At 41.4% G+C, this 72089-nt stretch overlaps 5 protein-coding genes across 6 annotated transcripts; 2 read left to right on the forward strand and 3 right to left on the reverse strand.

Moving 5' to 3' along the window:
* Positions 1 to 1907: 1907 nt before the first annotated feature.
* On the forward strand, positions 1908 to 3017 carry LOC308298022 (UDP-galactose translocator-like; the record flags this gene model as incomplete). The annotated part of the gene is made up of 1 exon (XM_080741586.1): positions 1908 to 3017. The coding sequence occupies one exon, from the start codon at positions 1908 to 1910 to the stop codon at positions 3015 to 3017; it is 1110 nt and encodes a 369-aa protein (XP_080597712.1).
* Positions 3018 to 6101: 3084 nt separating this feature from the next.
* On the reverse strand, positions 6102 to 14163 carry lta (lymphotoxin alpha (TNF superfamily, member 1)). The gene is made up of 6 exons (XM_080753000.1): positions 12473 to 14163; positions 10773 to 10896; positions 9645 to 9681; positions 9408 to 9434; positions 8622 to 8654; positions 6102 to 6919 (listed from the first exon to the last, which is right to left on the reverse strand). Exons 1-6 carry the CDS (start codon positions 12532 to 12534, stop codon positions 6543 to 6545), a joined length of 660 nt encoding a protein of 219 aa, XP_080609126.1. The 5' UTR covers positions 12535 to 14163; the 3' UTR covers positions 6102 to 6542.
* A 3358-nt stretch (positions 14164 to 17521) lies between these two features.
* Positions 17522 to 21958, reverse strand: apom (apolipoprotein M). Its single transcript, XM_080753010.1, has 7 exons — positions 21756 to 21958; positions 21076 to 21215; positions 20691 to 20761; positions 20467 to 20601; positions 19980 to 20078; positions 19784 to 19827; positions 17522 to 19650 (listed from the first exon to the last, which is right to left on the reverse strand). The coding sequence occupies exons 1-6, from the start codon at positions 21864 to 21866 to the stop codon at positions 19814 to 19816; spliced, it is 570 nt and encodes a 189-aa protein (XP_080609136.1). The 5' UTR covers positions 21867 to 21958; the 3' UTR covers positions 17522 to 19650; positions 19784 to 19813.
* A 1689-nt stretch (positions 21959 to 23647) lies between these two features.
* glrx3 (glutaredoxin 3) lies at positions 23648 to 25227 on the reverse strand (the record flags this gene model as incomplete). Its single annotated transcript, XM_080752988.1, has 1 exon — positions 23648 to 25227. The coding sequence occupies one exon, from the start codon at positions 25225 to 25227 to the stop codon at positions 24226 to 24228; it is 1002 nt and encodes a 333-aa protein (XP_080609114.1). The 3' UTR covers positions 23648 to 24225.
* A 398-nt stretch (positions 25228 to 25625) lies between these two features.
* LOC308307645 (large proline-rich protein BAG6-like) lies at positions 25626 to 49922 on the forward strand. Of its 2 annotated transcripts, XM_080752910.1 has the most exons (24): positions 25626 to 25806; positions 27475 to 27568; positions 28102 to 28219; positions 29172 to 29386; positions 33730 to 33801; positions 33899 to 34021; positions 34894 to 35090; positions 35812 to 35941; positions 36764 to 36967; positions 37125 to 37347; positions 38131 to 38573; positions 39090 to 39162; positions 39284 to 39666; positions 40467 to 40740; positions 41923 to 42092; positions 42978 to 43031; positions 43141 to 43249; positions 44592 to 44716; positions 45856 to 45990; positions 46596 to 46652; positions 46779 to 46979; positions 47684 to 47791; positions 48190 to 48336; positions 49280 to 49922. In XM_080752910.1, the coding sequence occupies exons 2-24, from the start codon at positions 27488 to 27490 to the stop codon at positions 49373 to 49375; spliced, it is 3738 nt and encodes a 1245-aa protein (XP_080609036.1). In that variant the 5' UTR covers positions 25626 to 25806; positions 27475 to 27487; the 3' UTR covers positions 49376 to 49922. The 2 variants fall into 2 exon arrangements, 1 of the variants encoding a protein (XP_080609036.1); XR_013963228.1 differs by lacking the exons at positions 46779 to 46979; positions 47684 to 47791; positions 48190 to 48336; positions 49280 to 49922 and having other exon boundaries at positions 44592 to 44711.
* Positions 49923 to 72089: the final 22167 nt, after the last annotated feature.

Consider the following 72089-nt stretch of genomic DNA (forward strand, 5'->3'; position numbering starts at 1 on the left):
AACAGGTGGGCAGGTATCAGAGCCCTAGAATGGAGAGTTGCGTCACTCCCGTTCACTTCATGGGGCCAGGTCTTCTACGCACACATCTATTGGCGTATAGTGACAAACGGCCAACCGGAAGTTTACAAAATGCATTGAAGTCTATGAGGTGTAAAGTGACAATGAACCACGTGACCAGCGCTGTTTCTGACCCCGCGGTGACACCACTCTCTGATTATACTGCTCTGGCAGGTATGTAGCGTCCCTCAATGATGCGGCCTAGGAGGGGGGGTGGTCCTCTGGGTTAGCCTAGTAAACGACCAACTTCCGTTCTCCAGGAGGATGAAATGGTTTCTGGAAGAGGGGCGGGTACGAGGCTACCTCTGGGTTGCACTTAGCTCTGGTCCATCGCTTTCACCTCCCGCAATTGCTCCCGGTGAAGCTCTGACAGACCCGTCGGGAAACGCATGGACTCGAGATTGTCGGCCCCGCCGAGCGCTCAATACTAGTGAAAATAAACAAAACCGTTTCACTACTCACCAAACCAAAGGTCGTTTTGCGCTGTTGAAAGTCTATTCTCCGCGGTGGTGAACCCCTCAGCACCCCACCTACTCTGTAAAATACATTATTTTTGTCATGAAATAAAGTGCATCCAACTCGACCGCCGCTTATTTCCGGGTTGTGAACCATTGTATCTGTGGTGGCCGCTAGGTGGCTCGAGGTGGGTGCGTTTTTTTTCTTGACAAAAATAATATATTTTACAGAGTAGGTGGGGTGCTGAGGGGTTCACCACCGCGGAGAATAGACTTTCAACAGCGCAAAACGACCTTTGGTTTGGTGAGTAGTGAAACGGTTTTGTTTATTTTCACTAGTATTGAGCGCTCGGCGGGGCCGACAATCTCGAGTCCATGCGTTTCCCGACGGGTCTGTCAGAGCTTCACCGGGAGCAATGCGGGAGGTGAAAGCGATGGACCAGAGCTAGGTTGCACTCTGCCCTCATGCCAAGCTCTTGGTCTCCCTCTGGTGATGTGCTTACCTGGCAGTGCTCCTATCATTGAGATACCACATCCACATCTACAATACATTTCTGTCTTCATCAGCCTAGTCCAGGTAGGGGTCATGACAGTACAGCAATCTTCTAGCCATAATGATGTTACACACGTCAAAGATGTGATGTCACACTTTGAACTTGAAACAGAAAGTTCCATTGTTAGTGTCCAATTATAGTAGTCAGACCCACCGTCTTACGTCATTGTCTCCAGCGACAGAGGGTCTGACTCACAAGTAAGACCCTTGGGGGAATTTTTGTTTATTTTCTGTTTATTTTGTTGCTGAGTGAGATGAAAAAACCTGGGTGAAATGTGCCAATCTCAAAAGGAAACATCAGTACAGACAAAGCCAGATGAAGGAGCTGTTAGCACCGCTCAAGAACTAGTCGTACCACATATTTGGGTCCAACTTAGAACTTGATGTATGGAGCTGACTGATAGATCTAAGTATGACATCTGGGGACTCTGTATTCGTGCATGGCTGACGTGGTGGGACTCCAAATATGGACATACTTCATCATGACACAAGCGTTTAACACTAACAGCAATAAAAGCATAGTCGCAGAGACCCGACATTCAGTGATGTGATGTCGATTGTCCAGGACTCAACTTATACAGATTACTGCTATTATACCTATAATATTTATATCTTCAACACTCTGCCTTCAAGACCCTCGACCAATTCAAACTCCCATTAGGAGAGAAGTTCAGCACCTTCTGTACTATCCTTATCTGGGTCTTACAACCCAGATACCCCAGTGTCGTACAGAGCCCTTTTCCCAATTTCAGCCTCTCTAAATTGAACCACCTTGTGAACCACTCGGGTTAGACATTCTCTTGGTTCCAGAGAGTAACATTTTCCACACCGCTGTTGCCCACATGGCGAGCCAGGCGGGGGAAGAAGAGAAGATGGCAGAACGCCCCAAGGAAACCAACAGCAGGAAGTTGAAATACATCAGCCTGGTGATGCTGGTGGTGCAGAATGCATCGCTCGTCCTCACCATGCGATACATCTGCATGCAGCCCGGCGAGCGTTTCCTCTCGACCTCGGCCGTGGTCATGTCAGAGATCCTCAAAGTTCTGGCCTGTCTGCTCATCATCCTCCTGCAGAAAAGATTTAATCTAAAGCGAACAGTGCTCTTCCTGTATGACAGCGTGTTTGTACAGTACAGAGACACGCTGAAAATGGCCGTCCCTTCCCTTATCTATACGCTACAAAACAACCTGCAGTATGTCGCCATATCCAACCTGCCAGCTGCCAGCTTCCAGGTAACATACCAGCTCAAGATCCTTACCACAGCGTTATTCAGCGTGATGATGTTGAAGAGGACTCTGTCCAGAGTCCAGTGGGTTTCTCTGCTGCTCTTGTTTGCCGGGGTGGCCGTTGTACAGGTAAGCCAGGAAGGCCAGAAGGAACTGGCCTTTGATTCGTCCGGACAGAACCAACTTGTGGGATTGGCCGCCGTGTTAGTCAGCTGTCTGTCATCAGGATTTGCGGGCGTGTACTTTGAGAAGATCCTCAAAGGAACCTCTGCCTCCCTTTGGGTCCGGAATGTCCAGATGGGACTCTTTGGCACGGTCCTCGGCATACTGGGACTTTGGTGGAAAGACGGAACGAAGGTGTCTGCTCGCGGTTTCTTCTTCGGTTACACTCCGATGGTGTGGATGTCCGTTATCAATCAGGGGTTCGGGGGCCTCCTGGTGGCCGTGGTGGTGAGGTACGCTGACAACATCCTCAAAGGGTTCGCCACGTCCTTCTCCATTGTGGTTTCTGTAGTGATGTCGGTATACCTATTCGGTTTCCGCATAGACATTCCGTTTTTGTGTGGCGCTGCCATGGTGATCGGAGCCATCGGCATGTACAGCATGCCTAAAACCGCTGTTGACCGCTTTTTGTCTTCATTGGGGTCCTCCGCTGTGGGAGGACACAGGACAGACAGCGGATCAGATGTGGAGACTTTACACCTCAAGTCAGTCGTTGTGAAATGAGGACAAAACACCTCATTCTCGTCTTGAGGTCCATACTGCTCGATCTCTGCTGATGGTTGTATCGATCTTTTTCTTTTTTACTTTTTTTAATTGGATTTTTTTCCCATTTTAAAATACTAGCCTGACACTCAGCCTGAATTGACATTTCGTTTCACTCCATTATTCAGTCTCCCACCCAGGCCAAGTTGCTCCCACCCAGGGCGATTGCTGGGATGGCGTTGCCAAAGAGGCAATCTTCTGCGATTGGTTCACCGTCTGACCAACACAACAGTAGCAAAGCAGATGACGTAGTGTTGTTATGTGGCTGGCTTTAGTGGCTATAGCCTGTTGCTTGCTAGTGCTACTTGCTAACCAAAGAAACAGGCAGAATAGGAGCACTACGAACTATAGATATCAAACACTACATAACATGCCTGCTACTGGTGTTTCATAGCAAGATCGATACGATCGCATATTACTGCGACGGGCGACGCGATGCGCGGTACGATACGGCTGCGGAGCTTGTTTACTTGGAAACGCACATGAGTTCTGGGAAACCCCCACCCACGCTGATGACAAGACACTGATTTACAACGCTGATTCGCCGTACGGATTTTCGAACGAGGAAAACCTCTTCAATGAGAGCAATTCTAGACCTCTGAATCGCCAAAACAACATTTTAAAGGGGTGTGGCTAGCGATTCAGGGTCTAGAACTAGGCTATTAAAATACAGGACATTTAGGGATACTGTACATAAAATAAAAACACAATACAAACCAAAAAACTAAACGTCAAGATCGCAGGCAGTGCTCTCTTTTTGACGTTACTGACGTAAAATGGTAATCGAACTACAATGCAGACAAGCAGTGTACATGAACGGTATGGACAATTAAATCAAAATCAAAATATAGCTGCAAGCAGCGATAAAGTGGCCAAGCCAGGAAAAAGTATGAAAGGAGAACAGGTCTCTGGCAGGTCAGGTAGGTTTTTTTGGCCTCCTGGTGGCTCTATAATAGGCCAATGTGAAAATTGCACGCTGCATGCGTGATTTTAGGCATTTTGTTCCAAAAATGTGTTATGCAAAAGTTGACCCGCTGGTGGCGCTATAACAGGCCAATGTGAGAAGGGTGGCATGTGTTCCTTGACCTAGTGGGAATGTGCGTGCAATATTTCACACACATCGCAGGCTGTGTTCATGATTTGAGGCGTTTTTGGCCACTTTATTATTATTATTATTTTCTTTTTTGTGCACTTCATAGGCATGTTAGATAAAGGTCCTTAGATTGCGTGTAGAATGTTTCATGCAAATTGCTAAAAAATCCCAGGATAAAAACAGGTTTAAGTGTTTTACAAACTGCTCAAAATGATATCATTGAGCATGATATTATATTATTATATTATTCACACGACACACGGGTAGAAAGCTATTTCAACCAATCAGATTTCTTCGTCGGAACTACCTTTGACGCGCGCCGTCCGCAGCCGGTGTGTGCTCCCCTTTACTCTGATTGGCTGGGAAGATGATAGAAGCTCATTTAACACAGAGATGCACAAGACTACATTCACTTCCTTGTTTACATTTATATCTGGTAAAGCTGTCTGTGAGTCGCAGGCAGTATCGATGCTCAAAACTCAGAACATTGTGAGACACAGTGTGTAATTCAGCACTTGTTGCTAAAAGCATAAATTGACATTTAGCGAGGCGATAGCTGAGCTAGTGCCCGCAGTAAGCAGTGCTCTGACTGCACTGTCGAGTGTCGACTCAGCGCTCTCATTAGGGTGGAAATCCATTTCATGTTGAAATTGAAAATAGTACTTGGCCATAAATACATAAATGTACAGTATTTTTGGTCCTGAAAGGTCGACATTCAAGATGGCTTGCAGGAATGCCAACATTTTTGTCCACCATTAAAACCAAAATAATTCCTGGACGGAACATGATTGGATAACTCCGAATACGAGGTCAAAGAGGAATGTATGACTCAACATAAGGACACTGCAATCGCAGTGTTTTTGCAACTTTCTTTTTGTGTGTTAGGTGGTAGTCCTTATCAAGTTTTTAATAGTTGGGCCTCAGAAGTTAAATAACTGCAAGACTAGTAATCTGACTCATTACTTGGATTGCACAAGAAACATGTTTTCCAGGAGGTAGAAATTAATGGGCAACAAAGGAAAACAATATAAAACAAAACTGCATTTGAGGGTTGAAAAATGTAGTCATTCTCCTAGGATGTAATGGTCTTGGTGACCTTAAAGTGAACTGGATTTGTGAATGACAATCATGATGGATCTCATACTCATTTGAAGTCAAATTAAATGGATTCATTGGACACAAGCAACAGAGGATGCAAACAGGTGTACCATAGAAACACACACATTCAGCATTCAATAGTTCTTTCTTGTGCTTATGTTTCTTGCTTGAGAAGAACAACTTACCCCTGATACAAAACAATAAATAATACACAATGTTATGTTACTTAGTTACTTACTTACTTACCTACTTACCTACTTACCTGTATATACGGACAGTGCTTTAAAATCAAACAGTCCCCATGTTCTGATGAAGCTACAGTATAGGAGCAAGGATGTTGGAGCCACAGTGACTAATATTGCACCAAATGTGGTTTCCTGTATTGTGCTTGTTGCTATAGTGCCTGCAAGATATAAAGCCTAATTCAATTATTAATATAATTCTAGCTAATTAATATTTGCCTTTACAAATTTCACCAGAGCCATATACCAAAAAGGGGGTTTTGGGGTAGATGGGACATTTTGACAACTTTTTCCTGCACATTTTTTCCAATAAGAAAACACTGATTAGAAATATATTTCCGGGGGATACAGGAAACCCCCTCTTTCCTACTAGTCTAAATGTAACTTGCTGTAAACTGCGGTTGTAGTTTTACACAGATTGGATGCATTGACCTTGCAAATGCATTCAGAAATGGCATTTTTATGTTAGCACTGTCAAGGTCTTGAATGTCATTGGAGATGTACAGCATACTTCAGACTTGGCAGTTGCCGATGTTTTTACATTCAATGCAAAGCTTTTATTGTCATTGTGGGTACAATGGATTTAATATCTGCAATATCCAAATCGATGCACTAAAATAAAATTATAAAAACTAAATAAAATAGAAAGTACAAATCAAAATAACTGAATTAAGAAAGAGTGTTTGTAAAGACTATGCGATGCCATGTTAAAATAATAGCATGTACAGTTTATGTATTCGTGGTGGCACCAGTGCACCACTGTGTGGTCATTGGCTTTTTAACAGAGTTGTTTTTTAAGTATTCCTTAGTCATTTGTATAGTCTCCACATGAATCTCATTTAATAAATTACACAATCAAATAACAGTGAAAGTTATTCTTAACCTAAACAGCTAAACGATTTACATTCACCTGAATATACGGTAGCTTAATTGTTCACAATGCCCACAAATGTCCACACACTTTTCCACAAGGGTGTTCAGTTGAAATACATAACTGAAAATGCTGTTGTTTCTTGATCAATGCAGAGGGCCGGTTACTCTGCCTTTGTGGATTTAGATTTTATAGGCACCCCAATATGTATTTCCCGGATCAGTTCGATACTTATTTGTGATATTTAACCTGACACTATCACCATATTGGAGCCTCACTATCTTGGCCATTGACACTGAACCCTCTCCCTCACTAGAATAGACACCCTCAAACAGCTTCCTCTCCTTCTTGTCAATGCCATTTCCATAAAGAGTCACTGTTCTTTTCCGCATGTTTTGATGTTCTGCCAGAATCTTGTAGAAGGTGACATAAGCATAGAAGAAGTAAATGCCTTCGCTTCTGCAATGGATGGAGCTGTTTTGGAGGATGAGGGAGTGGGGCTCGGGGGCGCTGACAAAAACATCAGCATCGGTCTGCCATGAGTGTCCATCGTCGTGACCTGAGGCAGGAGAAAAGCAGGTGATTAAGCAAACCTATATTCAAAGTATACTTCACTGATATGCCATTTAACATGAAAGCCTACTTAAGCTTACCACACAGAGTTTTAGGAAATGTCATAAAGAGGCCTCCCTGTTTTAAAATGCTGTTTCCATTTACAATTCAGGCATTTAGCAGATGCTCTTAATCCAGAGGGATTTACAGTATAGCACGGTAAACATGAGGCGATACATCAAATGCATTGAGTAATCTCGGATCATAGGTAAACCAAGAACCATTCATCAGTCTAAACAGTATCCTATAATATCAAAAAAGTAAATAATCTGTACATTGAAACTACAAACTATAGGAGGTCAATTTGCAGATTGTCACAATCATATTTGTGACATTTTTTTCATTACATCATTTCAAGATTCACAATTTAGTCCATTCAAAGTTTGTTTTCTGTGGTGCCATCCTGTTGGGTTTTATGTGCAGTCCATTTTTCCCATTTCTCCATGAATGTTTCTTCTTGTAGCCTGAGTTTATGGGTAAATCTCTCTGTTACATACTGTATATTTCCTCCACAATGCACAGGCACTGCTCACGAGTAGGAGGGTCACTTTTATACCACATCTTGTGATTGCTTTTTTGCTGGCTGCCAGCAGCACCTTGACCAGATACATGTCTTCTCTATGTGTGTTTTCCTGTGTCAAGTTTCCTAGATACAGCACCACACTTTTTTCCCCCGATCAGTATCTCCTTTATTACAGACCATATATCATCCCAATAATCTAAATTACATTCTAAAGTCTGCAAGGTCATCAAGGCTAGGGCAAGTGCTTTAGGCTAGAACTAGCACATTATTCATTACCAGTCATCTCATAACACCATGAACACTGTACACTCCTACACAGGTTCAAATCAGGTTCATTTGAAGACATCAATAAAGAGTTGAAGTTGAGATTACTGTCTGTTTTCTGTCTGAGTGACTTCTATACACTTCGTCCCACACTCTCTTAACACATTTTTCGTTCTGTCAAGCAACATGCAAAGTGTAAACGGCTGCATCTCTTAAAAATACTTCTTTTTTTTTTGTCTCTGTGGGCTGTGGGTAATTACACCTTGCTGTATTTGAAGCTCTGCTTTGGGTTTGTTGTGGTTCTTGGAACCCACTTCACACAGGAAAAAGACAGTGAAGTAAGAGGAACAGTACAACAATGGAAACATGACAGGACTGTTTCTTATCTTTCTTATTTCAGCCTGTATGTGTGTGCACGCATGTGTGTAACATTAAGCACATATAGTTGGTGTATAGCAAAACTATCAATAGTACATCACCTAATATCACCTGTAAGTGTAGATAAAGCATGACTGTGTCGCTCACGGAAAATAACAATCAAGTTAACAACAATATGATGTGTGAATCATAAATTAGACTTTAGGCTTGCAAGATTAAAATAGTAGGCTATTTTTGGGGAGGTGAGGTCATCGTCACACCCTATCCACTCCTGTCATCTACTGTAACTCACACACACTAGCTACACCTAAAACAGGGGAAAGAAAACAATTCATTACTGGCCATCTGCTAAATGTCTAAATTGTTGGCAACTAGAGGAAGGGATAGTATACCAAACATTAGCAGCCTGAATGAACAGAACATCTAAATCACACAAGAGAGAACTGTAAATAGCTTACAAGACCATTACATGAAGTATACTTACTCAAAGTTAGCTGGATGTAGGAGAGTGGGGGACCTGGAAAACAAACCCATTTTTTTTATGCCTGCTCTGACATTGTGTACAGAACACCACTTCACATATCAGTTCTCCCATTTGTACCTTTCACTCTATGGAGTGAAATCTGCAACTCAGTTCAAGGAGAAAACTTGCTTCATCATACAAGGCTGTCACACAAAAGTAGTGAAAACAGCAGATCTATGTGTGCTTGTAGATCTGCTGTTTTCACTAGTTTAGTTCATTTTTAAAATGATAAATGCAAAACGAACGGTCTTGGACATACAAGGTTTCCACCCGACAACGATATCCAACTATAGGCCTACTTCATTTTGTAATAAGGTGTTCTATTTAAGCTGCGGAATGCAATTGGTCACTCTCACTCTGCTGAGGGTCTGCATGCTGCTATGCCACTGCTCCACTGTTCAGATTGCAAACATTGTTATACAATTATTACTGCTCATTACTTTTCCAGCATTTCATCATCTCCGCCTCCATCCCCCAGCATCCACCTCTGATTCTAGATTTCCCCTGAGGGAAGTTCACTATTGTCCTGACAAATTCAATCCACATTCACCCCCTGTAAATGTGTGTCTTTTTTCTTTTTTTACTGAGTTGAGTTGAGTTGTCTGACTGAAATCTGGTGAGAGTAGACATGATAGTTATAGCTCACATCACAATAAATAATTTATTAACTTTATATAGATTAGACTAAAACAATTTCTCATATCAAGTGACCGTTAAGGGTTTTAAGAATTGAAATGTTGTACTTACCATCTGATTTAACGCGTGCAGCTGTGGCTGCAAACAAAACAGCTTCAAGTTAGGTGTGTTCCTATCACTTTTAATTTAACATATTATTGCCATTATACCATTCAAAAGCCTTTATTTAAACAATTAAATACAGGCAAAAAAACTGGATAACAGATTGTTTTCAACAATGTCATGATAAATGTAACCATAACAAAACTGGTAAAATGTACAGTAACTAATTAGCCTATATATACATACCCGAAGTTGTGTTGTTTTCTGGTATAGAGGAGCCATCCTTGAAAAATGGAAGATAAAGCATCACTTTGGATCATAATGGTTATTATTACCTTCTCTTTTTCCTCTACAACAACATCATCATCATCATCATCATCAGTGGTGGAAAAAGTACTTGCATTCTTTACTCAAGTAAAAGTCCGGAATTCAAATTGTACTTGAGTAAAAGTATGAAAGTTTGGCAATCACAATGTACTTAAAGTTCCAAAAGTAAAGGTACAAAATGTTTGAAAATAGCAGATATACAAGCTGCAACACGTTGTGAGCTTGTAGATCGGCTATATTAAAATAGCCTATATAGGGCTAAAGTGGTTAATGTATGTTTTATAATATTATAATTTGTATCTGCAAAGTGCAAAGTAACTAGTAACTAAAGTTTTCAAATAAATGTAAAGGAGTAAAAGTACAATATTTGGATCCGAGAAGTAGTCGAGTAGAACTAAAAGTATTGGAAATTAGAAAATACTCAAGTAAAGTGCAAATACCACAAAATTGTACTTAAGTAAATGTAATTAGTTACTTTACACTACTGATCACCATCAGTATCATGAGTTTAAAGTCAGAAATGTAATGAGTTCACTGTACTCTAACTAGAAGACCTCAGCATCAGGAAGATGCTGCCACCTAGAGGCAAGTTAAATTAAATGTGCCTTGTCAATAAGCAGCTTCTATCCATCCATATTACAGTGAATTATATTTGCATGCCATTATATGGTGACCATATATTGTAAATCAAATGAAAGGCTATTGGAGGGGAACTATACAGTTTAAAAGGAAAACAACATTCTGCTTACACCGCTAATTAAAATGATGTTCTATACTATAGAATACATCAAAATTAACTTGAACTATTATGTTTATTTCAGTGAGAGCATGATAAATCACTTCACTGGTCACAATTTAATAATTGTTGACAGGTCACATTTTGACCATTACAGATTCATACTTTGTCAAGATCACTTTGTTTGATGAAAATGAAAAATTCTTATTTTGTTCTGTTCAGAATGATTAACAAGCCATAAATGGTTGTTTGTTAAAGTATACATTAAACCTTGCCACCAATCTGAATATACCCACAATAGATGTGCATACCTTGTTGGTGGAGCTTAGTTTACTTGAAGTGAGAACTGCAGCCAAAGCCACCACAGCCACGGTGAGGATGCCACACCACAACCACAGCCAGCGGTATCTGGAGGACCTTGACTGTCCCCCCATCCTGGTCACACACGCGCACGCGCGCACACACACACACACACACACACACACACACACACACACACACACACACACACACACACACACACACAAACATGAGCCACCAGGAGTCAAGTGTATTTTGCTTATATACAGTACATCTACCAGAATCACACCTCTTCAGACTCACCCTCACTTATGTCCAGTACCCCCTTTATATTGTTGCCTTCTATGCGGATTTATGTCGCTTACTTGCTCACACATGCTACGTTTTAGATAGATTTATAGGCTACTGTTTGCATGTCCACAAACGCACAAAGCAATTTGGATATATGATTTATTTTTTTACCAAGCTATTTACTTAACTTGTAGTAGTTAACTAATTTTTGCACTCTATTGACCATTTACCTACCCTGTCTTTGGCTTATAAGGGTTTATGCAGATTGCAGACTCATGCGTGTAAGTTGCTCTGGATATGATCATCTGCTAAATACCAAAAAAAGTACATTACCGCCTAGTAGAGCCTACACAGACACGTGTGTGAGTGAGAGAACGATACTCTCACTCACATAAGTTCAGACCACATCGCCGTCTACCTCTTCACGGGAAATTCACCTACTGTAGGCTATATGTGCCGTGTGGGTGCTTTCCCTCTGCAACCACAGTCTGGCCTGCATGTTCTTATGTGCTATTTCTGTTTGAAATATGTCTCTGTGTGTGATTGAAATTGTTCACAGGTCATTTTGCTAATCAACATGTCAAATACAAATATTGACCACACAATTATTTGAACGCTAGCTTTAAAAATGTTATCCACTTTAACACAAAGTATTGTTATACTGAGAGACAATACATTAATTGTCTTTCTTAATGAGTGTGCTAATTTTGAACAGTATACAGGTACAGTACAGTATGTACACTGTACAGTAGGTATACAGAGGAGAGGGTGAGAGGTTTTGATGGGGAATGATGGCAAATCCTTGAATATATATTTTTGTAACTCAATTCTCTGCTACTGGGGGGTCCCTGGAACAACATATTTTGAGATGGGGTCGTCAGCCAAATAAATATCATTCTAGGGGTCCTTGACATGAAAATGTTTGAGAGCCACTGACGTAGAAACATGCGTTTTTCTAAAACCTTAGAAGGATGTAGAAGACATATTAGGATTGGGTCAATATTCAAAGACTTTTTTTTTAACAAGATTTGTCAACAATAGCAGATCTACAAGCTTGCAGCGCGGTCACTCGGTGCCGCGCTGTGAGGTTGTATATCTGCTATTTTGTAATAGTTAAAGCATAAAATAATGGTTAAAGTAATAATGAGTAATAATGCGTTCCCGGTCTAAATGGGTTAAAGGTTTATTGTAAACTGCAAAGAACTAAGCCCCTATATCCGTACTAATCAACAATGAATGGATGAGACAACAAACCAATCAATGTAGCAATTATTCACACATTTTAAACAACCACAATGAACTAAAATGTACACCAATAGGCCTACCAACAATATACTTTTTAATTACCTTTCATGTTAAAATGATATTTTCTTTCACATTAAATGTGAAAGAAAATTAGGGACATTTTGGCTTAACTCACCTGGTGTGTGGTGTTGTCACTGACCAAATACCTCTGACTGCTGGGTGTTTCACGCGATTCATTCTATAATGTACTTTGACAGGGTTTTCCCTTTAACACAGGCTTATAATATAGATGGGATGGTTTTGTTGAGTGGTTGGAAAGAGAAGAGGGAGGGAACACACAGTGTAGGTTACTCCAAATATCTTCATAGTATAGCCATCCCACTGTGGTCACATAGAAACAGCTTGAGAATGTCAGCGAAACCTTTATTGGACTGATGAAAGCGAAAGGATGCAGTTTTATAAACTAAGTACAGCATATTTTTGATGCTTTCTATCAGTGCGATTTAGTTCCATCAAAAGTGTCAGCAAAAGATAATGAACAAGGGAAAGGGTTGAAAAATGAATGAAGGTCAATGGTAGAGTGGTATGTGGTTTATTTCCATCAAAACTCTAACCATATTAAATATTATATATTTTGATTATCCCGTTCCCCTTGTTCATATATGGTCCATACCGGTATATGAACAAGGGGAACGGTATAATCAAAATGAATGAAGTTCAATAGATAATTGTCTAGAATCTAGAGCATTCTCTTTTGGACTTCATTCACTTTTTCTAGAGTCTAGATAACACTGTATCTGTGGCAAGCTCCCACATGTTATTGTATAGTAGGCGGTTTGTTTCCCCGTGTTTATAGGTCAGTGTGTTTGCATAGACAAATATGACAGTATGGGGACTTTTTCTTCATCCCCAAACGTGCATTTGTGCTGTGAGTGATGATGAAAGATTCAAGGAGATGCTTGTCACATTTCATAGACAGTAGAGACATCTTTGGTTTGATTTTGGTTCCTCAACATTGTGGTATAACAGCTAGAAAGTGGTGGTCTGTGTTAGGAATGATTGATGACATCAGGGATCTTCATATATGGGTATAGAAGGGACACAGGTTGACAGACAGATATAGAGATCTCCATACATGGGCACAAAAGGGACACAGAGATACACAGGTACAAAACAGGTACAACGGGTACTCAGACAAAGCCCCAGCCCCCAGTGTGGCAGAGCCACATAGCGGCCCGAACCTGTAGTTAAAGAAAATGCATATGCTAATTGTGATGCCATTAGTATGCCCATACCCCGTGTATTGGCATGCCTTAAGCTACTTTTAATATAAGGAGTAGCTTAGTGATGGCCCCGTAATTATGGTTGTTGGGTTCTACAGTAGGATGTTTTTGAGCATTGCTCCTGGAAGGAGCTAAGCTCCAACATGTGGCTTTGCCCAGGCTCTGAAGCGTGGCCTACATCTGGCCTACATTGCTTTTAGGATCGATTTTAAAATTATTTTACTTGTTTATAAAGCACTAAACGGCCTGGCTCTGCCGTATCTCTATGATTGCCTGTCTAGATACGTCCCTAACCTCCCCCTCAGGTCCTCCAACGCTAACCTGCTTGACGTGCCTGAAATGACATACAGTATAACAAATATGGTGAGACAGCCTTCTGTTTCTACGGGCCGACCGCCTGGAATAAGCTCCCAGGACACCTTAGACAGGCTCCCTTTGTCGACCGCTTTAAAGCACTGCTCAAGACCCATTTCTTTACCCTTGCTTTTAGCTGATGTTCAATCTCATCTGTTTTACAGGTAATTCCTTTTCATGTCCTCATTCTGTTCTCAGGGTTTGAATGTTTTTTATTGTGTGGTTTGCTTTTCTTTTTAGTTTTACTGTTACCATGTATACATTTTCGTTCTGCACTGTAAAGCACTTTGAGCTGCATTCTCTGTCATGAAAGGTGCTATATAAATAAAGTTTTATTATTATTACATCTTGGCACAAAGCGATCAAAGTTTGTTGTACGCCCAGGGTCACATTGGCCAATAGCTTTGTGGGACGCTTAATGAAATGAACACATAAATAGCACCGGGGTGATCGTTGACATTGTTAATCATACTATGAATATAAACTGTGTGTTGTTTTTGTGTTTAAAGGGACTATCTAGGCCTGGGCGGTCAGTGTAGTGGTCCAGGCATCTACTGTAGGTTGCTAATGTAGCCTGACAGTGTCCACCTCACACATCACACTGAATTCTGATCACTTAAGATAATTAAGAATATCCACAGTGTCTATCTTTCATCCAGTTAAATTACAGACAGTTTTTGTGTGAGCATATCAAAGATTTATTACAGTTTGAATCCAGAAGTAGTGGGCAAATAAGAATTTTGTTGTATTTTCAAATACTTTCCGGTGATTACCTATTACCGGTATGTAAATGCTCAGGCTTGTGTTCAATTCTAAACACTAAACAGTTTTTCTTAAACACTTGTTTCTTAAACAAGTGAAGATAGACAGGAAAGAGGGAGACAGGGAGAGACATGCAGCAATGGTCGTCTGCATTCGGACCGCTGGCCGAGACGTCCTTTATTGAGGATGTGAGAGATGAAATAATCTCCAATAGATGGTAATTGGAGCAATGTTATTTGAAATGTAAATGACTGAAAAGTGAATTCTTGATCATACTTATTCTTTGGTTTGAAAATAGTGTGAGCTAGTAGGGAGTGAAAGTCAATTTCTATTCTTGGTTTGGTTTCACAGTCCAGGGGACATCCCCATTCAGCCAGCCTGTGCTTTCCTGGACATCTTAAATGTCACCCACTCTCTCTCTCCCATACACACAGGCACACAAACACACATGCAACATGAAAGTGAGGAGAAAGAGACTTTGCAGATTGGGTGCTGTCCCCACTCAAAGCAAACTAGGCATTTTTGGAAACCTTCCCTATAGTTCAACTTCCCTAAGTTGAAATGAGAAGTAGCCGTTGGCCTTCTGTCACATCTCTTCAAATGGTTGAGTATAGTGCTGGTCTGCAGTAACCCTCGTGCACAGACATACACAAGCATAGCCACCCCCGATGTATAGTAATGGAATTTAAGAGCTTATTTTAGATGTTCAGTAATGATATTCTAGGTCATCTAAATTTTGATCATGGTGGCAAGAGGGGTTTTGTGAACCTCCTTTCTTTTCTTTTCATCTTTTTGAGTTTTTGAAATGGTACAGGATGGTACAATATGACAAACGTCTTTCTCTTTGACAAAAAAGTCTTTCATCTGTTTTGGCACACATCAAAAGAGGAATTCTGAAACAAGAAATAGGCAAGACCAGGCGGTTAGGATCAATTTGACAACTAAATGCCACAACAGTGGGTTTCACCTTCTGTTCGCTGCACCTTCTCTTTATGCGTAATGCTGTCTCTTAACCACAGGCCCTACCGTATTTTCCAAATTTTCATTGTGATTCCATGCGTTATGAGCTTGTAGATCTGCTATTGTTTTTAAAAATGTAACTTTTCATAAACGTTTTGAAAAGTTTCGCCTCTAATGACACACCAAAATAGGGACACCTTAACCCATTTAGGCCTAAGTCCGATTTGAAAATTACCCACTGTTTTTCTGGAATCTCTGGAATCTCCATAAGAAGGGATTCTTCTGTTTTTGGTCCTCCGACAATAAAATGTAATTAATATGTAAGAAAACACCAGAAACATTCTACTTGCTTTTGTGTGTCATTTTTGGATGCATGAGAGGAGAGATGATGAAATAGAGAGCCAGGTGTGCTATGCTGCAGTGCGCAATAAATCCTATGGATAAACACACAGAACGTTTTAAATGACTAATGACTCTAATAACATGCTTGACAGACAGATGCCTGTGTCAACAAATCAATGTGTCACTCAAAGGTGCAGATGACAGATGACAGCTAGCTGTATTTGACCTGTAATAGCAGGAGCAGCGCGGTGATATCATATGTGATCGCACACAGTAAGTTGATCGGATTTGATGTTGCCCACCTTTCCCTGACATGTTTCATGGATTAATTTTCATTCCCCAAATCGCCACAGCTCATAACTATTTAAAATAATGTAACACTACCCATCTGAATGTAAAACCCAGGAGAGATTAGAAATGGGTTTCTTGACAGATTTGTCTTTCCATCTATGCAGGGTCTGTGGTGAACATAAGCCAGAGAGATCTCCGCATTTTACTCTATGACATAAAGTACACCTGTTACTATTCCAACCATTAAGTTTGAACCTGTTGTGTGCTTTTTAAAACATATTAATTGCATGTCTGTTTTTTTTAAACATCTTTGTTTGCTACAGAGCAAATTTTCTTAATACTGTATAGCCAAAAAACAGTAAAATAATTACATTGGAAATCTGCAGTGGGAACTCATGGAGGACGTATTGTCCTGCCTTTATACTTCCTTAATTGTGATCAGGACACTATAGCAGTGGCACTGGGGCATCATGGGGATTCCCCCTGTCTACCAATGAAATTATGTGATGTGGGGGATTCTGCCCCCACAGAGCTCCCCCACCCCTTCAATATGAGGGCGACAGATACTTTGAGGCAACAACACTAACATGATGGTTTCTGAGGTGGAAGAATTCGCGTTAAAGGATTTTCAGTGGGTGGCCCCCCACCACCCACACTCATGAACCACACGTGTCGTGCATTTCCCCTGTAAACTCGCGTTTTGCATCTCCCTGTTTGACTTTAGGCCTATGACACTACTTGTTATGTTCTGATAACTATCTATGACTAAGCAATTTGTACACGAGACTCTCTGGCTTGTATGTTGCTCATACTGTAGTTACAGAGATAAATAAATGAAACCAAATCGCCGGCTTCCCTGTTGTTTGCAAAATGTTACATATTTTCAAATAGGGTGGCTTACATTTTGCCTAGGATTGAAGGATAAACCGCCATTGCTGTGTGCTCGCTACTGGAAACATCTATATGATTGGCTAAAGTCAATATTTGGGCAGTTAGTGAAACATGAAACTTAAATCTTGCAGCTTTAACATCCTACTATAGGTGGAAATAGGGTCATCTTGTGCTATGGTGTGCTAAAAATAGCTGCAGATTCTAATGTAGCCTATAAAGATATAATGTACATTTATAAACCTCTTTAAATTAGCACCCAGTACTCTGTGGTTAAAGAATGGCAAACACCTAGGCAACCACCTAGGTTGCCTAAACTCCCCTGCCACTGTGCAAAGTGAAGATTATTTCCCAATCCATTTATTGACATCTATATACATTGTCGAAGGCTAAACCAAACAAATGAGGCTTTCTGACAGAATACCAGTTCTGAGTTAAATTCATGTACTTGTGTAACTCATGTAGGCCTACTGAAAGAAATATCCATAACGTTCCTCAATTTGCACAAATGCCACTCAGTGACCGGTGTATGACCTCATAAATGCATGTAATAATACATTATGAATGCATTCATAAAATAATATATCAATTATTATTATTATTATTATTATTAGGTATAGGCGATGAATTATTGTATTTGTATCTGACCAATATAGGCTACAGTATAGTCTATTTTAAAAGTCTACTTTAAAAATGAAAAAATATGAAACATTTGTTTTTCCATTAATGAGACAAAGTATCACTTCCCCACATACTGAGACAGAGAAAAAGTTAAAGAGTCTGGATAATGGAGGGGAGAAGAAGTAAACATTGATGCAACAATTACCTCACAAGTTGCAATAACTAGCAACCAGGCCACTTGTTCTCATTTCTTTGAAGGCGGAAAAGCCTAATGCAAGGGTAGGAAAGCCATCGAATAAAACAATGATTTTAAGTCCATGGAAATAAAAGATACTGGTGTATGAAAACTATATAGAAAGGAAAGAGACGTGAGAAAACTGTGAAATAAACTGGTGCAATGTAGGTGAGGCATTAAGACCACAGTGACCTCAGAGCATATCATTTTTTGAGGGGCAAAAAGGCCAAACTGAGAAGAGGCCATGGTTCATGGCCTCCATAAAATTCCTGCCTGATGTACAGTATATCGTGAAAATAGCCGATCTACAAGCACACAACACCTCGAATCGTGAGGCATTGTGTGCTTGCAGATCTGCTATTTTCACTATTCACAGCATGTGAACATTATGATGTTGAGTAGACTGCTGACTGACGACAGTGGAAAATAACTGTTGAGATAATAAACTCAACACATGACAAATAATAAAACTGCATATAATAATACAACATAGTTGAAGCCTAGCCTGATTCTTGCATATTTGTTGTTTGGGGAGTTAATTTCACTTTTGTTTTATCTAATCCTCCGAACCAGGCACATGTACATACACATGGAGCTTTTGTACATTAGGTCACTTGCCCTCCTCCCAAAGGTCTGTGCACAGCCCTGTCGTGGACAGTCTAGTTCAACACAGACCTATTTCTCATTGTACTGTATTAATCATAATGTGTTGTAGTGTTAAGCTGTTGACAGGGTACAGAGTGAATTGGAAAACATGAGCAGTGTTATAACTGTTATGTTATAACTAAATTGACCCCAAGGTGTCAGCCAAGGCCCATGAAGTGTTAGCTAACCACAATACCTCCTACACATCTATGAATGCCACTGACTCATGAACTGTCCAAATAAAATACAAAATGTAATCCGAATTATCCAAAATATACTGAAGATGAAAATATGTAGTACCACAGAATACTCTTTCATGTCTACAGTACAGTCACAATGAATGAGGATAGTGAAGGTACAGTAGTAGCTGATTTTCATTATTACGTAGTCTCTCCTACACGTTAGTTAAACATGATGTTTGAATTATTGATTGAACAACATATTGAAGGCAGCCAGCAATCATTTACCACTTGTTCAAACACATTCACCACCATCCCACTGGTGTTTATTTTTCTTTATCTACTGCAGTTTTTGGGAACATGCCTGCAGCAGCACACCCGTTGTACATCACCAACATTTTAAGTATCAAAACAGTAAAGTTGCATTATGTATTGTAAGTAAAGTCTCACAGCAAGAGTCCATGTCATGACACAAATCCACATGTTCATGACTCAAATCTACTGTACTGTTGCATTTGCATTGGCACGCGCACAAAATTAAAAGCCTGGTTACCGAGGTTATCTGCATTGTGGTAAGTAGTAAAAGTAATTACAAATATAGAACCAGCTCTGGAATATAATATTTCAGTATTTTAGACAGCTTGACAGAATGTATTTACCTTCATTTCTTTCACTGTTACAGAGAAGGGAGCTACAGTAAACATTAGTGAAGAACTCTCCTAGAATCATGGTGGGTCCCAGTGCATGACCAGAAGGTAAAGTTCAAGGAAATGTTCCAAAAAACAGCAAAATCCTGCAATGCATTGTCGAGATTAGTGAGACTACATTGCAATGTCCTTTATGATGTAAATAGAAATTATGACAAAGCAAAATGTAGGATTAAAAGAGAATCAAAGTGAAAGAAACAAATAAATCATTACAAATACCTAAGTGGGTATAGATGTGAGCATTGACGTCTATCTGCAAAACTCTGCAAATACAAATGTACATTATAGCTGTCAAATAACCAGACTGCTAGACACGCACACACACATGCACGCGCGCACAATATGCAGGCAGGCATGCACAAACGAATGAATGCACATACTCACGCGAACACACAAGCAGATTGCAGACACAAACCTTTTTGTTGAGGTAGCCTGACAAACGCATCCATTCCAAGACAAGCAGATTCTTTCTGAAACGTTTTCACCACCTCAGGGTCCACATCACTCTGACGAGCTACAAGGAAGAACAGTTCGGTGAGCTCAGGACACAGTTTTGCCCAGTTTAGAACATTTCTATACATTCTGATGACCATCTTGAGGTAAATGCCTCTAATATGCTGTTCTTCTATTGTGTGCTCTCTCAGGGTATATTGTGTATAAATTCTATTGTATATTGCGTAATATCATAATTTGCTGGAAAAGCCTCTTTGGGCTGTCGTGTATTAGGCAGAGGCACAGCTGCATTTATATTCATTCAAGACAATGTGGGTTCATATCTTTTACACACATCACCTTCAGGCTCTACCATTGTCCCTCACCCTTAATATAAACTAAAGCTCCCAACTTAGAGAGAATCCAGATCACAGTATGTCAAGTGGGTCAAAAGAAGATGAATGACCAACCATAGAGCATGAATCTGCTGAGGGCATCTTCAGACTCCTTCTCATTCCTCGGGGGCTCTATTTCCTGGAGAATGATGCACTGGGAGCAGTTCAACCATTCCCCACTCCACACCAGGGTCCGCCGCAAAGGACTCCCTGGATCAACAACAAAATGGGAATTGTGCGTGTGTGTGTGTTTGTGTTAGGTTACTGTTAATGCCGCTATTTTAGCTATTGGTAATTACCTTCCAGTTCCATGTCATCTCTCCCAGGTTGAATATGATAAGTCCATGTGGCATTGTGACACTTATCTCCACTAAAACCATAAGGGACACATATCAAACATGAATTTACCTATTCTTACATATAACAAAGAATAGTTGCAAAACTGAGTTTCTGCAAAGCAGCTTTCAAACATGAAGATTATGAGGTAAATCAGTTAAAACATTGTAACTTGTAAGAAGTCATTATGTATTTCTTTCTCGCATAAAAACAGAGTGCCAAGAACTGGACACAAACATAATATTGTTTTGGTTGTGAACTTTGAGGTTTAATCCTCTATTCTTCAAACATACTGGCATGCTGCATAATTTGTTCGTGTCTATTAGAACAGCAGGTCTATTGTCTCACATATGTATGCCTCCAGTTAGCAGCAGAGTGCCTTTGACTGACTCCTCTGCCATAAACACAGTACTGTCCATCGGCCGGAACATCTGGATATCAGCCTCTCTGTGACTGACTGCTGCTATAAAGTACCATTTCCCCATGTACTGGAAAAAAAGCACAGTGGGAAGGATATAGGGATTGGATAATGGAGAGGGGAAATAATACAGGATATTGTAAGCTATTGTACAACTGGTAGTATTTTCAGTATATAGTAACTACTACTAAAACTGGAATTGCATAATGCTTGAATTCCTTTTTTTTATTACAGGCAACACACACACACACACACACACACACACACACACACACACACACACACACACACACACACACACACACACACACACACACACACACACATACACACGCACACACAGCTATATACAGTATGTGACTGAACTTTAAGTGCCTAAATCACAAATATTTAACAATAAATGTTTTTTTTCCATAAAATAAATTACATTAAAATAAATCACCACAACCAAAGCCTGCTAACAGTTAAATGTTCTCTACTTACAGCAAAGGAGTGAATAAAAGAGTACACCTGAATCAGTGGGATACATCTTTGCTCCTACATCTTTCTACTATTGTTTTCTTATCATGATCAAAAATCCCCAAAATCAAAATGTGATTTTGCATCTTACCTTTTGAGTAGTTAAATTGCCAGCAGCCAAACTGACTGGAGTTGAGCAGGGCAGAGATTGTGATAATAAACTTAACACATTGAAAATGAAGGTCAATGTTTCATTCAACATTATTGTTGTAGCCTAAAAATCGTCAATAATGAATAGAATATATCGGCTGTATCTACGATCGTCAGGATTTGAGGATGTCACTTTTAAAGAGAGTGGGCATACAGTAGGTAATAATTTACAAAATTGCAAATGAACACGTCCTTGAGGATTTGGGGCATTTGATGTTAAGTTAATTATTGACTTCACTTCTTTAAATAAACACTTTACGTAATGTTTGTTAAATGCATACCGATTCTGAATATACAGTATAATTTACTGTGGGTGACAATAATGGACAGCAGCCCTGTACAGGCATAATAAGATCTATGAAACACAGGGCAACGTTAATTGATTGACATGGGTTTACTCTGTTTACATACTCAAATCAGCCAAAGGTAGTGTAGCAATCATTAGTGTTTGAGCTGTGCTCCTAGGAGCTAAGCTCCAACATATAAGGCTTTGTCCGGCCTCTGTAGCATGGCTCAGACATAGAAAGGTAGACACCGTCCCGCCCGTTGTCCCACCCCTCTTCACACCCATTGGTTGATGTATCTTGGTGGGACATTCGGTGGGCACTCCATCCACTACCATTTTAATTCAGTTGCTTCGTATTGTTATTCTGTGTTCAATTCTAATTTCAAACTTAGTTTCAGTAAAATGGAGCTGCTCAGTGGCAGTATAGTGACTCAGCATGACCCAGCATGACCCAGTCCTGTTTTACCAGTCGTGCCAATGAACTGCATCGGCGGACGAGGTTTCTAGCTTTTTATATCTGTGGCGTGGCTGGCCTAAATCTTAGCACAAAGCGCTCAAAGTTTGTTGTACGCCCCACGGTCAGGTCACATAGAGCATCGCAGCGGAAGTTGATTCCTGGGGTCACTACGTCATTCCCCATTCATTTTCGCCATAGACTTTTACAAAAATATTTATAACAATTATGTTAAGCCTCGAACCAAGCCATCCAGGATGGAGGTGAATCATGACCATATAACCTTTTTTTCTATGAAAAGAACATTTTGAAAATCGCTAAACAAAGGGTAGTTATTAAATGTAGTATATCAAATAATGTAACATTAAAATATGTTTTCACATAGGATCAAAGGTTATATGGTCATGATTCACCTCCATCCTGGATGGCTTGGTTCGAGGCTTAACATAATTGTTATAAATATTTTTGTAAAAGTCTATGGCGAAAATGAATGGGGAATGACGTAGTGACCCCAGGAATCAACTTCCGCTGCGATGCTCTATAGGCCAGCTTGGCTTATATCTGGCCTACATCTTGGCACAAAGTGCTCAACGTTTGTTGTCTGCCCAGGGTCATGTTGGCCAAGCTACACAGGATTCTTAATTACATTTTAAATTAACTCATAAGTAGCACCACTCATTTCACACTAGGTGTGATTTTTTTTAAATATATATAATTTTATATAGCTCTATATTTCAATAGCAATCATTGCTATGGTGTTCATTCAGAAAGAGGGTTCTCTTCTCTCCGGCTCTCCGGAGAAAATACACTTTCAGGTCAGGATAGCAATTCTATCCAGTCTATCAAGTAAACTCAAACAGGATACAGGATAATTTAAAATACTTTAGGCTTCATTGAAATCATCTGTAAAATGATGCTTACCAATGTTAGTTTAAATGTCAGGATACTCATACACTCAAGGCTAAAACATCCATAACGAGAGTAAAGTCATGGTAATCACCATGCAATGGATGCATGTAATTAATCATTTTGTGGCATCTCTCATTTCATTTAGACAGAATAAAGAGAACAGGTCTACACAATACACATTGAATTAAATGTTTTTCTTTTATTTGATCGCTTCTAGGTGAGCAACAGGAGAGACTTGTATAGGTCTATTGTATTTAACCAGAACAAGTCCTTATGCTGTATATATGCAGGTTTAAACCATTCTACAGTCTGTTATAATTGTAAACCAATCACACAGGTGCTAGACAGAGTGGGCCATGTTACAGTTGGTATGGTGGCACACAAGAGCCAGACCATTTGGTATCCTGAATCCTGAATACTTCAGAAGGAAGTAATGTAATAAAATAATTATAAAATAAAAATATTATTCTGTGTCTATCCAACTGAACATTTTACCAGAGAAAGAAAGGCAGAGGTTAAGTAGGCTTAAGATGGCCAATATTAAGATTGTTCAGTAGGCCTGAAGGGAACTCTGAAATGTCATAGCTTTTCAGTAACGTTACAGAAGCCGGTTAATAAGTGCATTGAATTCGATGTTGACCAGGCAGTCAGGTCTGATTCTATACAATTGTCTGGTTATTTAGCCGTGCTTTATTAGTGGAAGAGGCTTCTCTGAACACGTGTTGTAGCTTTATATTCATTCTTCGTTTGGCATTATGGCATCTAATTAGATTCCCCCTTCAGCACAGACACTAGATCTCCACTCTCCTTCAGTTCCTTCATTATGTCCAGTCCTCCGATCAGTTCTCCCTTCACATAGAGCTGAGGGTAGGTCGGCCAGTTGGAATATGTCTTGAGGCCCTGGCGCACCTCCTCGTCCTGCAGAATATCAAACGTGTCGTACGGGACCTCCGTGTTGTTCATAATCTCCAGTGTCTGCCTGCTGAAGCCGCATTTGGCCGCCTCCTTGTTGCCCTTCATGAACAGCATGACCGGCGCCTTGTTGATCAGGCTCTTCAAGCGGTGCTCCAGGGTGACGCTCTTGGGACATGTGTTCTCCAGTTCTCCGGTCTCGGCCAGCTCCTTCACGATGTCCAGGCCGCCCAGCAGCTCCCCGTTGGCGTAGAACTGCGGGTAGGTGGGCCAGTTGGAGTAGATCTTCAGCGCCTGGCGGACCTCCTCGTCGGACAGGATGTCGAAGCTGCTGAACTGGACGTTGTGCTCCTTCAGCAGCGCGACGATCTGCCGGCTGAAGCCGCAGCGCGGCTCCTGCGGGGAGCCCTTCATGAAGAGCATGCAAGGCGCCGCGTTGATCAGCTTCTTCAGCCGCTGGTTCATGTCGTCCGCGGCGGAGGAGGGGGCCCCCGGCCCCCGCGCGCTGCCCTCCCCCGGCGCGGCCGATACGGCCAGCCGCTGGATCTTCTTGGTGAGCTCCGGGGCGTGCGCGCCGTCCAGGCGGTCCACCTTCTCCCCCGACTTGAAGAGCAGGAACGTGGGGACCGACGCGATCTCGTACTTCTCGGAGACCTCCGGCACGGCCTCAGCCTCCAGCTTGATGAAGGTGGTGTGCGCGTGTTCCTTGGCCAGCTCCGCCATCACCTCGTTCATCTGGGCGCACTGCGGGGCCCAGTCCGCCTGGAAGTGGACCACGGTCAGGCATTTCCCAGCTTTGGCTAAAAAGTCCTCGAACTGCTGCTGAGACGTCGCCTCCACGAGATTCGCCATTTTGCTCGAGTGTTTTGATCTCTTCCCGTGCTCTTCAAACGTCACGTCCGGGCTGTTACATACATACATTGTGTTACGAGGAAATTGGCAACCTATTGAAATATGTCATGCAAGGAGTGACTTGCTTTTAGGCACAAAAAAACGATTGAAGGTACTAAACTTAATACCGATATATGTTACTGTTGTAAATATATTGTGAATATATCAATATGACGTCAGTAGTCTATGACATCTTTATGACATATCACACATATTACTCCAAGTTTGGACAAAGTTTCATCCCAATCCAAGCCCAAACATAAAACACAAGGCACTACTGCAGGCACTAACTACAATCCAAAACTAACAGCCGTCTATGGAGTCACACAATTCGATAGGTAACCAATTGCGGCGTTGCGACGCCGAAAAAACAACAACCGCCCCAAGCTCAGCTTAGCTAGCTCACACTGACTACACATAAGTCTTTCTAACAAGTACCAGGAACTCAGTCAGTACCGGGATCTTAATTTGCATGGCTCTGGAGATAAATAGCCGCATATTACGTTGAATAAATTGAAGAAAGATTGCTTGACTTGCAAGGTAACTGTTAACAAACACACTGCAAACCACACCTGACTCGACACAATGTATTTCTAGCTATAGCTTTCACAATGTAGCCTCCTCAGTGAGGGCTGTTCTGCTAGCCAGATGCTAACTGCAGCTGTTATGACATGTTCATAATAATTACACGTTGTGATCGAAGCATCACTGCAAATATAATGTGTATATGTATCCAACACTGTAAATTATCGTGTATGATACGCCATATAATATTGACAGCTGTCGATATGGGACACATGGTCATACCCATAGCAGCTAACTGGCTAACGTTACTTGTCATTTGACAACGAACTGATTAGATTCCTTTAGTATTTTAGTGACCTCCTTGTTGCATTATAGCAGCAATTATTTCTTGACGTTTAATGCTCTCCTGCTGTGAAGTGCACACTCCTGTATGTTTTGGTTTACTAATAAAGTTTGCGTAATACTCATTGACTTGTATGTTATAAGCCAAAATTGACTGCATTCTACATGGAAAACTATGCTGGCCAATTGGATAAAATCACAAATTTCACCCTAATTTTATTACATATTATTTATTTTAGAATAGCGTCTACTTAGGGTTTTGGTTGGTCTCCTTACCTTTTCCAAGTTATAAATAGACCTATATGTATGAGTGTGTTTATGGTGGTGCATATACTGCGTATCACAAACTCCTAGGTAGAGCCTCCACACAACTACCAGTGCAGCTCATGGATGTAACACCTTCTTTGCCAAAGTATAAGAGCAGTGGTGGAAAAATAACTCAAATGTTAATACTTAAAGTAAAAGTATCAATACCTGTAAGACACCCTATTATATGGGAGAGAAGCGACCTCGCCCTGAAACAACAGAGACTGACACAATTTGTCTATATATGGGCATTCCCAGATATGGACTTAATATCAGTGATCTCCATATATGGGCATTAAAAGGACAAGGACGGGAATCATTTTCAAGTGTGACTCGTGTGCGGTTGGTTGGTTAAGTTGTGCAAAATGTGGCCAAAATGTGCCCATATTTTCCCAAATACGGAGATGACTGACATCTGACAACATAGATAGACCACATGAGACTTGACACAATCCATATATGGGGCTTGAGACATGATGCACACACATGATCTGCTGGTTTTCATACTAAACGCGACCTGCTGTCGCATCCAATGTAGAAATACTCTCTGTTACATGTTAAACTCTGGAATTAAAAATGTACTTGATTAAAAGTACAAAATTATTGCTTAAGTATTGCTATCAAAATTTACCAAAAGTAAAAAGTAATCATTATGCAATATGTCCCATTTCACAAGTTTTCAAATGTGTAAAACTAAAATGAAAATCTAGAATTTAGATCTAGAAGCTCCATGTCGGCTATTTTCAAGTAGTGGCCGAAATGTACAGTATATGGGGCTGAAATGGTTAATGTATTTTTTGTAATAATAATCCAAATCTACAAAGTAACTAAAGTTTTCAAATAAATAGTAGTGAATTATTAGTATTTGCCTCTGAGATGTGGTGAAGTAGTAGTAGTACAGAAAATTGGAAATTACAGTATACCGGTACTTCAAAATGATGTTTAAGTACAGTACTTGAGTAAATCTACTTAGTTAATTTCCACCACTGGGAGCTGTGCATGCATTTCACCTTTAACGCTTCCCTCTCTTTAAAGACACAGATTGACCATGGAAGAACAAACTGGTGAAATAGAGGTGACAGTCAAAACATTAGACTCTCAAAGCAGAAGCTACACCGTACGTGGTCAGGTAAATATTCAATTCTCCTTGTCCTTATTATTGACATTTAGTTATTTAGCTGTATGCATGCTTTTGTTTCATTTTAACAGGAGCATTGTGAATAAGCTCTTAAACTTAATTCAGCGTACTTTCAGTTGGCTTTCATCCAAAGTAGGGCTGAGCGATATGATTTCAAATCAATAGCATGAATATTTCAAACTTTTGCCTCGATTTACATTGAATGAACAGTTATAAAATAGACGATCTACAAGCTCACAACGCCTTGCCTCACATTGTGAGCTTGTAGATCTGCTGTTTACACCACCATTATACAACAAAGTACAATACAGGGTTAAGTGGTTAATCAATCGGACTAATCGATTATAAAAAAATCTATTCAAATGTATTTGTGTCAATCCGTTGTTGATTCTGTATTCTATTAATGTACAAAAGCAAGCTTAAGTCGGTTATTGTTTCTAAATATCAGTTTTGATATATTTTTGATCAATTGCCCAGTCCTAATCCAAAATGTTTTTTGTTTTGTTTTATCTGGCCTGCCTCAGTTGACAGTGAAAGAATTCAAGGAACACATCGCACCTTCAGTGGGGATTCCTGTGGATAAACAGAGGTTGATCTATCAGGGCAGAGTCTTACAAGATGAAAGGACCCTGGCAGACTATAGTAAGTATGGCTGTAGCATTGAAAACAAAGCATAACATGGTATTTCCTCGGTATGTAATGTAGCAGTGCCTGTTGGGGTTCTGCTAGTTTTGGGTCCACTCTTTGATGCATGGTTTATTTGTTCAACTGCCACGTATCTCTTAAATCCTTGATCCTACTAGATGATATTGTATTTGCCTACTTGGCATTAGGAATGGGCTTCCTGTTATAGACGTGTTGAGCTGAATTAACTGCACACCTAGTAACTTGCTATATAGCTAAAGACTGGAGAGGGAGGCCACCCCGTTATCAGACTTGATGACTGACTTGCAGCAACTGCTTAAAAGATAAAACACAACTGTTGTCAAGTATCTTGATAAAGTATATGGTTCTCAGTTACACATTTTTTCTGTGGGTTTGTTTTTGTGATAGTATGGCTGTTGGTGTAGCATTAGGCCTATAGCTTACTTAAGCAGTTTGATAAAGGACTATGACCCTCATCCAAACAGTATGAGCTTTGCTTACAGTGGAGAATCATTTGGAGCCTTTTCACAGCTGTTTTATTGGCTTATGGGACTAGGATTGATTGTCCTACTAGGGATGAGACGATAATCGTTATTATTGTTTATCGTGATAAAAAACACTCACGATAATCGTATTGTGGAGATTTAATTTATCGTGAAATCATCCTTTGTCATGCACTGGGATCAATTCACCTTTTATTTGCCGAGCTGCATATCCGGTACCACTTAAACCTTCTATAATTGGTAAAACAGACCTGTAAATAACATATGTGATAGTCCTTTTTTTCACTCTTTACCAAAAAATAGCCGATCTACAAGCTCACAACGCGTTGCGACGTGTTTTGGTGATTTCTTTGGTCACAATAATCGTGATGACATTTTCATATCGTCCCATCATCCCTATGTCCTACTAGTGCATCCATTCACTTATTTCTCTGCTGTGCTTCCAGATGTGGATGGAAAGGTGATTCACCTGGTGGAGCGGGCGCCGCCTCCACCTTCTCAGCCCGGTTCAGGGTCAGGAGGCAGCTCTGCTGACAGCGGAGCCTCCTCATCTACCCAGGGATCCTCCCAAGGACATCCACATGACCGCAATGCCAACAGCTATGTCATGCTGGGCACTTTCAACCTCCCCGTTAATATCATGGATCCTCAGCAAATGCAGGTAGGGCCGTTGGGTGGTATATTTCGTTGTATATATTCTTGTGTTTCTAAAAAGTAGAACATGCATATCCAAACTATGACATTGTCCTTGTAGTCTAGTAAATCTAGGGAAAAAAATACACTCAGGTTGGACAAAATTGTATTATTTAGTTTTTCAACTGATTCTGACAGGAAATTAGGTATACTAGCCAGGATAAAAAATCTACCCTGATCTGCTCACTGCAAATACCCACAGTGGCCAAATCAAGTTGGGCTCCCATCGACTTTCTATACAGGAGGAAAATACCCAGAAAAAATCTGCTTTAAGTAGGATGTGAGGGGTCTAACTAGGGGTTTGACATGATGCTGAATCCATTGCAAGCATTTGTTTTGCACAAAAACATTCCTTGGGCTAACAATGGCCCCAGAAAATGATGGTTTAGTAGGGCTGTCCTCAACGCAGGATTTATCAAGTCGATTCGAGTCGCGGGGGTTATAGACGAGTGACAAATAGCCCAAAAGTGCTTTAGTTTTCGAGATACCCCTACCGGAGGTAGGACCAAACACAACATAGTTTTTCCTCATCTCTAAGGTCTCCCATACATGAAATGGATTCTTGTATAAAAATATTTTACTGCAAAAGTGGTGAAATTGATATATAAAGTTATACACCCCAAACAAAAAAAGAACCCTCTCCGTCTGGGGGTTGAGGCATATAAACTCATGTAGATTCACAATGGAATGTCTTTAAAACTTGGCACACTTGATGTCAGGACATCCCTCTACATTCTAGAAAAGACAGAGAGTCAATATCTGAATGGAAGTAGGAGATACAGTCATTTAAACACATACCTACAATAGGCGGAAATGTAAATCTATGTAGCATGTTCTCTTTACTTTTAAGTGACTATGACATGGATTGCCATGGTAATACATATGAGGGCTTGTTGGAAAGGTGTGGTTCTACTGAATCCAGCAATACCAATTGTGTAAAGTTAGCTTACACACTCATGGAGTTATGGCACAAAACATATTAGGTGTCCCACATGGGGAAATACAGTTTTATTTTTACTTATCAGTGGTGGAACAAGTCCCCAAAATGTATGAAATGTCCTAAACTTGAGACATGTCTGTCTGTCTGTCTGTCTGTCTGTCTGTCTGTCTGTCTGTCTGTCTGTCTGTATATATATATATATATATATATATATATATACACATAATGTATTTTATAAAATATATGCAACTTCAAGATAATGCAGAGAAAATGAAGACCTGAAATGCAATAGAACTACTAATGATGATTTAGCACACCTGGCTGAGTTCCTATAGCTTCAGCAATTTGATGCTCAAGGTTATCCAGCATTCAAGGTTAACAGCATTCAGTTCTGTCCAGAATCGAGAAGTTATACTACAGTATTTGACTCCACCTGCTCCATCTGCATCTTATTTCCTACGTGGGTTTCTTCATAAAATGACAGGTAAATTGTTGCAAATATTGGATGGTAAAAAGACGAGAAGGACTTTGCCAAATCAAATGGCTAATTAGCCTGATGGAAAGTGACCTAGCTTAATGTTAGTTTGTCCATTAGCCCAGTGGTTCCCAAACCAGCCCAGTGGTTTCCAAACCTTTTAGCTTGTGACCCAAAAGAGAAATTAGACATTTGCCCAGGACCCAAACTTGTGAAAACAGCAGATCTACAAGCTCACAACGTTTCGCTTCGCGCCGTGTTGTGAGCTTGTAGATCTGCTGTTTTCACATCTTCTTAAATGGGTCCCAGCAGTGTTTGGGAACCAGTGTATTTGCATATACATTCACAATGGACTGTTTCACCAAAATAGAACAGTGCCTTAATTTGTATCACTGGTAACAATACTGTAAATAGTGCAAGTTGTCAACAACATAGATATTGTAAAAATTCTGAATTGTGTTTGTTTTTCCCCCCTTTTTTCCACTTTTTCCAGAATGGAGAGTGATGTACAAACAGTGGATCCAAATTGTTGTATCATCTGTGGTAAACATTTAGAAAAAGGGAAGAAACAAGATCCTTATGTAAAAAAGCCCACAGCAGAAGGCCTTCAACATATTCTAAATGTTGCTCAACAGAGAAATGATGATGTTCACAAAACTCTGTCTCCATATACAGATGATATACTTTCATTCAAAATAAAGGTATCATATCATGTATCATGTAGAGCAAAGTACTCCAGTAAGACCAATATCAGTGAGCAACAAGTTACAGATGTTGAAAGTGAGAGCGCACCTGCATCAGTCTCATCAGGAAGACTGAGTAGGGTTGATACAATATCGTTTGATATACGAAGGGATTGTTTTATTTGTGGGAGAGACAGATCAAGACCAGAACCTCTGACAGCTATTATGACTGGTACAGGTCAAAGTACCCGAGACAAGGTCCTTCATGCAGCATCAGAAAGGCTTGATGAAGTTGTAAATCTACGGATGCTCTCCTATCCGGATCTCTTTGCATATGATGCCAAATATCATAAAAGCTGCCTAACTTTACACAATTGGTATTGCTGGATTCAGTAGAACCACACCTTTCCAACAAGCCCTCATATGTATTACCATGGCAATCCATGTCATAGTCACTTAAAAGTAAAGAGAACATGCTACATAGATTTACATTTCCGCCTATTGTAGGTATGTGTTTAAATGACTGTATCTCCTACTTCCATTCAGATATTGACTCTCTGTCTTTTCTAGAATGTAGAGGGATGTCCTGACTTCAAGTGTGCCAAGTTTTAAAGCTCTCAGACATTCCATTGTGAATCTACATGAGTTTATATGCCTCAACCCCCAGACGGAGAGGCTTCTTTTTTTGTTTGGGGTGTATAACTTTATATATCAATTTCACCACTTTTGCAGTAAAATATTTTTATACAAGAATCCATTTCATGTATGGGAGACCTTAGAGATGAGGAAAAACTATGTTGTGTTTGGTCCTACCTCCGGTAGGGGTATCTCCAATTTTTTTCAAATTGTCACTAGCCTATTAATCCGACGCGTCGACGAATCGTTTATGTAAAAAAAAGAAAAAAAAAAGTGGTGCTTTAAGCTTTTAAACCACGTCAACGTAATACAATAAAACAGCAATATGTTTTAAGCCTTTAAAGTGAATTAGATCCATGAACTACCGTGCATATTGAGACATGATAGCGGTGGACAGTGACACTGGACATTAATGACGATAAGATTGCGTCCAGCCGTGCGTAATTTGCCGTGCGTAATTGTGAATTTTGGAGCAGAGTAGAACAACGGAGGAGAGCATAATGCATCTCTTTGACAGCATGTCGTGTATTATTTCCACAAGTTGTATTTTCTCAGAGCACCGCTGCTGTATCAAAAGAGCTATGTTGCCGATCTGGTGCGAGATAATAAAAAGAAAACAGTTCGCCCGTCGCTATTCCTCAGCCTGAGTCCAACCACCACACACCCACGGCAGTGAAAGACAAGTGAAAGCGCATCGCGCTGGCTCTGCTGCTTCTTTGGCCAGCTCTCAAGTAGAATAACAACTCGTCGACGCATTTCCTTTCCAAGCGGTTAACTTCAAAATAAGAGCTCCCTGTTATATGATCAAGGCAACTTTCAAGTCACGTGAACTGATTTTATTTTTAAGTCTAGTAGTAGGAAGTATGGACTCAATAAGAATTACATGACAGTCACAGTCCAGCGCTCTCATACCGCACCACAGTATACTGGTGTGATAAAAAAATATATATATTTTTGACGGCTCGACTCAAACAATTGGCGTCGATTCCGGGGGCTTAAAACGACGCGTCGATTCGTCGATTTTTAGAGGACAGGCCTATGGTTTAGTGATGAAAAGTGATGAGTCATCACTTTTCCACAGTTTTGTGGGCGTTTTATGGGGCCAATGAATGTTTTTGTGCAAAACAAATGCTTGCAATGGATTCAGCATCATGACAAACCCATAGTTAGACCCCTCACATCCTACTTAAAGCAAAACAAATTTCTGGGCAGGACAGAGAATTAAGATGTAATAGGTTAGCGTTCTGATGAAAAGCTGTAGCCTATACTAGCCTAGCCTAGTGATGCACTGAAATGAAAGTTCTTGGCCAAAACTGAAACCGAAAATAAGGAAACACTTGGATGAATGCCGATATACAGAATGGGTGTTTTCTTTTTTTTTTCTTTTTTGTTTTTTTGTCCTTGCTGAGAGCAGGTGATGAAAGATGGACATTGTTCGACATTAAACACAGTGGGGACAAGCTTAACAGTGTGTGGACTCTGCCTTTTTCTTATGTGTTCATGTTTGTTGCCTTGTGTCAGGACAGCCACAATTATAGAAGGAGCATGAAATCTATGCTCTTATCCCCTCCATTCAGATGTCCGTTCAGCAGATGGTTTCAGGCATGGGAGACAATGCCAGGAACGCCAGAGTCACAACCACCACTGGGGTAAGTGGCCGGGCCAGCTGGATGTACGGTCAGAAACGCCCACGTCCCATTAGCCACTTTGTTGTTGAAGTATCATTTGTTTTCTGGTATTTCTCAGACTAACGGATCCATGAATGTACACATCGATGTGGACCAGTCAGTGCAGAGTGAGCCCAGACTGAGGCTGCTATTGGCCGAGAACCTGCTTAGAGACACTACTACCCTCATCCAGAGAATGGAGGTAAGAGCTCGGATGTTTCAAGTAAAATTCCGGAATTCTGAGTAAAAGTACTGTACAGAGTATTGGTATCAAAATGTCTTAAGTACCAAAAGTAGAAGGTACTCACTGGGCAGAATGTCCCATTCCACACATTTTCAAATGCATAAAATGTATACTGTAACAAAAATCTTTTGAAAATAGCAGATCTACAAGCTCACAATGTGTCGCATTGCGACGCATTGTGAGCTTGTAGATCGTCTATTTTCCAATGGCGGAAATGTACAGTATATATGTTACGGGGACTTCGGGTAACTCAGTGAAAGCGTGGTAAGAGCGCTTGTTTTGTCGCGCTGACGTCACTCGTTTGCGACGCTCTTTCTTTATTTACTAGCCTAGCTCGGCGTTTATCGTGCGCTTGCCCAGGCCTTACGGCCTGGGCATAAATATAACGATTGCATTCACCACGGCTTCGTAACTCGCGCGGCGCTCCGCCGGCCGCGCGGCCCTGGCCCGCTCTTCGCGGCCACTCGCGCCTGCGGCGCTCGGGGGCGAAGAGCAGGACCAAGGACCGCTGGCCTTCGCGCCGCTTGCAGTGTCGCACGGCGCCGTGCAGCACGGCGAGCGCTCCGTTTCTCGATCTCCCTGTTTCTCTATATCCCCGTGACATATATATGGTTGAAGTGGTTAATGCATGTTTTGTAATAATGAAAATCTACAAAGTAACTAGTAACTAAAGTTGTCAAGATAGTAGTGTAGTAAAAGTAAAATTATTGGAAATACTCAAGTACAAATACCTCAGAATTGTGCAGTATTCAAGTAAATTCAAGTAAAACCGGGTAAAAAAGCACATCAGGCCAACCTCTGAAAATGACCTTTTGATGTGATATTTTCAGGGTCAGTCTAGTGATGCATCTGCCCCACGAGATGCAACTCCTGCTGCTCCTCCCGCGGGTCCCTCCTCCTCTTCCACCAACTCCACTCCTTCTCCCTCTGCTCAGCCTATGGACACCTCCCCACCTCCCTCCACCCCTCCTCCTCTCCCCACATCTTCTGCCCAGCCCGAGGGACCAACCCCCAATGCTGGACCCAAGTAAGACACCCCAGATGTCATTTTATTTTAAAAACATTTAAAGGTATTTTTTTGGCTTTTTCTGCCTTTATTGATAGGTGCACAGTAGGCTGACAGGAAACGGGGAGAGAGATGGGGGGGTGACCCGCAGCAAAGGTCGTCAGGATCAGGGCTCGAACCTGCAATGCTGCAAGGGCTGGATTACCAGCCTAGGTGCCTGGACCACTACCCTGTGGCCCAGGCCAAGACACCCCAGATTTCTGATTGTGATGTGAATTATGATAGTCATTGTCATTGTCAGCATTTTTAATTTTTTATTATTTAACACTTCTGCTGCTATAGTTTTGCCATAAGTAATGTAGATTAACTGCCAAGGCTATTTTATTTACCAGATCTTCGGTGGCGCCCATTGTGCGCACGGCGGCTCCCGTTCACGGCCAGTCAAAGTCTTTTCTTTCATGCGGAGAAAAAAAATACAACTGCGATGATCCGTGTGTAAGCTATGGTCCATAGAAAACAGGCTGTTTTGACCAAACAAGCGATATGGGAAAACAAGCAGAGATATATCCATGTTTCTGCAGCCAGGATGAATACAATGCAATGGGCGCCGGAAGTCCGCGGATGTAGTATTCCACGAGGAATCATGGGAAACTGAGTTTTTTTCGTTCACTCCCGGCCGCGGCAAGGCGTTTACCATGGTAACCAGTTAACACGTCTCTTAACTACTTTCTTCGTCCTATAGTCATCCCAGCCCAGCTGAGCTAGTTGAGATGATGTCTGAGCTGAGGAGAGTGGAGGAGAGGCTACAGCCCTTTATCCAGAGAGCCCACACCATCCTGGAGACAGCCACCACTGCTGAATACAGTAACACAGTAAGCTTTATTCTGCCATAGACTCGTTCATTAGCGCTTCCCAACCTGTAGGCTAGGGATCACTGATGAGCCGTTAGGATAATACAAGTGGGCCCCCAGTGCATAAATGGCCTAAAAACGGCTAAAATAACATTTATATAAAAAAAAATAAGTTGTGTTATTTTCTTTAAAACTTTGAATAAAAAATGTTTTTAATTGTGATACGGTTAAATAAAAACGTAAAGTTTACTACGTTCCATTGATCCAAGCCATATACATAATCATTTGATTGATCATTAAAATAAAAATGCTCTGAAAATCAAGTGGGCTCTGATCCAAAGTGTCAAATGAATCGGTGGGCATTCATTTGGAATTGAATTAATTTCACCATCAGTTGATGATTCATAACCATAATGAGTCAAATCGCTGGACTCATTTTTATTGTTCATTAAAAAGATGGCTTGTGGTTTTTGACGTCAGACTTCAGTACTCTATTATGTCCCCTCGCACTCCCTCAGGTCTGGTGATTCCAACATCCTGGACAGAGGCCTCTATCTGTATATCCATATATTTAACGTTGGGTATGAATGCTCTCGCCTTTGGACCACAAGGTCATGGGTTCGATCCCGTATGAGTAGCACGGCTTGGGTGCGGCAAGTCGTGCGGTAAGTACTGGGAGCTGATGGTAGGTGTGGCGCTTCACCTCAGCAATCCATCTCCCAGGGTTCTAGTGCATTGTAACGGGGACAGACTCTCGCGTTACATCGGCTGATACCGACAATAAGCCTCTCCCGACCTACTTAGTTCAGAAAGTCAATTAACCAGATTTCATATCCTACACAGGAGAGAGAGGAGGACCAGCGCATTCTTAACCTGGTGGGGGAGTCACTCCGTCTTCTTGGAAATGCTCTGGTGGCCCTGAGTGACCTGCGCTGCAACCTACTGAGCCCAACCCCCCGCCATTTGCATGTGGTCCGGCCCATGTCCCACTATACTACGCCAGTCACTCTGCCTGGATCTGTGCACCACCACCACATCCCACTGCATGTAAGTGAAGTTCTTAGTTCTTACGGCTATGGAAAACATGTCCACATACATATTTGTTTTTGCATGCTATTACTTTCAGCTATAGTTCCTCTAGAATTTTTGTGGAATTCATGTTTTTGCAAATTGCTGAGTAACATTCTCTGATCATTACCAACAGGTCAACCTGGGTGCCACGGTGACTATGACACCCAATGGCAATGAGGGACAGGCACCGCCCGCTCAGTCAGCCAGCCAGTCGGATCAGGCAGGTCAGGGACAGACCTCCCCCCCACAGACCCCTTCGTCCAATCAGCAGGCTGGACAGGGACAGGCTGGCCCCCGGGTCATCAGGATCAGCCACCAGACAGTACCGGTGGTCATGATGCAGATGAACGCGGATGGTGTGTTGTCCCCTACCGCCACTGATTGAATGCTCTGTGGCATCCCATTGGAACTGGATTTTTGGTCTTTGCTATACCACCACACTGTGTGTTCTTTAATTGCGACCGAGTTTAGTATGTGAACGGTCACAGCTTGTCCGTATGTATGTATCTCTGTCTATAACGCCTGACACTGTGGTTCTATGGGTTTGTCGCTCTGACATCATGCTCTGACGTCACTGTGATGTCAGGGGAACCACTCTTAACAGAATGGGTTTTCCGCTCTGGCTTCACTGTGATGTCACACTAACAGAATCCCTTTTATGCCCTTATATGGAGTTCCCTGATGTCATCAATATTAAGCCCATATCTAACAGGACTTCATATATGGAGGCCACATCGGCCACATACCACACTAACGGCTGGTTCTACAGACAGGGATCTCCATGTATGGGCATAAAAGGGTTTGATGTCAGATGTCATAGACATAATAGGACTTTCACATAACGAATAACTGAGTAAGCATGTTTCGGCTCTCACAGCATATCTCCATATACAGTACATGGATCTCCATATATGGGTACCAGGGGTCTCGCCCTGAGGCGTCTTACTAGTATACTGCTGCAAAAAGCTTGCTGAATTTGCAGTGATCCAAAGAGTGAAAATGGCGTAGAGTTCATTCAAAACTAAAATAGTTTTGTTGTTATTGAATGGTGGCCCTGTAATTATGAGTGTGATCTACATTGCAGAGATTAGTCATAACTGCTGAGAGGAACTTAAACCTTTGTGTTTGTTGGCGTGCAGGCCCTGGTGCTAACCCTCCAACGGCAGGACAACAGGCGCCTCCCCCACCTCCCCTTGAGCCAACCCCGGAGTTCATGCGAAACGTCATGCAGCAGATCAACCAATATGCTGCTGCCATGGCGGTCAGCTACGCCCAAGCACCCGTCACCAGCCAACCTGGCCCGCCCCAGCCCACCCCTCCTGGGTCCACCTCCACGGCCACCTCCTCCACCACCACCACCGGGCCCAACACCCCCACCACCACTCCTACCGCCCCGCCACCACCTCCCTATACCAGCCCCCACACCGCCCCCCCACCACCTCCCTATACCAGCCCTCATCCTCAGGCCAGGGTGGTGTTCACTCGCCCCGCCTTTGCACCTGGCATGCCCCCTCCGGCCTTCGGAACCCGGGGAGCCACCATCAATGTGAGGGCTGCCATGCCAGGCCAGCAGCCAGGACAGGTGGGAGTTGTTAAGTGTTTAGTTTGTTTTTGTTTTTTGTCATCTCCGCTTGAACGGTTGGGAAAAGTGGCTTAGAGGAGCTCACTTTTCCAGTTTTATGGCATGCACTCACTTCTCTTGCGGATGAATGTCATGTTTAATGTCAATGTCAGTGTTCAGTGGCAGACAAACAATTCTCGTAAAACCATGCCCACTTGTACAAGGGTGTGTTAAACAACTTAAAAAGAGTTGTTCATTACATTATTATTAATTAGTCTGTAGTCTTTTTGATGGAATAACTTAATGATATAATGTAATTCATTCATGTATGAATTAGCTGATTATGGTAAATGTATTTCCTATTATGAAGGCACAGACCATCACAATCAAATGGTTGACAGCTGTACTCTGTGCCTTGTGTGCAGATGCAACTTTTAACATATTTAACATCGACGACCCAATCTGATCTTGCGACGCAGTCTGTTATAATCAGGACAATGGCCTTACGACTGGAAATAATCCACTGTCTTTCCACAGGCCTTCAATCCTGCTTCCCTCAACCAAATGATTAGTGGACTGGTTGGACAGCTTCTAGTGCCAGGCCAGATGGGTAAGCAAGTGCAATTGTAAGCTCGGATGATGGGATCCAGCAGCAGCAATAAATCAGTAAAGATACAGTCACAAGTCATAATGAATATAGCACTCCTTCATAATTCTCCTTATCATCACAGCTGGACAAACGGTCACCTCGTCTCACACAACATCATCATCTTACTCAACATCATCATCCACGTCCGGGGGACCACCCTCCTTTTCCTTCTCGACTCCATCACAGTCCTTTTCCTTCTCGTCTTCCACCGGAGGCCAGGCTCCTCCACCCTCCTCAGAGTCTACTGCTTCACCAGGCCAAGCTGATGCTACACCCAACCAGCCACAGCCTCAGCCTCAGCCCCAGGTGTTGCCCCCAGAGCTCAGCCAGCTCCTCGGGTCACTACTGGGAGGCACTGCTGCAGGAGGCATGGTGGGCATGGGGCCTGGTGGGGCCCCGTCTATCACAGTCACCACATCTGGTGTTCCAGCCTTCATCCAGGGAGTGTCTGACTTTATGCAGCAGGTCAGTGCTACATTGGTAGTTGTGTAACAATCTGTACAGACAACTACATTGACATTAGCTTGTCTGTATGCGTGCTTATGTTTTGTGCATTTTTGCTCATCAAAGAAGCGTTATGTTACACGGCTTGCATGTGGTGACCTTGTCAACAGAACACAGATGAGTCAAGTTGAATTTAAACTTAAAAGAAAACAATAAATGATGGAAATCACATGCACACTTTTCAACAATTCAATTGCTTGTGCACAGCATTGGCTCATAATAACTTTGGCATAAACTATTTCCATATCCACTTAAGACCTGTACACTTACGATAAAAATCGAACCTCTGTTCGAAGTGGAGCTGTGTATGTGTGTGTGTGTGTGTGTGTGTGTGTGTGTGTGTGTGTGTGTGTGTGTGTGTGTGTGTGTGTGTGTGTGTGTGTGTGTGTGTGTGTGTGTGTGTGTGTGTGTGTGTGTGTGTGTGTGTGTGTGTGTGTGTGTGTGTGTGTGTGTGTGCGCGCAACAGCGCCCCTCCCTTAACATGTGTGGTCAGAAAAGGTTACTGCAGGCTACATACAGACAGACAGACAGACAGACAGACACGGACGGAGACAGACCCACACACACGGCCACGTATAGGGAGCTTGTGTTCCACACAGCTCCAAAAAGCAATAATGGCCAATCTACAAGCTCACAGTGTGCCATGATGTGACATGTTGTGAACTTTTGGAGCGCCTATTTTTAACGATTGTTTTAAAATATTTTTTTAAATAATGACAAAGTGGTTAATGAAGAATTCTTCATATCTTTTTCACTTCCAGGCATCCCAGCCTATCTTTGTCCCTCCCCCTTCCGCCCCAGGCTCCACACCTGTACCCCCCACAGGACCCACCCCGGGTCCTAATGCCCCCAGCGAGGCAGAGACCCTCAACCCAGAGCTGTTCACTGGCATTGTTCGGGGCGTCCTCACCACCATGATGGGCTCACTGGGCCAGGCCTCCAATGATACGGAAAGTATCGCTCAGTTCATGCAGAGGCTCTCGCAAAACTCCAACATCTTTGTCAGCCCTGAGGATCCCGCTGGAGGACCTGGAGGTCAGAAGGAATCAAATCTAAATCTAATATATTGTTATCATTGTGTTGCTCATCACTAGCTTTTCCTGTTCATTTTCTTTGTCTTTTGGTCTCATGTTAGAACCTCCACCCCTTTCCTTTCCACTGTGCTAATTTGCAACTGAAAGCGTCCCCCCATTCTTGGTTTTTCCCTTTCCCAAAATTGAGTACCTGAGACGAAAAAAATAAGTCTTAAGTCCATATTTTAAAATTTGAATATAGATATTTTTTGATTTACCAGTCTGTAACCCACAAACTAGAAGTTTTTAATCTGTTAAATTCTTAATGTACTCCCCCCTCATTTTGCTGAATTTGATTTCTTTACTTAACTCATATATATTAGGAATTATAAGACATAATACTTATGGAAAGTGGAAAAACAGTATGTCTCCAACAGTTTGTGGAACAACAGTATAAGTCCGTACAAGCAATACTCAGCAGAAAAGGGAGCAGATAACATTAAAACAGACAATTGAACAAAATGAGGGGGGAATGCATTAACAATTTAACAGATTAAAATGACTAGTTTGTGGTTTACAGTCTGATGAATCCAAAAATATCTATATATAAAAATAAAAAAAATGGACTCAAGGTGGTTGCACACTGCTGCGTTTTTCGGGCCGAATACCGGAGTGAATTTCGGAGCACGCAAATAAAAAAATCAACCTCACGTTATGTCAATCACGTTTGCACACTGCCGCCCGTTTCGCGCACCACTCGGTCCCTTGCTCTCTCTATCTCTCTCTCACTCCTTGCCCTGAAAAACGCATTTCGCAACGAAAAACGCAGCAGTGTGCAACCAGCTTCAGACTGTTATTCGTCTCAGGTACTCAAATGTTATCCATGTTTTTTAATATGTGAAAATATTATGTAGACATCTGGTGGGGTGTATCGAATGTAAATATATTATGTATACAGTAATTATCTGCTTTTGCAAAGGGACACTTTTCTTTATTTCCACTTGGAGCCAGTAATGTTCAGTTGCAATTCTGTTCCTTATTCTTGATGTTTTGTTTTGGTCCTCCTGGTCCTGCTATCCTCTCTGTCTCAATCCTGTTGGGATGTGTGTTGGAGAAAAGGGAAAACATTCAAATGAAGGCACTCTTTACTAATATTGGTCTATTGATATCTACTGTTCCCCCACCTCTTTCCTCCCTCCCTCAGGTTTCTTCAGTGAGCTGCTGACGTTGGTGTGTCAGACGTTCACCATGTCAGACCTGGTGATGCTGCTCCATGGTCAGCACCAGCCCCTGGGCCGCATCCAGCCCCAGCTGGCCCAGTTCTTCACCCAGAACTACCTCAATGGCAGGGAGCCCACTGACCAGAACATAGCCGTCAGTACCACTCTCCACCTAGTAGTGCTGTTTGATTAACTGAAAATATATTCGAAACCGATATTTAGAACCAATAACCAACTAGACCGATAGAACCAAGTTCTTTTGGGATAAACGGTCTTTGTTTTTTATATATACGAAACCGTCAAAAACTAATTATTTTATTATCGACTAATAATCAGATTAACCACTTGGCATGCAAAAAAATCTACAAGCTCACAATGCATCTGTATGCAACACAAGCTTGTAGATCTGCTTTTTTTTATTGTCGTTCATTAATCGTAATCAAGGCAAAACATTACGATTAACTCTTTTTACTGCATAATTAAAGGAGGTTTGTTCCCTGCCATCAAAGTAGCTTACCTTTGCGATTTTATAGAAAAATATCCATCCATTATTTCCAACCTCAATCTTCTGTAAAAGACAGGCTCTCATAGAGTCGCGCAGCCATTACTATGGGAAAGTCTGTCCCTCGTTTGCACCAGTTGTAGACATAGAAATAGAGAAACTAGATCCAGGGCTGAAAAAAAACAATCAGAAAAGTGATCCCGCTGCCATTACTGTTTATGTCTGCTCAAGATTTCAGAGCAGCGCTGCTGGTGCCGTGAGAACGCTATATGCTCAGTCAGGCTCTGCTGGGGAAAAGACGAATGCTCGTTATGGCGGCGTGAAAAAAATTACGAGCATTCGTCATGGTGGCAAAAGAGTTAATGAACGACAATAATACAATACATGATGTTGATTTGAAGTCGTATCGCCCAACCCTACCACCTATTGTACAAAACCAGTTGCATTAATATCAATCAGGCCTGAGTAACTTTTTTCTCCTCTGTTGATCTGTCCACCCCAAACCCCCATAATCCCCATCTCTATTTTTTCTCTTAGGCTGCTGCTGACACACTAGTCAATGAGCTGGAGGAGGACATCACTGAAAGCTTTGTAAGTCTCCTTTCCTGCAATACTGAAATACTAGATTTTACTATGAATTAAGCATAAAACCTGTGGTGTGAAATTTCAACATAAGTTTGTCTTCTCCTATCTCCATCAGAGAGAGTCATCAGTCACTGTTTTGGAGGGCGTTGATGTCACGCAGACCAACATGGCCTTTTTCAGACAGCAGCTGACGCGCATCGCTACGCATATTCTACGTTGTACCGGTAAACACTGGGGCCCAGTAGAAAACATTGTGTCGTCTCAATCCTGGTGTTTGGGCTTGGAAAGGCTGGGCAATTAACCAAAAATATATCGAAACCGATATTTAGAACCAATTTAGACTTATAATCGAGAAGCATGTTGTATATCAACAAATCGACATGAAACCCCACTTAACCCTGTATAATACTTTGTTGTACAATTAGTGCTGTACAAAAATAGAGTAAATAGTAGAGTCACAAACTGACCGGAGCCATCTCTAAAAATGAACTTTTGATCCAGATGACCTAGAATCATGTATGAAGACACTTTTTCATATAAGTCAACCATGAGTATTTCAAATCTGACACCATTTTAATCATAAGACCTTGTTTAATTAACATAATGGATGTTTAATCCACTCCCTCACAGCAAACATGCTATTGTTGACACTCACTGGGTGTTATTGGAATTAGGGATGTCCTGATACCAATGTTTTGCTGACCAAGTACAAGTACGAGTACTTAATTTGAGTACTTGCCGATACTGAATACCGATACTGTAAGTTAAGTTTCTGTATAAGTGCTTAAATAGTGTGTGGTGCTCCAAAATAAAATGCTTTAAATAATGATGTTGTCATGCCTAGAGAGAGAGCAGGTGAAAACACTGTTCATTAGTTGAACTACCGCACACAAAACTGTCTTAGGACTTTTGATATGTTGTTACCAACATATTTATGGAACAAAATGGTATCTGGCGCTGCCACGAGCAATATCGGACGAGTACGAGTACAGCAAAATAGGCTGGTATCGGGGCGAGTACCGATACCACATCCCTAATTGGAATGTGACCTGTGCCTCCCTCGAGGCTCGAGTTAAAATTTTCCTAGGAGCCCTGGCCCCACGCCAGTGAAAAACAGGACTGCGAATAACTGCCGTTTAACTGCGAATAACTGCCGTTTGTTTTCCTCCTCCTCCTCGTTCTTCAGCATCTCACCCTCTCCGTCGGATTTGTTAACTCTATGCTTGTCCTCTTCCTCACCCTGTCTTTTGGTCTCCATCCTCCTCATCTTAAGCCACACTGTCCTCTTTGTGACTACTAAAATAACCAATCTACAAGCTCACAACATGTCATCATGTGATGCATTGTAAGCTTGTCGATCTGCCGTTCACTTTGTTTCCTTTGGTTCCTCTCCTATTATTACCGCAGCTTGCAGATGTACATAGCGAACAACAAAACAAAAGAAGTATAACGTGTTGTGAATGAGAGGAACCATTATTAACTCTATGCTAATGTTGTTTGTGAATGAGAGGAACCATTATTAACTCTATGCTAATGTTGGTCGGCATTTGTGTTTGTTTCACACAGATCAGACGTTTGGCCTCCGGCTGCTGCAGATGTGCAACCAGGCTCTGTTTGAGTGTCTGGCCCTCAACCTGCACTGTCTGAGGGGAGACCAGGCTGCCCTCACTGCAGTCATCAACCACCGTATAGTCCGTACACCACTGTTCATTCTGACAGCAAACGTTTAAGACCTGGAACGCATTATTACTTTAACCATTATTTTATGCTTTAACTATTAAAAAATAGCAGATATACAAGCTCACAGCGCGGCACCGAGTGCCGCGCTGTGAGCTTGTAGATCTGCTATTTTTGAAAGATCGTGACAATTTGTGCAAGTCTTTGAATATTTTTGACCCGATTCTATAAATGTCTCCTAAATGCTTCTAAGGTTTTTGAAAAACGCATGTTTCTATGTCAGTGGTTCTCAAACTTTTTCATGTAAAGGACCCCCAAATTATTCAGTATGTAGCCTATTTGGCCACGGACCCACATTTCAAAATATGTTGTTCCAGGGACAAAGTTTTGAGTTACAATGGTTTGCTCTGAAAATGATATATTCGACTATTTGCACAAAACTCCACTATTTTTCAAAACTAGCAGATCTACAAGCTCTCAGCGCCACGCTGTCAACTTGTATATAAGCTATTTTTCAATAGGTAAAGTATAAAATAATTACAAGTCTTAATGGGTTACGTAGTTTTAGTCAGTCTTTTGAATAAACTAAATGTTTTAGTTTTAGTTGACTAAATATCATAAGACTTTATTAAATATACATTTTCGCAGTCCTTGATGGTAGCATTTTACACTTGGTTGCATGCTGAAAATAGCCGATCTGCAAGCTCACAACGTGTCGCGCAGCAACACTTTGTGAAAAAGAGCAACCCAAAGGTTGGTCTGTGTCTCTGTTCTTGTCCTCTCCACTCTCAAGGGCTTTACACACCAGGGGCGTGACGAATAAAATATACAAAAACTACATTTTTAATTCAACCTACCGTATTCATAGTTGATGCAGGTTGATTCATGCAGGTTGATGTATTCACAGTGACGAAGCTCAGAAAAAAAACATCATCAATTTTGAATGCATCTAAACTAAAGCATCTTTTAAATGCTTCTGTCAGTCAGCCTCCTCAAAGCATTGTTTTTTTTCATCCGATGTCATCAATCAGGACCATATGTCACCTTTAGCAAATCAATTGGTTTATTCGCCAACTTGTTGATGGATGTTTGTTAGATATTCGAGAGATGCATTAGAGCTTGATGTCCTACTGCTGCCCTCTTGTCATTCCAGAGGAGGATGTCCAGTGACATGAGCCCCAGTCTGATCAACTGGATGACCAGTATGATGACCATGCGGCTGCAGGTCATCTTGGAGCACATCCCAATCACACAGGAGCAGATCCAGACATACATAGTCCCCACACAGGTAACACTCATACAACCTCACTCTCACATAGGCCTGTCACAATTATTACATAATCGTCTAAGCGCAATTATTTGACATAATCGCAATTATTTGACATAATCGCAATTATTTGACATAATCGCAATTATTTTGTCATAATCGTTTCCATGTTGAAAAATGTAAGTACAAAGTTGTAATTTCTTTGTATATTTAGGTTATGTGTCATATCTGCCATGTGCAACTTCAAAGCCTAAAAGCCAAACAGAAATGTAATTGTAAACGACAAAAACACAATTAAATCGTTAATCACAATTATTTGAGTGACAATCAATCGTCATGTAAAATGTTATAATCGTGACAGCCCTGCACACAGGTAACACTCATACAACCTCTCTCACACATGTCAAAATGCACAGGTTGGTTTCCCTATCTGTCTGTCTGCTTTTCTTTTTAATTAGATAATGTTGTTCTGAAAAAAAGGGGAAAAAAAGCACACCCACATAACATGCCACACTGTGAGGCTTTAAGCATACCCGTTTACATTGTCGCATGGCAGCCGCAGATTCTGTTACATTAGACAACTGGTCTGAAATGGCAAATAAATATTGCATGATCTCCTTTCACAGAGAGACCAGACTTCTGTGAGTGATACGCCAGAGCCTGAACGGGCACAAAGTGTAAAGGTAAGCACCGTGTTGTCGTCTACTGCCCTCGATCCTGAAATCAGTCGTTTGAATAAGCAGACAAGTAGCAACTTTTAGAGTCGGTCGTCTTGGTGTCCTCATTCCGTTTTGCTTCCTTCGTCCCAGATGGAGGACACTCGCTCCCCGGCTCCGGCCGCCACAGCCGAGGAGGCCATGTCGTCGCGGGACACCGTGTCGTTGCCAGGAGACGCGGGGGCCTCGGGAGGAGCCGCACCGTTGGGCGGTGCCATGGCTGCAGCGGGGGCTGAGGGGGGGAGGGAGGAGTCTGTCAGAGACTCTGAGGCCTGGACAGCTGCTGTACCTCCTGTAAGAACCCTTTACTGCTCTTTGATCATGGTTTTGTGACCATGCAGCTACTGTAGTATAAGCTGGACTGTCAGTCCAAAATGTGCTTTCTGATCGGATCTGAACTGATATGACCTGCCTCTGCTCTGAGCAACTGTAATAGAAGATGGATGCTCAACGCATCTCAGTTCGGAGTGGGGCACATAACACTTAAAGGAGTAGTTCACCCCAAAATAGCTTTTTTCCCTATTGATTACTCAGGCGATGGAGACTTGAGTTCAATAATATTTTAAGACTAAATTAACATTAAATGCATTTGGGTCCCCATCCGGAATCAATGGGGCTAAAATTATTTTTATGAAATTATTGTCTTAGGAATGCGACTAAAACAAAGAAATATTATTGAACTCAAGTCTCCATGGCATGAGTAATCAATTCATGGGTTGCATTTGTAGTCCTAAACCGGACATATTGAGGACCAACACAGGTGTTCAATTTGTCTGATTGGAATAGAACTTATTTTCTACGTTAATCAAAACACCTGTGTTGGTCCTCAAAATGGCTGGTGTAGGACTACAAATGCAACCCATGAATAGAAAAATTTGGGGGTGAACTATTCCTTTAAATTATTATTGCATCTAGTGTAGTAGTTTCACTGCTGAAAATAAATGCACTAAAATGATCCCTGTTGAGCCATGATGGTTATCATTATTCTATGGTTGTAGGAGTGGGTGCCCATTATCAGATGTGACCTGATCACCCAGAGGAAGATGAAGGCCCAGCCTCCGTTGTCCGACGCCTATTTGCACGGCATGCCTGCCAAGCGGAGGAAGGTAATTGGATGCACTTGTATGTTCCTGCCTCATCTTCATTCCTCAGTTGCACCAGTGATGATCTCTAAGTGGATCTCTAAGTGGATCCTGGAGGCCCTCAGGGGTCTGTGAGGGGTGTTTTCATGCTGTGTTAATATAGCATGACAATCAGTTTAACCACGGCTGTGCAACGGCTATTAAACTCACTCACAACGTGTCACATTGCTAAGCGTTGTGATGCTTTAGTTTATAATCTATTTTTGGAAAATCTTTCTAAAAATGTGGAATAATTTAGAAAACTCGCTTCTGGGAGTCCTGTAACAAACACTATTCAGATGGGGGTCCACTGCCAAATTCAGGGGTCCCTGATGTGTGTGTGTGTGTGTGTGTGTGTGTGTGTCTGTCTGTGTCTGTGTCAGACAGGACAGGGAAGCGGGGCCCTCCTCTCCCTCTCTGACGCAGTGAGTCAGGCAGCCAGGACAGCAGGAGTGAAACCCATCACCGCTCCTGACAGACTGCAGGACGAGCTAGAAGACCATGAGATCCAGGAGGCCTATGCAGAACAGGTGGCTAGCTGAATATTAGTAGTTGGTATTTTGAAACGTTTCGTCATTTGAATCCAGTGTTGGGGAAAGCTACTTTAAAAATGTCATTAACTCATTGAGTGCCAATCCCGAACTAGTTCGGCTTTATTATCGTATCGCAGAGTGCCGATCCCGAACAAGTTCGGCTTTAAAAAAAAAAAAAAAAATTGATTTTTTTTTTTTTGAATTATTATTTTTTTTTTTTTTGGACCCCATCAAATCTGGTGAACATGATTTCAATCGTGATTTTGCATGTTCCACCCCCATACAACCCCATCTAACATACAGGGCAGCCATGTTTGTTTACATAACATGTAAAACATAATGGCGATTATCTCAAGAATGCCTGAACGGATTTCCAATCGGATTTTTTTGTTTGAAAGCTGTGAACAAACTGCACAAATCCACTCCAATGCAATCCAGGATTGCATTGGATTTTTTAGAGCTCATTCTTCTCTGTTTTTTTCCCATGCATGAGGTGTGCAAGGTTTAATCATGGCTTAGTTGACGAAAATAAGGCTTCTAAAATGCTTGGTAGCCAATAGCTAACTTCAAGCTAACTTCATCCTCTTCCTGTACATGCACAAAGGAAAGTGTTCAGGCAAGTCATGGCTGCAGGGCTTCTGCATATACCAGCATATCTCTATGGGATTTTCTATGGCCACTGGGCGCCCTCTAGTGGTGAAAGGGGTGGCACTAAATGAGTTAATGTAGCTAGCTACACTTCAAGTTACGTACTAAAACGTTGTACCAAATGTGGCTCATCTCGGGTCATGTTTGAGTTTAATGAAAGGTGATCCATGTTAGTCTCTGGCCGGGTTCAGGCAGAATCTTGTCAGACTTGGGTCAGGCTCAACCTTCCACCACCTTAGTTCTCCCAGCAGTCGTGTGTGGAGTGATAATACTTATTGCTTTGTCCTCGTAGGTTAAAGCTGATCTCAAGAAGCGAGTGAGGGACGACCCCAATTTCAACTCTCAGCAGTTCCCCAACGCGCACAAAGCTTTCTCATCAGACTCGTAACGTCTTTTATTGCATACTTGATAACTTAACAAACCTGACACTCATGATTAACCTGCAAGCACTCTACTTCACCCTGCTCTCTGTATTTCTGTTGATTACCATTCAATGCAGCTTCACTACCAAAACGTCATAATGTCTTCATAGTCTTTTGATCTATTATCACCTCTTGAGATTAATTGCCTCTGGCTAATATGTGACTCCTCTCCTAGTGCCTATTTATTGGTTTGTGTTTATTTCTTTATTTCTGGCCCATCTCTCGCTGCGATCATTTTCAAATACGTTTTCACTAAACCTGGTCATTTTAGTTCCATTTGTATCAGTACATTGTATTTGTATGAATGCATTTGTATTTTCACAAACCTTAATACTTTCGCTTCCTGTTCCTCGTCTTGCCCTGTTAATTAGCCTGGTTCATAATTATTTGGCTCTTATTTTTGCCTTCATCTCTTGATACCTTTCATGTCAAGAGTAATTACATGTAATAAAATGCTGTTTGGTACATGAATGTACAGTGGGCTTAATAAAAATGTTGATATACACAACATTATTCTACTTTAGCATACAGTACATTATATTGGTTCAATGTACATCACTTGGTCAACTTCATTGTCACATATCTATGATATTCTTTGCTTCAAACAAAACCTATTTTGTTAAAAGGTTAATGCCAATAGTAATCATTGCTATAGTGTTTGTTCAGTAGGGTTCTCCCCAGTCTCTCCAACTGAAAATTCATTTTCAGGAGAGAGTACGCATTTATCAGCTTCAATACTTTTGTATTCCAGTTCCAATTGTGTCAGCTCATTACTTTGTGTCATGAGTTTCTGTATTCTGTCAGAGTCCTCTCTCCAGATTGGTTAAAATTGGTATCCCGACCCCTATTATATTATCTCCTTAATTATCTACACAGACAGGATTGGTCCGTTTCGAACAAAATGCTTCAAATCAAACACAGCGTGCAATTGTAATGAAATTGTGCACGCACATTCGCAAAAGGCCAAGGAAGAAATTACACTACAAAATGTTGGCCTGGTGGAGACCTGTGCTTGGAAGAGCACTTCTTCTAGTTTTTTGTTAAATAATTTCTATTTTTTATTTTATTTTTTATTTTTGCGGTACAAAGACGGGCTGACACAGTGGTAACCAATCATTTCAACAGTGTGGTTCATGTCCCCATAAAAACAAACACAAGACGAAAAGCTCAGCAAAAACATAACAAACAAAACACGTTTAACAGATAAGACCGAACCTAACCTTATCGACAAGACAAAACAAAACGAACAGACAAAACATACACACTTCTGCATTGCACCTCTATCATGATAAAGCCACCTACGTGCCTGTCTCCTTGGGCATTACTGCCCAGAGGGGGTTGAAATCCCGGACCGGCCCGGGGCCCCTCTGTCTGTGCAGAAGGGCCCCAGAGCCAGCCCAAGACCTCAGGATGCAATTGATTAGACGTCTAAAAAACTTGCAAATCTAGACCTGTGTTAGACCAATTTTAGACGCTGTGCTCGTTGGGATACTACCATCCTAACACGTGAGAAGGCCGTGTTTTTTTTTTATAACGTTTTTATTTATTTTTAATAATTCTTTGGGAAAATGGAAAAGATACAATAAATAATTATTAAAAATAAATGAAAAAAGTTATCGAAAAAACACGGCCTGCTCACGTATTAGGAGGGTAGTATGAGTCACCAGAAAAAATAAATAGGAGGGTAGTATCTTATACTGTGGTGTGTAGGAGACTCAGGCGGCATTCACACAGGCACGTTTTATTGCGATTAAAACGAATCCTCTCTAACGTATTGTCGGAAAATACACAACGTTTGGGCATGTATGAAGACGCATCCGTATTCTTTTTCGAATCAAAGAAAGAATGCAAATCCACAAAAAAACGGTGGTTTCGATTCACTACAGCAAACGCTTCACTGTTGGTGTGAATCGTCTCAAATACAAGCAATGAAACATTGTGGTATATAGAGCCATGTGCGGGTTAAATCCATAGTTATTTATAAAAGGTTAAATCCCCCTCCAGACCGTCGGCTCTCATTAGATTTCTGACCATTCTGGCCGCCCCCTCCCCTCATTGATTTAATTTCTGATCACCGCTGGAAAAGGAAAGTGCCACTGGAGTCACTTGTATTATACAAGTTGTATATCATATAATAGGCTATAGGCCGATGTGTGGGTCTCTCGCCCTTGCTCGCGCGCTCTCTCTCTCGCTCTCTGTGCCAAATCATGTCCAAATGGAGGCGCTTTATATTATGCGCGGAGCGCAGAGAAGGAGCCAGCGGAGGGCAAGACGAGGGGCAGAGAGAGAGAGAGAGACACGTTGACGTTCTCTTCGTAGATATTCATATCTTGTATTTGCTGTCTGGTTTATTGCTGGTAGATTTTGCGAGTCCCGCCTGCCGCCACTGGGTTTTATTTTTTGATCGCCCGTTTACGACGGCAGATAAATAGGTTAACGCCTGCGCTGCAATTTTGCGGGGGTCCTGCGGTTAGTTGTGAGTTGAACTTGAAGAATTCAAACACAGGGAGATGGAGGAGGCATTATTATGCAGCTTGGATACATAGACCTACATGTCCCGTGCGGCGTGGACAAGGACAGACGATTCCTTGTTTCGGATGAGAAAGTGCAGTGTGAGTGCAAACGTATCAATTATTGATTGATTGATTGATTGATTGAAGACTTTATTAGAAGAAGTTTGCATAGGAAAAGGTACAGTTTCATGACGGTACAGTTCACTGGTACAAGGTCTACTAAAAGGAGATCCATGAAAAGACTAAGCTTATTTCCACTGGAAACCATTGAAGTATCTCATATAACATTGAATGACAGACAAATAGAACACAGTACTATGCAGTAGATATGTAAAGAAAAACAAAAAACAAAACAGTAAGTCTAAACAAACAGTATATACAAAGAAGGGGCAGGGTAGGGTTGGGCTAGGTTAGTTTTTTTTTTTTACCAGTTGCGAACAGCTGCTGCCTGTAAGTGGTTTTTCAGGGCAATTTTAAAGGATGCTAGTGATCCACACTCCTTTATGACCTTCGGTAAGGCTTTCCACATTTTGGTGGTATAGCAGAAAAAAGAGTTTGACCCTTTGTTGGTTTTGACTCTGGGTTGAAAGTGATCTGTGGCGCTGCCTCTGGTGTTGTAATTATGGACATCCTTAATGTTTATAAAGTATTTTGACAGGTACTTGGGTATCATAGTGGTGTAGTGTATCTTGTACACCAGGCCCATTGCAAGTTGCTGTACTCTGTCATCTACTCTGAGCCACCCCACTCTTAACTGGTGAGTAGCGGTGAGGTGAGTCTGATAGGGAAGGTTAAGTAGGACCCTAATTAGTTTATTTTGGGCTGTTTGGAGTTTAGTTTTCAGGGCTTGTGGGGCGTCGCGATACCATACGTGGACTCCGTAGTCAAAGAGGGGCTGGATTATTGCACCAGCTATGGTCTTCAGTGTGTTGAAATTGACCATTGGGGCGATCCTCTGTAGGAAACGAGTTCGTTGGTTGATTTTATTTATTAGTTTAGAAGTCATCTTTTCACTGGAAAGATTAGCTTCAAGGATACATCCTAAGTAAGAGATTTCGTTTTTTCGTGTTATGACCTTGTCACCCACTTTGATTGTGAAGTTATCAACTTTTTTGAGGTTATGATTTGATCCAAAGAGAATGGACTCAGTTTTTCCCAGGTGAATTGATAATGTGTTGTCATTAAGCCATGTACAGATCTTTCTTAGTTCAGAGTTAAGTGTCTTTTCAACCTGCAAGTGGTCCTTGCCCGAGACTAGGAGAGCCGAGTCATCCGCGAACAGGAACAGGTTGCAGTCACAAGCAGATGCCATGTCGTTCACGTATATTAGGAACAACAGAGGTCCCAGTATGCTACCTTGAGGAACACCACAGCTTACTGGGAGGGGAGGGGAGGGAGGGGGGGGGGGGGGAGGGTACCGTTAATCTCCACCACCTGTTCCCTCCCCACCAGGTAAGATTGCATCCAACTCACTGCTGCGCTGTCAAGACCGATGGCTTTTAGTTTCTCAATCAGAATAGAATGATTTACGGTGTCAAATGCCTTCTGGAGGTCCATCATGACCATGCCGCTATATTTGCCGTCATCCGCTTCGCGTTTGATTTGGTCAGTCAGATAGAGAAGGCATGTGTCAGTGGAATGAGATTTTCTGAATCCAGATTGGAACTCGTAAATCAGATTATTCTCATCGAGATATTTTGCTATCTGTTCGTAGACTATTTTCTCCATGATACCCAGGGGGCAAACCAGCCTTTTTTTTTAGGAAACCTGCATTTGCCCCGACATAAAAAGTTGTTTTCTAACTTCTGAACCAGATGAGCTAGAAACGCAAACTTGGTGTCTATTTCATGGTGTCTGACCATGGGAGACTCAATGGAATAGCTAATTTTATTATTGGGTGTGTCTGGACCTTTATTGTGCATATTTGCAAGATGGTGGATTCCCAAAATAGAGCTTTAACATAATTTCTACCATGATTGTTGACTGCTTTTGCAAATACAAGCAATATGAATCCATTTGCTAAGATTTATGGCACAGAAGGGACTTATACCTGTATTATTCTTGAGTTTGCATGTTGTCAAAATGGCTGTAAACGAGATATTATATGTCCTGTCCGATTCTACTGTATGTAGTTGTAGCAATGACTTCAGATAAAATCAGAGACCAAAACAATGTATCTTAGAAATTATTTTTTTATTAAAAAAAAATAAAAAAAGAGAGAGATTATCTCAATGAAATGAATGCAACTGCCTTTTTGGGTCTTTCACACATAGACATGCACATGCTTTCCAACAACTTCAGCTTCAGGGAAATTATAATGAACACGATTAAAACAGGCTGCATTATAATGCAAATAATTGCTAGTCACTATCACTGTCATGTGTACCTATCCTGCTGCATCTTGTCTCCAGTCCTTGGCAACGACACCCCAAGTAGCATGCAATTCCCTTCTTCGCACATGAACAGTTTTTCTGGCAGCCTTTGATACAGCTACATGATATTGCCTTGTCCATTGATATAGGCCAGGCTGGCTCTGTAGATGGACAGGGGACTGCCTTCCCATGGCGGCAGCATGATATAGGCATCTATATCATGCTGCCACCCACCTCCTAGACCTTCCAGAGCTGTGGGTGAGAACAGAGCAGGATGCATATCTTCCTATCCATCACATGGTCTCAGCCCTTGGACTTGCACAGTGTCGTGCCCTGCCCTTTATTCACAGCCTGAGTGGCAGAGATACCACCAGCTATCCCTTTTTCACTGGAAAGAAGGCATGGTTCAAGACCAGCATGGGTCTAGATCTCCCTGCACTTCAGGAGTCTGGTGAAAATTCCTCTTATTCCCTCTCAGAGGATGTCAAGAATCAGGCTAGAGACCTCACAATAGCTGTATATGCATCAAAAGCTGACCATTCGGAGGACTTTGACCTGGCAAAGCTGAGAGTGTACAAGTTCCTAAATAACCGATCAACCCTGTTGAAGCTGCTGCCACCTACAGAAAATGCCTTTGGCCTGCACCTGAAAAGAGCTGCTCTTGCAGCCATAATAGATAAAACTGCACACATCGCGAAGCCAGACATCCCTTGCTTCACTGAATATGGATGGTCACTCAGTGATGGGAAGGCAGTCTCCTGTACATCTACAGAGCCAGCCTGGCCTATATCAATGGACAAGGCAATATCATGTAGCTGTATCAAAGGCTGCCAGAAAAACTGTTCATGTGCCATCCATCCATCCATCCATCTTCAACCGCTTATCCGGAATCGGGTCGCGGGGGTAACAGTTCCAACTGAGACTTCCAGATTTCCTTATCCTGCACAACTTCCTCCACTCCCTCTGGGAGTATACCGAGGCGTTCCCAGGCCAGTCTGGAGATATAATCCTTCCATCTGGTCTTAGGTCTGCCACGGGGTCTCCTCCCAGTGGGACGTGCATCGAGGACCTTCCTAGGAAGGCGCTCGGGGGGCATCCGTACTAGATGCCCGAACCACCTAAGCTGACTCCTTTCCAAGTGAAGGAGCAGTGGTTCTACTCCAAGTACTCCTGTACACATGACAGTGATAGTGACTAGCAATTATTTGCATTATAATGCAGCCTGTTTTAATCATGTGTTCATTATAATTTCCCTGAAGCTGAAGTTGTTGGAAAGCATGTGCATGTCTATGTGTGAAAGACCCAAAAAGGCAGTTGCATTCATTTCATTGAGATAATCTCTCTTTTTTTCCTTTTTTTTTAAATAAAAAAATAATTTCTAAGATACATTGTTTTGGTCTCTGATTTTATCTGAAGTCATTGCTACAACTACATACAGTAGAATCGGACAGGAAATATAATATCTCGTTTACAGCCATTTTGACAACATGCAAACTCAAGAATAATACAGGTATAAGTCCCTTCTGTGCCATAAATCTTAGCAAATGGATTCATATTGCTTGTATTTGCAAAAGCAGTCAACAATCATGGTAGAAATTATGTTAAAGCTCTATTTTGGGAGTCCACCATCTTGCAAATATGCACAATAAAGGTCCAGACACACCCAATAATAAAATTAGCTATTCCATTGAGTCTCCCATGGTCAGACACCATGAAATAGACACCAAGTTTGCTTTTCTAGCTCATCTGGTTCAGAAGTTAGAGGCAAAACCTATTTTCTGGGTCCTTACATTATGGCGCCCATATTGTGGCGGCCATATTGGATTTCATGGAAACTTGCAATACAAAACATTTTCATATGTATACCATTGATCAACCTGTGAAGTTTCGTGGAAATATCCCTCAGTTTAAAATTTTGCCCTATTCACCCCCCATTAAAACTAATAGGGGCTAATATTGAGGCGGCCATATTGGACTTTGTTGTACAAATTGACCGGGTTGTCCATATAGGTTGTGATCCTACTGGGTCATAGATAATATTTCTGGTGGACTACTTTTTATGTCGGGGCAAATGCAGCACACCTTCCTTTGCCCCCTGGGTAATGACTTTGGATATGGAGCTAAGAATGGAAACGGGACGGTAGTTTCCAGGGTCTAGTTTGCTACCTTTTTTATGCAGGGGGGTTACTTTTGCTAGTTTGAAGTCCTGTGGGACATGACCCTGTTCGATGGAAAGGTTAATTATATGGGTAATGATTGGAGCAATGGTGGCGGCTGAATCTCTGAGAAATCTAGCTGGAATTTTATCAAGGCCAGTGGCCTTGTGGTGAGGTAGGGCGCTCAGTTTTTTAAACACTTCATCAGTTGTCACTGTGGCAAGTTTAAAGCTGTCTTTTCTGACGCCCAGTTTATTGTAGAATTTCTTAACACATTTTACACCATACCGCCCAGATGGGGCGACCAGTCTTTCAACCAGTGAATGGGCCATGGTGGTAAAGGTTTTGTTAAGATGGGTAGCCACTTCACATTTGTCAGAAATGAGAGCGGCGTCCGTTTGGATGTTTATGCTGTGGCATATGGTTTTAGGTTTTAAGCAATTGGTTGTTAAGCAACTTCCATAGGTCTCGTGGTTTGTTTTTGTATTCGTCGATTTTGACGTCGATGTAGTCTTTTTTGGCGGATCTAATTAGGGCGTTCGTCTGGTTTCTGAGTTTCTTGCACTGAGCAGTAAGATGTTTGATTTGGATATTGAGGTCAGGGTTGAATTTTTTTCTAAGCTTTTTGCAGCACTTACGTTTTTCATCGTACTTTTTGTCTCTGAGTTTAGCTGATTCGGTAATATCTGAGTTATACCATGGCTCTTGGCGGGCTTTAACCCTGGTGGTTTGCAAGGGGGCCACGTCGTCTAGAGCATCGGTCAATTTGGTTTTAAAACCACACCATGCTCCTTCGACATCAGTACACTGCAGTTCAGGGGAAAAGTCTGTATTCGATAGTGTGTGATTTAAAGCCTCACTGCCTCAATTAAATATGCAAGACTGTGGCAACTTCACCCCTCCCATTCGCAAGAAAAAAAACGAATTATATTATGAGAATGTGGCCTCATATTGGTCCAAACAAAGACAACCCCCTTTCAGACAGTCAGAAGATAAGGATGTTGTTTTGACTGACATAAAATACATAAAATGTATCTGCCACATCACCGCACTTCACAAAATGATCCAATCGTTGTCATGATCCAGTGATAGTCTAGTCTCGGAAACCCAGACTTTTATTTTGGCTATAGGAAGAAAAATAAAATAGTGATAGTGTAACGTTAGGAGCTTCATGCAAATGTATGATAGGAGGAACCATATAAATGGAATGACTGAATATGTACAACAGTGTAATTTGACTTCTTCTATAGTAGCCTGAGGTAAGTGGCTGATTTCTAGTCCTAGTTTCTTGTCCTGTTAGAGCCTGTAAACTTTTGCATTTATTTAACAAAACTTTTCATTACAGATGCCTTGTGATTCTTTTGCTGAATTGTATCTCTCCTTTTTTCCTTTGGAGTTAAGACCTCCCATTAATTGATGCGAATGTTTGATAATACTCCTGGATATGTCCACTGTCAATGAAATGGCATATGCAGGAGAAAGAACTCAAGTCACCATATTGTCATGGAATGTAAATGGATTTCCAAAGAAAACGACAGCAGTGTTAAATCAACCTTAAAGGGTTATTTCACACAAAACCTTTGGTCATTTTTATCTAATCATGCTTTTATGAACACCCTGAACAGTTTTTAAGTTGCTTGATTCAATATTTAGATCAGGGGTTTTCAAAGTGGGTGACTGGGCACCCTGGGGTGCCGTGATAATAATGGGTGTTTTTAATGAATCTATCATGGTTAAAATGGAGTTTGAAGTTACAATTGCCAATGGGCAGTGTTGGGTCAATTACTTTGAAAGCGTAATTTGTAGAATTACATGTAATTTGCCATGGCAGTAATTTGATCCAATTAAATGATTACCCCTGGAGAAATGTAATGCAAAATTACAGTAAAATTTAAAAAGTAATCGAATTACTTGTACAATTAATGTACATGTGCTGTGTATGAAACAAAATATAATGTCCCACCAAAAAGTCACATGCCAGCAGAAATATGCCTTTGAACTGAGTTTTAATTAAACAAAAGTGGCCTAGTTATGCCACGCAGACCATGTGCTTTATGTATGACATGAAATTATTGGCTACTAATAAAAACAAACTGTATGACATTTGATCGTCAATCTCAGTGTAGTCTACCACCAGTATTTACTATATACGCAGTATACTGAAACCAAAATGTACCGTATGTATAATTGCGACCGAAGGTCACAGTTTAGTATATGAAACGGCACATCATGTCTCAGGCTGTCTGTCTGTCTGGACGTGTGCGCTTTTTTACGGTCTATGGGTTTGCCGCTCTGACATCACGCTCAGGGCCGGTTTCTGCTATAAGCAATTTAAGCGGTCACTTAGGGCCACAACAACTAGAGGGGCCACATCAGAGGATGGTTGCTGGGAGTGTTAGGTATAACCAGCCACTGTGCCAACTCTCCCAGTTTTCTATGCATTTTGGGGAGTTTGACCCCCCTAAAGATTTTCGTCCCTGGATATACAGTATGGATAGGTTTGCACCACCTGGATGACGTATTTCTGCTTTTATGTAGATCAGGGGTCTTCAACGTTTTTCTGACCAAGGACCCTTTAGCTGATAGAGAGATGATGCAGGGACCCCAGTATATTCGTATTTCTTAGAATGCTTTCCATTCTGTCATACAGAAACGTGAATGCTGCTTGCATTTGTAGCCTTGCATTGAACCTTAACATTCTGTGCAGCTCACAACCCAGACATCGTCATTGAAATTGTCAGCAGCTCTGTGCAGTTAATGTGGAGAAGTAAAATCTCCTGAGTAGATACATAACTTTAATTTGGAGAAGTAAAAACTCCTGACTAGATACATAACTTTAATTTGGAGAAGTAAAAACTCCTGAGTAGATACATAACTTTAATTTGGAGAAGTAAAAACTCCTGACTAGATACATAACTTTAATTTGGAGAAGTAAAAACTCCTGAGTAGATACATAACTTTAATTTGGAGAAGTAAAAACTCCTGACTAGATACATAACTTTAATTTGGAGAAGTAAAAACTCCTGACTAGATACATAACTTTAATTTGGAGAAGTAAAAACTCCTGAGTAGATACATAACTTTAATTTGGAGAAGTAAAAACTCCTGAGTAGATACATAACTTTAATTTGGAGAAGTAAAAACTCCTGACTAGATACATAACTTTAATTTGGAGAAGTAAAAACTCCTGAGTAGATACATAACTTTAATTTGGAGAAGTAAAAACTCCTGACTAGATACATAACTTTAATTTGGAGAAGTAAAAACTCCTGAGTAGATACATAACTTTAATTTGGAGAAGTAAAAACTCCTGACTAGATACATAACTTTAATTTGGAGAAGTAAAAACTCCTGAGTAGATACATAACTTTAATTTGGAGAAGTAAAAACTCCTGACTAGATACATAACTTTAATTTGGAGAAGTAAAAACTCCTGACTAGATACATAACTTTAATTTGGAGAAGTAAAAACTCCTGAGTAGATACATAACTTTAATTTGGAGAAGTAAAAACTCCTGAGTAGATACATAACTTTAATTTGGAGAAGTAAAAACTCCTGACTAGATACATAACTTTAATTTGGAGAAGTAAAAACTCCTGAGTAGATACATAACTTAAAGATGCATGACAATGTAAAATCCATCAAGCCTCAGAATGGTGAAGTTCTTCACAGCTTCTTCACAGCTTTCATGACATCTGACAATTCAGCACTAATTTCTTTGGCAGCGACTGACTCCCTAATCCGTGTGTAGCATGTAGTTTAACCTGTGACCTGTGTAGCATGCATTGCCTCCATCAGGTGCAGGTGCACATATTATATGGGATTTAATGGATCCCCATTAGCTGACGTCAGAGTGACAGCTAACTTTCCCGGGGTCCATATAAGATACATACAAATATCCTATAAAAACATGTACATCATTACAATCAGGCCTGGAATTTCATCATTTTAGGGGCAAGGCCACTTGGCCTTTGGTGTTGTCCATTTTCTGAGGGCATAAAGGCCAAATGCCAGGGCAGGAAGGCCATCAAATAAAATAAGATTTTAGTCCATTGAAACAATGAATTGAATTTGAGGGTTAAGGATTATTTTAAATGTAATATGTAGACTATCTGCTGTGAAATAAATACATTGATATTTACAATCTGATGCTCAGCCCTGCACAAATCAAAGTTACTGAATTGGTTTATAAACGGGGACTCAAAAGACACTGGTGTCTACATGACAAGAAAGAGACACTTGTGTCTACATATTGACAATACATGCAGAGACAGAGGAGACAGAGGAGTACTGTCAGCAGCTGGGGGCATTAAGGCCACTGTGGCCTCAGGGCATGCAATTTATTGGAGGGGCACAAGGCCAATCTGAGGGGGCAACTGAAATTCCTGCCCTGATTACAATGCATAATAAAAACAATCAATGTCGGTCTTGTTGAACCACAGTTGCTCTCCACCCTGCTCTCATTCAATACAATGTATGTATATTAGGTTGCTTTATTTTCTCATTCTCAGTCTGAAAACTTTTTAGTTGAGCATGGCAGTCTCCATGTTTCTTGTTAAAAACAGAGGGCATGAATATATCAAATTACATTTTCAGAAGGCTACTCGCTATGCAACACTTTTAAAAACACACAGCAGAAGGAAATGTTAACGTTTCTCAGACATATTTGGGTGTGAAGTGTGGTTTACATAGGATGTAAAAAGTGTGAACTTGCTACTGTAGGTTCCTTTGACAGACTTTTTAACAGATTAAACTATCAAAATGATTCTGTAGATCACTATCATTCATTTTCATATTTCATGATTTTTATCCAGCCGCGGCCAAGAGGTGTCCCTGAATTTCATATCTGGGAGTTCCCGGCAAGAACTTAAAGCCACTTTAACCCCTGGTTTTGGGGGGCCACCCAAAAAAATCTAGCTTAGGGCCACCAGAATCCTAGAACCGGCCCTGATCACGCTCTGACATCACTGTGATGTCAACCACACAAACAGAATCCCTTTTGTGCCCATATATGGAGATATATATGGATACTGGCGTCATCAATATTAAGCCCATATCTAACAGGACTTCATATCGGAATGCCCATATATGGAGGCCACATCGGCCACATACCACACTAACAGAATCCATATGGCCAAGACAGATAGCCAAGACAGCTTATATCTGTGTGGCTGGTTCTACAGACAGGGATCTCCATGTATGGGCATAAAAGGGATTGTATGTCTGATGTCAGATGTCATAGGACTTTCACATAAAAAATAACTGAGTAAGCATGTTTAGGCTCTCACAGCATATCTCCATAATACAATACATGGATCTCACTATATGGGTAACAGGCGTCTCCATATATGGGTAACTGGTCTGATACATCACTGACCAGATGGTCAAGACATGGCAAGACATGTCGCCCTGAGGCGTCTTATTAGTGTAGTGTAATGTATATACCCTCTAACCATAACAAATAACAGTCCACTTATTCTTAAAAAGGGGGTTTTGGTGGTACAAGATCACAACAATGGTAACATCAAAATGAATATATCAAGACAATTTCATGTTGATGTTATTGGCCAAACTTGTAACTGAGTAATTGAGTAATTAAACTTCAAAAAATGACCCAAAAATGAATTGAATTACTTGACGTGGTACACAAATATGAATTAGAGTTCTAAAATTATGCCCGAACCCGACCATACCCAAACACGACCCGACATTTAGGGTAGGGTAGGGCCTAAAATGTATGCTAACTAGTTGGGCCGGGTAGGGCCTCGGGCCGACCCAGTTAGGGCCCAGTTAGGGTCGGGCCTTAATTTTCAGGCCCGTTGAGAACTCTAGTTATTAACACATGGGAAGCCAAGGTTTCTAACATTTCTAGCTGCTGTTGCTGCTGCCGCCGTTCACTCACGCTTTATTTTGAAGAGCCCCGGAAGCTTCGTGCGTGTGCACGTGAGTGTCCACTGAAGATTGAGGAAGAGAATCCATTTGTTTACAAACGCCCGCGAAACTAACATCCAAACCGGGGCCGACCATCGCGGTAAAGTGTCGCCGTGAAAACAATCAGATCTCTGCTTCCCTGGCGTTCTTTGCACCTCATTCATAGATAAAGCCCTTTTTATGTTTCAGCCTAGAATGGAAATCAATGCAGCCTAGTCGCGCCATTTTCTCTCTCTCTGCGAGCCGTGGTGTGACGTATGGACTAGGGTCATTCACAGGGCACACAGCATGCGCGCAGAGCTGTACAGTTAACCCTTTGTTGTCTCGTTGAGGAACGAGATAACTCCTTTTGGCAGAGTGACCCCTAGTGGCCTTATCTCGTTACTGAACGAGTTTGGCCCCTTGGGTGTTAATATTTTAAACTTTTTTGTTTTTAGTAGGACAGCACTTAAACACAACAGCAATGAAACAATAATATTTAAAGCAAACACATAATCTTATTAAAACAACAATAGGTAACAACTAGGGCTTCAAAGGATATCAGTGATAAAAAGGATATCAACAATCAAGTGTAGCCGTGAAAAAGAGCGGGTCTCGGCCTTCTCTGCATGTTTGGAAGTAGATTCTGTGACAAAGCCGTTTCTTTGCATCAGCAATGAATGGAGAATACATGCTCTATGATGCTGGCAGCCGAGTTGCATGATGGGATATGTAGTGTTTTCACTCACCAGCCGCTACCGCGGCACCTGTTCACCTGGTAACCATGGCAACCAGGTAAGACGTCCCCACACGTCTTCACAGGGAGTCAGCGTCCATTAACCTTTGACCCTAAGACTCCTGTGGACGTCTCAAGGAAAAAGTGGTTTCCATTGTGTGGTAAAAGGCTGGAGCAGGATTTGCGCCAATCAGTAAGTAGCCTATCACTATGTTATTATACCCACCAACTACATGCAAATACAATTTGCATGTCATTAGGGCTGAGGGAGCTTGAGCATGACCCCATTAAGGGTCTGCATACGGTAACATTAAAAATGGATATTAAATATTAAATAAAGCTGCAAACAGCGATAAATTGGCCAAGCCAGAAAAAGTAGGAAAGGAAAAAGCAGCGGAAAAAAGCAGTAAAAGCAAGAAAAGTGGGAAAAGAAAAACTAGAAGCAGTGTTCTTCCGAGAACAGGTCTCCGGCAGGTCCTTCCGTTCTTCAGTTCTCCCTTAGTATCAACTCCCTTCATTGCTCTATTAAAGGTTGGTCTGAGACTGGGGCAACTTCTCCACTCGTCGCTTGCTAATCTGACTTTAACAACATACAGAACCTGTCATTTCTCTGAATAGGGAAGAACAGAGAGAAACAGACCACAAGTCCAGATACAAGGGCAGATAAAAGGCTACTTTCACTTTTGAGCGGTTGTCACAACGCTCCTATACGTGGCTGTGTGTGTGGGTATGTGTGTGTGTGTGTGTGTGTATGTGTCCGTGTCTGTATGTAGCCTGCAGTACCTTTTCTGACCACACATGTTAAGGGAGGGGCGCTGTTGTTCAGACTCACATTCACACACACACACTCACACGCACGCACACACACACACGCAGCCTCCACCGCTCAGTTCACACGAGTGTGATTTTTTTTGTCTCGTCAACGGTTAAGAATCCAGACACAATTGCAGATAAACAACTTATTTCACAATGTTTTCTCAACAATGATTAAGCCAACAGACACTTTAACATTTAGATCTGCTTACACCCTTCCTGTCAATTCATCTGCAGTTTTGTAAACTAGGCCTCTCTTTCTCTGTCAGAGCGTGATCAGGGCCGGTTCTAGGATTCTGGTGGCCCTAAGCTAGATTTCTTTTGGTGGCCCCCCAAAACCAGGGGTTAAAGTGGCTTTAAGTTCTTGCCGGGAACTCCCAGATATGAAATTCAGGGACACCTCTTGGCCGCGGCTGGATAAAAATCATGAAATATGAAAATGAATGATAGTGATCTACAGAATCATTTTGATAGTTTAATCTGTTAAAAAGCCTGTCAAAAGAACCTACAGTAGTAAGTTCACACTTTTTACATAATATCCTATGTAAACCACACTTCACAACCACATGTGCTGTGTGTTTTCAAACGTGTTGCATAGGGAGTAGCCTTCTGAAAATGTAATTTGATATATTCGTGCCCACATTTAGATCTGCTCCTTCCTGTCAATTCATCTACAGTTTTGTAAACTATATTCAACTATATGAATGTAATTCAAATTACAGCAAATTACAGCCACATGTAATTACAATTTTACCAACACTGCCAATGGGTGTGTATGGGGAGAGGCCCAGGGCCTCTCCCCATGATAATCTAACGTCCCCAGTGATAATCTAACGTCAGGAGCTTCATGCAAATGTATGATAGGAGGAACCATATAAATGGAATGACTGATATGTACAACAGCCTAATTTGACTTCAGCTATAGTAGCCTGAGGTAAGTGGCTGATTTCTAGTCCTTCTAGTTTCTAGTCCTGTTAGAGCCTGTAAACTTTGCATTTATTTAACAAAACCTTTCTTTATAGATTAATCTAATATACCTTGTGATTCTTTTGCTGAATTGTATCTCTTTTTACTTTAGAGTTAAGACCCTCCTAATTGATGCTGATAATACTCCTGGATATGTCTACTGTCAATGAAATGGAATGTGAAGGAGGAAGAACTGTGACCATATTGTCATGGAATGTAAATGGATTTCCAAAGAAAAAGACAGCCGTGTTAAATCACCTTAAATCTCTGCAAGCTGATATAGTGTTTCTTCAGGAGACTCATATTGGACCAAACAAAGACAAACCCCTATCTACTTTGACTGTTGACCCCAAAATGAGTCCAGATTACAGCTTGGGAATCTTCACATTGTACAAAGCCAACAGCCGTGGGGTTGGGGTGCTGATCAGAAACAATGTGGGTGTGGAGGGAGTCAAGATTTCTGAGGACGCCAAAGGAAGGTACATAGTCATATCCTGCACAATTTCAGGGGAAGAGTTTGTTTTTATTAACATCTACAACCCAAAAGATGAGAAGATTGACTTTGTTGGGAACAGTGACATCTCTTTCTCGCTTCCAAAATCTGGCAATTTGATAATAGGAGGAGACTTCAACACGGTCCTTGAGAAGCATTTTGATAAGACTTCAGATATAAAAAATCGTTCCCACATAGATATGCTAAAATTACTGAGGGTATTTTTAGAAAAGGCCAAGTTGGTTGACACATGGCGAAGTCTTTACCCAGATGCAAAATGCTTCACTTACTTTGGTGACTCAAAAAAGGGGAAATCAAGACTGGACTATTTCTTTGTCCCGATGGAGGTCTTGCCCATGGTGAGAGAGTGCAAAATTCATGACAGACCTCAACATGCAGGCAGGCAGGACTATATTTCTGACCATGCGCCCATTTCAATAAAGATCCAAATAGATACTAGCAGGTGGCAATTTAACAAGACTTTATTAGAGCAGGAGAACAGTGTTGCACATTTTTCAGCAACAATCCAAAACTTCTCAAGAAGGGACAGACAAGCAGATGAATGGCCTTGCTTGAAGGCAAGACTGAGCATTGAAGCTGTCAGTTGTGAAAAGAATAGAAGAGAAGAACAAACCGAATGTAAAAGGCTTAAGCGAGATGCAACATTCTCTGCTACCATAGCAAAACATGCGTCAGACGGAACAGCTCATAGATTGATGGTCTTGCAGGAGCAGACAGAATATGGAGGTAATTCAAAATATATACATTTGAGCTTGTGTATCTTTGACCCAATTCGATAGCACTTTACAATAATGACCTGTTATAAATAATTTATATGCAGTTTGTAGATGAGTAATAAACATGAACAAACTGTTTATTGACATTTCTAAATGTTTACCTAAACATTTATAACTGTTTAAACCTCGTTTACATGTTATTAGTAAGTAGTAAACTAATCATGAATAAACCATTGATATACATTCGTAAATGATTAATAAATCATTTGTAACTAAAATTATGCATTATTTATATAGACTTAGATAAGTAACTAATCATTTACAAGCTATCTATATACCTTGGCAAATGATTATAAAATGTATATTAACATTGTAGAACATTTTAGAATCTTTAAACATTGACATTTGTAAATGTTTACTAAATCATTTATAACCAATGCTAAAAATCACATATGTGTAGGACTTCATTTACGAATGTCTGTTAAGGTGACCTCCATGTTTGTTCATGTTTAATATACGTTTTGTAGATGTTATCAAGAGCCCTAATGTAAAGTGAAGACTATTCATTGCAACCATCAGTTCGCAATGAATAGCAATGAACCGGCTGAATAGCAATGAACCGGCTGCCTGTCAGTCCCTCCGTCAGTGTGTCCGTCATGTGACGCCACGCCACGTCACATCACATTTTTGGCCCTACTCTTATCTCCGGCACCGTTGCCCCTATCCATGCCAACCTCCCAAACTTGCCAAACTGCTAAACATGAACAAACATGGAGGCCACATTAATCCATTAACAGACAGTTGTAAATAATGAATAGTCTTCACTTTACATTGCGCTCTTGATAACATCTACTAATGATTTATAGATATTTAAGGAATGTTTTACAAAGCATAACCACGAACAAACAATGTCAATAAACAGTTTATTCATGTTTATTACTCATCTACAAACTGCTTATAAATGTTTATATATGATTTATAACAGGTCATTATTGTAAATTGCTACCAAATATTTTTGTCTAAAACACTGATTGTGCTTTCCCTATAGGCTCAACCTTAACGAATGAAGGGCTTCCCCTAGCACCACAGCAAAGTAAGAAGACAGAGCTTCTGGAGTTCTTGGACAATCTGCACAACAGAGGGAAATTTGAGGAAATAGGTTGCATTCTAAATGCCGTTTTAGTTGAGGACATTTCAAAGAAAGAAATTCTGACAGTCATCCTGTCGCTCTGTGATTCAAATGAACCACACCCAGATGGCTTGCCTGTCAAATTCTACCAACATTTCACACACCAACTCCTTGACTATCTTCAAATATTTTTCAACAAGCTCCTCAATACCAAGGCAGTCGCTTCCAATTTCAGTGAATCATTCGTTATTGATTCTTCTGTATCTGTTGAGCACAGTTACTGCAAAGGTCTGCTACAGCAAGAACAGGTGTTCAACTGTGACTATAAGATTTTGACATGGATTCTTGCAGAGAGATTGCACAGTGTTATAGATCATCTCCAAAACCCAGGCCAACATAGTCCATGTCAACATATTCAAGCTTGCATTGAAGCTTTTGAGAAAGCAAAAGTCAGCAAAAGTCCTACTCTAGCAATTAGACTGAAATGTAATCCAGGGACACCAAATTGGGCATATTTGTTACAGAGGCTGCAGTATCACAAGATACCAGAAGGATTTCAAACTGTTCTTGAGCTATTATTAAATGGTCATAGTAATGACTCACAGGAAAAAGGTTTAAGAACTAGGTGTCGTCTTACTCTACTTTTAGTACAGATCTGCCTGCATTCCCTCACTCAAACTATTAATGGAGTGATTTTCATGGACAGGATCTCGAGGCGAAGTGGTGGTGGAGAAGGTATAAGGCTTGGTGAGCTAAAGGTTGAGTCACTGCTTTTTGCGGATGACTTGGTCCTGATGGCATCATCGGTCCAAGACCTTCAGCTCTCACTGGATCGGTTCGCAGCCGAGTGTACAGCGGCCGGAATGAGGATCAGCATCTCTAAGTCTGAGGCCATGGTTCTCAGCAGGGAACCGATGGATTGTGCAGTCCAAGTAGGGAATGAGACGTTACCCCAGGTGAAGGAGTTTAAGTATCTCGGGGTCTTGTTCACAAGTGAGAGAAAGGGGAAGACGGAGAAGGAGATCAGCCGGAGAATCGGAGCAGCAGGAGCGGTTTTGCAGTCGCTTAATCGCACTGTTGTGAAGAAAAAAGAGTTGAGCCGTAAGGCAAAGCTCTCTGTCTTTCGAGCAATCTTCGTTCCCACTCTCACCTATGGTCATGAAGTGTGGGTCATGACCGAAAGTATAAGGTCTCGGGTACAAGCGGCCGAAATGAGTTTTCTCAGAAGGGTGGCGGGTATCTCCCTTAGAGATAGGGTGAGAAGTTCAATCACCCGAGAGAGACTTGGAGTAGAACCGCTGCTCCTTAACTTGGAAAGGAGTCAGCTTAGGTGGTTCGGGCATCTAGTACGGATGCCCCCCGAGCGCCTTCCTAGGAAGGTCCTCGATGCACGTCCCACTGGGAGGAGACCCCGTGGCAGACCTAAGACCAGATGGAAGGATTATATCTCCAGACTGGCATGGGAACGCCTTGGTATACTCCCAGAGGGAGTGGAGGAAGTTGCGCAGGATAAGGAAATCTGGAAGTCTCAGTTGGAGCTGTTACCCCCGCGACCCGATTCCGGATAAGCGGTTGAAGATGGATGGATGGATGGATGGACAGTTCAAAGTAGTGATAAGGTTAGGGACAGTGATAGGATGAGAGCATTGATGGACTCTGATAAGGCCGTGTTTTTCATTCCAAATCAATGCCAAACTGTTGAGGCCTTTGAAGAAGTGCTCGTGAGCTTTTTGGCCAATTCTGGCCTTGTGGTTGATTACAGATGTTCTGAAATCCTCTCCGTTGGGTTTTCAGAATCCTTGGTATATTCTAAGATGTTGAAGCAGTTCAAAAATGTTTCAGATGGATTTTGGTGCCATGGTAAGTTTATAGGCTAGAGCAGGGGTACTTAAATGTTCTTATATCAGAATCCCATGTGACCTCACACTTGATAATAAAGCATACATTGTTAGCCTTGAATAGGAAAAGGAAATACATTTACAATGCTGTGATTCCTTCCTGCTGATTCTATGTCTTACCAATGTAGTTTAAATGTGAGCCGGTGAAAAAAATGGACATTTTGGATTTTATGTTTTGGTTTGCTCTTGATTTATTGTGTGGTTTTGTCTTATTTTCTATGATTTCATTGCATGTTATTGAGTGAGATTAAGGTTTTTGAGTGCTTTATTAATTCATTTTGAGTTGCATGAGATGTTTTATTTGTGTTACATGTTAATCGATATTTCCACTGACTGCACTAACCAGTTAATTGACTGAAGACCTGCACCAGTGTTTGGGGTGTGGCCACCTGATGAGGAGCACTATAAAGAGCCAGCAGCAGAAGGACAGGAGAGCAGGAGAGGGTTGTGTGTGGAGAGGAGCAGGGCAGCTATGGCTGGCTAGGGGCCAGTGCACACCAGCTGGGGGCCAGTGGCAGCCATGTGAGTCAACCCGAGATGGGCTGTAAGTGCCATGAGAGCCATGCCTTTGACTACTGTAAGAGCCACGGCCACGACCCCCGGAGGGTGTGCCCGGCCTGGCCCGAGGGGCTGCCTACTGCCCAGAGACGAGACAGAGAGAAGAGAGAGACCAGAAACGAGAGGACCACACCGTGCCCTGTGGGGGACCAGAGAGTGAAGACGCCGACCCGAGTATCGAGGTGTATCCACCGCAGCGCCAGAGCTTTATGCTCTGGCTGTCGGTAAGTCTCTGACTGAACGATACTCGAGGTCCCAGGACGTGTGAAATGGAGAGCTAAAAGTACTGTAGAGCTGGTGATCTGGCGTCTTCCTTCCTTGTCCTCCACAGGGTACCTGGAGCTGTTGGTGTGCTGCTGGTGTGTTGCCTGGTCATTGAAGTCCCCCCTCTTCCACCATTTGCTCACGGACTGGTTTTTAATCTGTTTTGTTTTTATTATTTAGTTAGAAGGGCCCCTTTTAAATAGCATTTTACGTAGTTGGTTTTATTGTTGTTTTGGCTATTTTAGATGCCCATGTATAGGGGAATAAACTTTGTTAACACTTTTTGATACATTTGCCTCTGTTTTAAGTTTTTGCCTTTTAATCCAAGTTATCCACGAACCTGTGTTGCCTTTTAATACATTTTACATTTTAAACTGGACCAGACCTCTTACCAAAAGGTGGCGTTGTCGGCGATTGTAATTAAGTTAAAAGCACCTTTGCACTTTATTTTCTACTTATATTTTTATTATTGAATTTCTAAGTTAATATTTCTTTTATTGTGCATTTTGGTGTTTTTAACGAGTGCCACTTAAAGACTACAGAAAGATGTTTCTGAAATATTACAGCTGTGCCAGAGCTTCTGCTTTCATGTTCATAATGTCAGGATAAAACATATGTCGGCTAAAGTAGAATAAATTCTGTTCCAACAACCGAACATTATAACCAGATGCTTGTATTTGGAAACTAATTGCTGACTGAATCTCAAAATGTCTACCCTGCTATTGTCCACCCTGTCAGCCACTCAGACAGGGAGGATTCATGTACACACATTTGTAAATATACTAAATTACTCTTATTGTGGATGCATGCCTTAGAATTAACATTATTGAATGAATGTAATAATCCTGAAAACACACACACACACACACACACACACACACACACACACACACACACACACACACACACACACACACACACACGGTTGGTTACACCTAATTCTAAAAGGCACCGTAATTGGTTAGATCAACAATTATACATACATGCTCTCTATGCCTATATTGCATTTTTCATATTGCTGGTTTGTGTCATCCATTGGCTGGTGCAGGCTTGCGTTAACAGAGAAGAAAGAGATTTCAAAACTTCTGCAGTGCTTTATAGTACTGAAGGAATTGAACATTGACCATACATGCCACGCCTCCATGGCACTACTGTATAACTAATCAAACATGAGCAGAAAAGAAAACTGACTACATAACCTGAAACAATTCATTACTGATGAGTTCTCTGTTGTACATGTACCAGATCATCACTGTGTACATGGCAGATTTAACTCTAGTCTAGTACAGTTCATCACAAAAAATCAAAGGTAAGCACCACCTTGTGGTGCTATTTGGAATTGCAGTAATACCATATTTATCAAACTGATTGCTGTTTTTATGTACAAAGGTCAGTGCCTTCAAGGCTGTTTGATATCTAAAGTTAATAATAGCTACTTTAATTAAAGTATTCATTTGTATATACATCTTTAAAACTGATTGCTAAAGATACTAAACATACCTCTCCCCCGGAATGCAATAATCTCAAATTATTTTAAGTATGAAACACAAATATGTAAGGAAATATCCCTTTAAACACAGACTCTTGAATATGCCTTGGTAAACGGGTCAGACCATCACCAGAGTCATTAGCTATCCAGGAATTTAGAAATAAATAGGCCTACATGAAACAAGTTATTCTGCTTTATGCTGAATCATTCTAGTGTCAGCTGTTTACAGTTTAGGCATTTAGCAGATGCAGGTAATACACATCACTATAATAAGCAAGATAATATGTATGTTTTCGCCTCTGTGCGTCCGTCCGTCCTCCGAGTTTGTTACCAGCTAATCTCCGGCGCTGTTGGCCCGTTCGCTGCCAAAATGGGCACACACACTCCCTGGATGCCAATTCAGAACCTCTGCCCCACATTTTTCACATGAGGCCGATGTTTGCAAAACACATTTCTGTACACTACTCCTACAGATTTTGTCCAAAAATCACGCAAATCGGTAGACAGCATCTCTACAGTCATGTGATCGACACGGATCTGTCTGATTGTCCATTTCCATCCTGATTGGCTGATATTGGCTTTCAAAGTTTGTAAGATTGGTCCATTTTGGACAAAATGCCTCAAATCACAAATGCAGGGTGCAAT

Source organism: Nannobrachium achirus, assembly GCF_963921795.1.
Source record: "Nannobrachium achirus genome assembly, chromosome: 2".
NCBI classification, from domain to species: Eukaryota; Metazoa; Chordata; class Actinopteri; order Myctophiformes; family Myctophidae; genus Nannobrachium; species Nannobrachium achirus.

Excerpts from the sequence above, each read along its gene's own strand:
- lta (XM_080753000.1), bottom strand. The coding sequence starts at position 12,534 with ATGAATCGCGTGAAACACCCAGCAGTCAGAGGTATTTGGTCAGTGACA. Across the intron at positions 9,682-10,772 it reads AACTAAGCTCCACCAACAAG|GATGGCTCCTCTATACCAGA; the intron begins GTATGCACATCT and ends CCATTTTTCAAG. Across the intron at positions 8,655-9,407 it reads TGCACGCGTTAAATCAGATG|GTCCCCCACTCTCCTACATC; the intron begins GTAAGTACAACA and ends TTTGTTTTCCAG.
- apom (XM_080753010.1), bottom strand. The coding sequence starts at position 21,866 with ATGTTGAATGAAACATTGACCTTCATTTTCAATGTGTTAAGTTTATTA. Across the intron at positions 21,216-21,755 it reads GCAATTTAACTACTCAAAAG|TACATGGGGAAATGGTACTT; the intron begins GTAAGATGCAAA and ends CTTTTTTTCCAG. Across the intron at positions 20,079-20,466 it reads CAGCAGATTCATGCTCTATG|CTCGTCAGAGTGATGTGGAC; the intron begins GTTGGTCATTCA and ends TCTTCCTTGTAG.
- LOC308307645 (XM_080752910.1), top strand. The coding sequence starts at position 27,488 with ATGGAAGAACAAACTGGTGAAATAGAGGTGACAGTCAAAACATTAGAC. Across the intron at positions 33,802-33,898 it reads GAGTCACAACCACCACTGGG|ACTAACGGATCCATGAATGT; the intron begins GTAAGTGGCCGG and ends GGTATTTCTCAG. Across the intron at positions 35,942-36,763 it reads CTGCTGAATACAGTAACACA|GAGAGAGAGGAGGACCAGCG; the intron begins GTAAGCTTTATT and ends TATCCTACACAG.